This window comes from Papilio machaon, chromosome W, assembly GCF_912999745.1.
Source record: "Papilio machaon chromosome W, ilPapMach1.1, whole genome shotgun sequence".
NCBI lineage: Eukaryota > Metazoa > Arthropoda > Insecta > Lepidoptera > Papilionidae > Papilio > Papilio machaon.
Genome location: NC_060015.1, coordinates 2,169,254 through 2,241,342, shown reverse-complemented (window position 1 = coordinate 2,241,342; position 72,089 = coordinate 2,169,254). Strand labels below are relative to the sequence as shown.

At 38.6% G+C, this 72,089-nt stretch overlaps 5 protein-coding genes across 5 annotated transcripts in view; 3 read left to right on the top strand and 2 right to left on the bottom strand.

The window, feature by feature from the left end:
* The first annotated feature begins 34,805 nt into the window (after positions 1 to 34,805).
* Positions 34,806 to 38,306, top strand: LOC106713372. Its single transcript, XM_014506175.2, has one exon. It carries the CDS (start codon positions 34,806 to 34,808, stop codon positions 38,304 to 38,306), a length of 3,501 nt encoding a protein of 1,166 aa, XP_014361661.2.
* A 93-nt stretch (positions 38,307 to 38,399) lies between these two features.
* Positions 38,400 to 39,711, bottom strand: LOC123722870. The gene is made up of 2 exons (XM_045685439.1): positions 38,890 to 39,711; positions 38,400 to 38,413 (listed from the first exon to the last, which is right to left on the bottom strand). The coding sequence occupies exons 1-2, from the start codon at positions 39,509 to 39,511 to the stop codon at positions 38,400 to 38,402; spliced, it is 636 nt and encodes a 211-aa protein (XP_045541395.1). The 5' UTR covers positions 39,512 to 39,711.
* Positions 39,712 to 39,879: 168 nt separating this feature from the next.
* LOC123722869 lies at positions 39,880 to 40,803 on the top strand. Its single transcript, XM_045685438.1, has one exon. The coding sequence runs from the start codon at positions 39,880 to 39,882 to the stop codon at positions 40,801 to 40,803; it is 924 nt and encodes a 307-aa protein (XP_045541394.1).
* Positions 40,804 to 59,198: 18,395 nt separating this feature from the next.
* LOC123723170 lies at positions 59,199 to 64,566 on the bottom strand. The gene is made up of 2 exons (XM_045685733.1): positions 63,072 to 64,566; positions 59,199 to 60,063 (listed from the first exon to the last, which is right to left on the bottom strand). Exons 1-2 carry the CDS (start codon positions 64,381 to 64,383, stop codon positions 59,984 to 59,986), a joined length of 1,392 nt encoding a protein of 463 aa, XP_045541689.1. The 5' UTR covers positions 64,384 to 64,566; the 3' UTR covers positions 59,199 to 59,983.
* Positions 64,567 to 71,918: 7,352 nt separating this feature from the next.
* The window catches only part of LOC123722867, an 823-nt gene continuing 652 nt past the window's right edge, over positions 71,919 to 72,089 (top strand). The window contains exon 1 of the mRNA XM_045685437.1: positions 71,919 to 72,089. This exon is cut by the window's right edge and continues 343 nt beyond it. Within this exon, the coding sequence (XP_045541393.1) occupies positions 71,919 to 72,089 (171 nt within the window).

Sequence of the window (72,089 nt, the reverse complement as noted above, 5' to 3'; positions counted from 1 at the left end):
ACACGTACAGCTGCACACAGTACCCAAACCTAATACTTATTTAAAAAATTATAACAAGAAAGATTCATATACTTCGCTTACCCACTTAAAATATAATCGAATACACTATAAAATGGTAGTATTTTATGGTTATACTTCATTAAGTTTGTTACACATTAAGGCTCGCTATGACACAATTTATTATGCATATTTGTTAGCTACTATATGTCATAAACGCCTGCGCAAAAATTTCAGGCAAAGATGCGCTACTATGAAAACTGTATTATATTAAAATGAATGCATTTAACTCTATTACAACAATTACATCAGACCTAGACACAAACATCAATAATTGCACTTTAGTTGACGACGTATCCCAGTGCTCACACTTATTTGAATGCCGAAACAACTCCGAAATGCTCCGTATTATTACAGCAAATATTAGAAGTATTAACTGTAATTTTGACTTGCTATTAGCTTTCATATCTGGGCTTACCATTACCTTAGACATTATAGTCTTGACTGAATGTTGGCTTAGAAAAGATGTGCCTCCACCCAACTTAGATGACTACTGGGTATACCACTCACTAAAAACACTAAATCAAAACGACGGTATTGTAGTATATGTACATAAAAACCTAACCGCTGTCTGTTTCGAACCAGATATGATCGAGGGTAATTGTCTTGTGATTAATGTAGGTAATAATTATACGATTATTTGTTCGTATCGCCCGCCATGCTACGCTAACCCACAGCAATACTTAATGTCTCTAGATACTATTTTAAGCAAAGCCACTTGTAAACAAATTATTCTCACAGGCGATATTAATATAAACACGTTAGACACAAACACGTGTAATAGATTCTTAAACGAATATCTTTGCATTTTGGCTTCCCATGGGCTAGTACAAGGCATCACGCACCCCACTAGACTAGACAATTGTCTTGATCACTTCATGATCAAGACACGCGACAAGTGGCAAACTATGGTTTTCCCGCCTCTCACTGACCACTGTCCTATTTTGTTAGAAATTGGAAATTCGAGCAGCGGCTGAACGCGACCGCGCGTGAGGTCGCGCAGTGGCTCGAGTGGAACGGCCTCGTATTGAATCTTAAAAAAACACACTTCGTACACTTTGGAATACCAGGAAGTACATGAAAGGAGCTTTCGGTCTCAATCGGTAGTACTAGTATCAAACAAGTAAGCTGTACGTCATTTTTAGGTTTCGAGATTGACCGCGGTCTCACGTGGGGCTCGCACTTAGACAAGTTATGCGCTAAACTAGGCGCCGCGTGCTTCGCATTGCACCGGCTCTCGCGAGTCGTCCCCGCTGATGTCGTCCGCACCTGCTATTTCGCGACCGTACACTCGCTGCTGCAGTACGGCACCGAGCTGTGGGGGCGCGCGGCCGACAGGGAACGGGCATTCCGAATGCAAAAACGCGCGGTTAGGGCGATCGCTAGGGTACCGCAGACGACTTCGGCAAAACCGTTTTTTATTTCAAACAAGATCTTAACATTGCCGTCGTTAGTTATTTTCCAGGTGGCGATGTTCACCCGTCAAACGCTACGCGACTTCAAAACACAAAAGGAATCCGGTAGCAGCAGTATGAATACTCGCGGCGCGGACAAGCTAGCTCCAGTGGCGCATCGACTGGCTAAGACGGAGAAGTCGACTCACGTCATGGGGCCTGCTGTCTACAACCGCCTGCCGGAGCACGTCACAGCGGCTACCAGCCTCGCGTCTTTTAAAAATAAACTAAAATCATGGCTTATTCAGAAAGCGCTGTATAGCAACGAAGAATATTTTGTCTAAAAATATGCATATATATATATATATATATATATATATATATATAGTAATTGTGTGCTCATCGTTATTCAAAATATTTGAGTAGTGAGATTTTGTTTTATAAAATAGATATTGTAGCTTTTACTTGTATGACCTGTAATTTATATATTACCAATAAAATTGTAATTGTAATTGTAATTGAAACGCCGGGATATGTAAAACAACTGGCAAAACTGTTAGACATGTCATAGACTATGACTTAGTATTAAATAAAATACGTGACATAGACTGGTCTTATTATTTTACACTACAGGACATCAACAAGTGTTCAGAACATCTTGTAAACACCATTAAAGATATCATCAAAGAGTGCACCCAGATAAGGCATAGTTCAAAAAAGATAGCACCACTCAAGCCCTGGATTACCATAGGAGTTGTTAGATCAATTTGCAAAAGGAACAAACTACATAAAATAACCAAACTCAAACCTGACGATGACCCAGCGAAAATAGCATTCATTAAATATAGAAATACATGTAACAAAATAATAAAATCCTTAAAAAATCAATACTACCAAAATCAATTTCAAAATAGTGAGAAAGATATTAAAAAAACTTGGACGATAATCAAAGAGATATGTAATATGAAAACTAAACAGGATACACCTATAGAATTGCTCAATATCGAAAGTACGCCAAAGAGTCACTAAACAAAATTAATACTTACTTCACAAATATTGGTAAAAATCTGGCCGAGTTTATTTTACAAAGACTAAATAAATCAGAGGAAGAACTAGCACGTCTTGCATCTGTACATATTAAGTCTAAAACATACTCCATGGCACTTATGCCCACAGACCCGTACGAAATCAGTAAAATTATAAACGACTTAAGATCCGACAGCTCTCCTGGCCATGACGGCATTTCCTGTAAAGTTTTCAAATTGACGAAAGAATACCTTGTATACCCATTAGTGCATCTTTGTAATCTCAGCCTCGAACAAGGTAAATTTCCTAATCTATTTAAAACTGCTATTGTGTCACCTATTTTCAAAACGGATAACAAATTGGATATTTCTAACTATAGACCTATTTCCCTTTTAACAATAATGTCGAAGATTCTGGAACGACTCGTTAACACTAGGTTGATCAATTACCTCGAGAAACACGGACTGTTGACAGACCATCAGTACGGCTTTCGTAAGGGTAGATCTACTGAGGACGCTCTACTAGACTTGACAACACTAGTCCACAAATATTTAGATAGAGGAGAGAAAGTTATCGGTGTGTTCCTCGATCTAAAAAAAGCATTTGACACAGTTTCAATACCTATTCTCTTGTCAAAACTTGAAGCTCTGGGAGTCCGGGGACATGTTTTTCAGTGGTTCCAAAGTTACCTAGAAGGCAGACAACAATATGTTAGGGTAAACAATGTCCTTAGTGACCCTTCAACATGTAATTTTGGTATTCCTCAGGGCAGTACCTTAGGACCGACTCTGTTTTTGGCGTATATTAATAGCCTCCCTGATGTCCTAACATCGAATGTGGACTCTCTACTCTTCGCCGATGACACAGTGCTACTTTTTCATGGCCAGGACTGGAAACATGCTCATGAAGTAGCCGAATCTTGTCTAATCAATGTTACGACATGGTTAGAGAATAACTTACTAACACTAAATATTCCTAAAACAAAATATCTCTGCTTCACTAAAACAGAAAATTCCTATCCATATCAAAATCTTAACATTATTCTGCACAGATTTCCTTGTAATAGAGAGCCCACAACCAGGTGCGATTGCGATATCCTTACAAGAACCAGATGTGTTCGTTACCTAGGTGTTCAAGTGGATGATGCCTTGTCATGGAAAGCACAAATCGCTAATGTATGTTCACGGGTACGAAGGCTCATCTATATATTTAAACAACTGAGAACTGTCGCAAGTAAAAAAATACTCATGCAAACTTACAAGGCGCTTTGCCAAAGTATTATTTCCTACTGTGTAACCGCATGGGGCAGTGTACCTAAATCAAGGATAATTAACGTAGAACGGGCACAAAGAACAGTGTTGAAAGTTCTTATGCACTTGCCATACCAATACCCTACCACAGCCCTGTACGAGAGGGCAAAAGTGTTCTCTGTTCGGAGGCTTTTCATACTTCAGTGTGTGTTAAGATACCACCGAAGCGCATTTCGTTCATTGGCAGACTCAATGAAACGAAAGTTGCGTTGTCGTGTGCCGGCTACTAAATCTACCTTTGCCCAACGACACTACAATTTTATCGCGCCTTGGGTTTATAATCAATTACTTGTTAAATCTGATACTAATATAGCTAAGTTAAATAATTACAAATTTAAGAAATATGTGACACAATGGCTGTTAAAACTCAACTATGAACAAACAGAAAATCTCCTACTAATTCAAAAATAAAACAAACAATAATTAATAATAACACATACACGTACACACACACAAACGCAAGCACAAATACAAACACACACATACACACACGTGCGCGATTGCGCACACACACAAGCAAATTGTATAGATAAGTACCTATTTAAGACATAGATTAAGAGAAGGCACTACCTCCTGTAACACAGGTCCCCACCTACCACAGGAGGCAGAGTCCTATTGAATTGTAAAAAAATTTTTTTGTGGATCAATAAACTTATTATTATTATTATTAATTATACTTTTCTTTTAAACCACACGAAACCAAGTTAGCCGCAAATAAAATAAATGCAGATCTAGAGGTTATAGCAAAATGGTGTAAACTCAATAGTCTAATACTCAACCCTTCAAAATCAAAATACATGCTTTTCGGAACTTGTAAGCAGATAGACAGAATTATTTCAGAGAATCCGCAAATTTCTATTGATTGCTGTTCTTTAGAGCGAGTACTTTTAGCCCGTAATTTAGGACTAAAAATGGACAGTAAGTTACGCTTTGAGGAACACATACTAGAAATAATGCGCAATTGCTTTTATAGGCTTAAAGTCTTGTATGGTATTCGTGAATATTTATCGGTAGACATACGCGTAAAATTGTGTGAAAAGTTGGTTTTATCCAAATTGTCGTATGCTGATTCTGTGTTTAGCGGGTGCTTATACGCTAGGACTAAAAAATTAATTCAAAGAATTCAAAACGCCTGCGTACGTTTCTGCTTTCCAATCCCCCGGCGATCTCATATCACTCCATTTTTAAACCGTCACAATATGCTGAACATGGCCAATCGACAAATCCTGCACTTTTCCACGCTGCTTTTCGGAGTAATAAAATCAGGCGAACCCTCTTATGTATATGAAAAGCTAACGTTTTCACAGCGGTTCGCTAGAACGGCACCACGTCTCAATTTTCCTAAATACCATACGAGTGCTTTTCGTGGTAGCTTTCGTTTCGCTGCAACTAAGTGCTGGAACGATCTCCCACCTCCAATCAGAAACTCTATCTCCTTCAATTCTTTTAAATTTAAATTAAGGTCATGGTTACTTTCTATTCAAAAATCTAGCACTTAGTTGTCTAACTTTTAATTTTTAATCTTAAATTAGTCTATTCAGTTATTTCTTTACTTTTCTATATTAATCAAAACATAGCTGAAGGTATAAAAACAAACACACAACACTACTTACTCAGTTACTTGAACTGAATACAATTTGTAAAATGTTGCATTGAAAACATTGTAATTTTAAACAATTAAATTGACTTGGGCCATTTCAATGTTTATATATAACTTTATTTATTTTTTATTATTATTTTCTTTTTTTATTTATTATTTTTTATTATTACTATTATTTTTTATAAAGGTGCCAGCTGAAAACCAGCGCAGGGGCAGTTTAGTCTGTCCCTGCTTCGCTGAGCTAGCTCCCTTTTGCCACACTTTGTGCCTTTTATGTGTCTGTTTTTCTTTTTTTGATTTTATATATATTTTTTTTGTGTGTGGCAATAAATGTTTTTTCTTTCTTTCTTTCTTTCTTTCTTAATAGTTTGGAAATATCTATGTCCATATTTAGTAGGTGGATTTATGGGTCCTGCAATATCTGTGTGTAATAGTTCTCCAATAAACTTACTTTTTCTCATACTTGGTATGAACGGTAGCCTTGTTGATTTACATTTCATGCATTCATTACATTTTTCAGAACAAACAGGTAAATTCATCTTTAACATACACTTTCTATTTATATGACCCAATCTCTGATGCCATAACATACCTGTATTCAATCCAGTAGTACGATTTATCTCCAAGTTTAATGTGTACAGATTATATTCTTTTTCTGCATGGATGACACTATTTTTATTCTTTATTTTCATATCATATTTATTCATTATTACTGTGTATTCATTCGATGCAATTTTATTCAACGACAGTAAATTAAATCTTAAATCTTCAACAATTAAGGCTTCAAAATTAATTTTATCTCCATTTTTAGTCATGCAGTTCAATTTTCCTTTCTTATGTCCCATCATAGTTTTATTATTTGCCACAACAATATGTATAGGTTTTTCCAATATTTGAATATTTGTCATGAATGGTTCCAAATCTTTTCTGACTAAGTGATCTGTAGCACCCGAGTCTAAAATGAACTTTTGTGGGGATAAACTATCTACATTTGTATTTAATGCAATAAATGTATAATCACTTTGCTGGTCTTCCACTAATAATCCCACTCTGCCACGGCTTCTGCTTGGTCGGAATCTACTGTGATTTCTGCCTCGAGACATGCTGCGGCCTCTGTTATTGTTAAATGGTAAGTACTTACATTCATAAGCCTTATGATCAATTTTCTGACATTTATAGCATTTTATAAGAAAGGCTGTTGGTGTATCACATGGCGTATAACTGTTTATTTTTACTTCTTCATCTAATAGTCTGGTTTTTACAAATTCCAAGTTAATTGTGCTGACAGTTTCTATGGCAGTTATAACAGTGTCATATATTTTCGGTAATCCAGTAAGGAGGTAACATATCTTGTCTTCTTCTTCTATTTTTCTCAAACTCACTCCTTCCAGTTCTCTAGTAATACTGTCAAATCTATTAAAGTAATCTTCCAATTTTTCATTTTCTTCACATTTCAAGGTTAGTAATTTACGATGTAAAGTCAGTTTCGAAATAACGCTTTTCCGCAGGAAGGTGTTTTCGAGAATGTCAAGCATTTGCTTCGCTGTTTCGCTGTCTTTTACTAGGTTTATATGTTTGTCCATGAGGCATTGTACGATTAATGATTTTGCCTTAGAGTTTTTTTCGGCATAAGTTACTAAATCCTTTTCTCTTAGTTTTGAATCATTCTGGATTACATCTAATATGCTTCTTTCTTCTAACAAACATTGTATTCTAAATAGCCAGTTGTTAAAATTGTCACTTTTTAATTGCGGTAAATTGATATACGCCATATTATTTTAAACTTGATATTGGACTGGACTGGGCTGGGCCCATAACCTTTTAATGTTAGACTTTTAATGTTGGATAATGAATACTAAAAACACTGACATATTATTTTATTTCGGCGTAGTACAAGCACATTATTTTTTCTGTTAGACTCTTACAAAAGCAAACTTAACCTTTTTTATGTGTAATGACATTACAGTGACAGATGACATATAACATTGCCACATAGAAAGAATAAAATATTTAACACGAGTTAGCTGCAGGCTGCGATGTTAGTGATAAAACTGTTTTAATTCACTTGAAGCAAATTGGGAAGATTAAAAAGCTTGAAAGGTGGGTACCTCACGAATTGACTGAAGCAAACCGGCAAACGCGCGTCGACTGTTGCGTTACATTACTAAACCGGCACAATAATGAAGGTATTTTAAACCGAATCATTACCTGTGATGAAAAATGGGTTCTTTACGATAATCGGAAGCGCTCAGCGCAATGTTTGGATCCTGGCCAGCCAGCCAAATCCTGCCCCAAGCGAAAATTAACCCCAAAAAAGTTACTTGTAAGCGTTTGGTGGACTAGTGCCGGTATTGCTCATTACAGTTTTCTCAAATCTGGCCAGACTATTACGGCTGATGTCTATTGTCAGCAATTGCAAACCAAGCTAGCGGCTAAACAACCTAGGCTGGTCAATCGCTCCACGCCACTGCTGCTTCACGACAACGCTAGACCACACACTGCGCAACAGACGGCTACTAAATTAGAAGAGCTTCAATTGGAAAGTCTAAGACATCCTCCGTACTCCCCGGACCTTGCTCCAACAGATTACTATTTTTTTCGAAATTTGGATAACTTCTTGCAAGGGAAAAAATTCAACTCCGATGGGGCAGTCCAAATCGCCTTCAAAGTTTTTATTGATTCCCGTCCGACTGGTTTTTTTAGTAAAGGGATCAATGAACTACCTATGAGATGGCAAAAGTGCATAGAAAATAATGGTTCATACTTTGATTAATTAAATATGTTATATTAAAAAATACTCGACTTTTTGTTCCTCCCATACAAAACGCCAATTTAATATGTAAGAACCTAATATAAATTTAAGGGAAAGCAGTAATAGACTTAGCGAGTGGCTTTATTCAGGAGATGGCTATGTAGCTGAGATTTGAATATAGTTAGGGACTTTGACTCACGAACGTCACGAGGCAGCTCATTCCACAAGTACGCACCTTTCACTGTGAACGAATTCACATAATAACCCGACCTAGTAAATGGCACATCAAGTACATTACCATACCCAGTGCGTAGAACACGGCAAAGGTCAGCACTACGATAATGAAAACACTCCTTCAAATAGGGGGGAGAGCGAGGATCAAATAGGACTTTGTACAGGAGGACAAGAACATGCTCGTCTCGACGGAGCCTGATAGGAAGCCAACCGAGCCTCTGACGATATTCGGAGACGTGGTCATATTTACGCAGTCCATAGGCGAACCTGATGCAAACATTTTGTAACCTTTCTAATTTGTTAAGAAGTTCTTCGCTGAGATCGGTTAGACAAACGTCTGCATAGTCTAGAATAGGGAGAAGTAGGGATTGCGCAAGTTCAACTTTAGTCTTAACAGGCAGAAGGTTTTTCCAACGGTTAAGTGACCTTACCGCAGCAAAAATCTTGCGACTAACCTCTGAAATGTGGTGAGATCAATTAAGTGTTGAATCTATATAAACACCAAGGTTCTTGACTGCATCACTCCAAGGTAGTGTTACATTGTCATAAATGATTTTGGGAACAGTGCAAAATATGTTTGTTCCCCAATTACACACCGCTTTAAGCTTTCGAAGGCAGCTTCAAACTATCGGCGTACTGCTTCCAATATTTTTAGCAACGATAATAAACTGCGATTCGAGTGAGATGATCTTCTGCGGATCGCTTGAGCCACCGCTACGCTGTCGGCTTGAAGTAGTTTATGTATGTTGACCCTTATAATATATTTTACGAACGCTCCCTGAGCGCCAGCGAGGTCAATTCTATGAATAGCTTAATAATTGATAGGGTTGACCGAAACATTCGCTTTTTACATTTTTTTATCAAGTCTACTTTATTAGTGAACAGCAATGCGAGCAATTTTAATATATTTTTGTGGTATAAACAAACACTGGAAAAAAAGACGTCCTAACGCTTCTTCCTAACAATAAAAACTAGGAAGGGAATGCTTTCATGACAGATCACTCAAAAACTTTGTTCCAACAAAGTTTTATCTTAGTAGTACGAATATTATAGGATGAAAAGCTCATGTATATTTTCGCTATGCTGTCTGCCATTTCCGATCAAAGCACCTTAGGGGTGATGATTCCTTTGTTAACAAATACTAAGTTTAACACAATTTTTGTTGTTTAACACAATTTCTTTTTAATGGTGTACATTTACAACAAGATACTATTAGTTACTCCTACGGACTCTACACCCAAAAAAGTAAAAGAAATAAGAATGAGGTACAATTTTAAATTAACACGGAGAATTCGAGACGGTCCCCGGAACTCCGACCTCTGATGTGCTCACATTCCTTTGCTATAAAAATACCTGTAAAGTTCGTCGGTCGTCTTCCCCTTAGCCGTAGGAAGTTTATCTATATTGAGAAAAGAGCAAGCCATCGAATACAAAACTCGGACCGAGTTTCAAGTAGAATTTGGATTTCTTTTATTCATTACTGCGGGAAGGTTCACGAAATAACGAAGTGTTTTACAAAATTTTATGACCTTTCTATGTTTGATTATTGACTAATTTATACCTAAACATGCCTTTGGCAAAGCTCTATTTTCGCGAAACTCTATAACTAGTGAATATACTATTGCAGTATGATTTCACGCTGATGTAACATTCCTTAAAAACAAGTGGCCATAATGCCTGGTACAGTAGGACTGTCCAATGTTATCATTTAATATTAGTTGTTAGTTGAACGATAGATGGCGTGCATCGTTTTTATAGATCGCGGTGTAAAGATTCGCGGAGGTGGATTGACCTCACTTCATGATTAAATAAATTTGTCTTCGCTGTACTATACCTCAGTGTTTTACTTAGTACTAACTCCACCAACTCCACTGAGAAGGGAGACTTTTTGAGGCTGCTTTACATGGTCCTTAGCGAGCCGATTTTGGACCAGTGTACTGTGGTCCATCCGTGAGATTATCTTTCAGCTTTGAAGTTATTACATACAAGGAGAGTATGTTGGCTTGGACAAAACCAGATGGCGCTGTTTTAGAGACCGCTTGATCAATAGCCAATAGCGGATTGGAACTTCGGCGAGCAATGTGAGCAGGAGTCCATTAATGTGAAGCCGTATTGCTTCGTGACGTGAGTGATTGCAAAATAATGTGGATTGATCGTGAGTACATTTAATTATTATTCATAATAAAGTGATACAAAGTCAAGCTGTGTAAGTGATCAAGAGACTTGTGAAATTACGACGCAAAAATTAGACTTAGAATAATTTTACATAAGAAGTTAACTTTGTTAAATTTATGTGTGCATGTGCATGGACTTAGAATAATTTTACAAAAAGTGAAGAGACGGGGAACCTATGCCCGATTTTGTATTGACGTTTCAAACACTTGTAAATTTTTTGGTTTCGTTTATTAACTTAGAAAAATTTCGCTTATAACATTTAACTGCTAAGTGTTATTGACTTTGTACGTTAACTTGAATCTTTTTATCATGGAAACAATTAGTAATTTGCAACGTAATTTATATTCTACTATTGCCAAGGCTAAGGCGAATTTTAAAAAGTCACCAAAGGATAGACTATTTCTTACATTGAAACGAGGTTAGAAAATTTAGAAGCTGATTGGTTATCTTTTTCTGACAATCATGTGAAAATAGTTAGTTCAGTTAAATCTACTGAGTTTGATAAGTCTGATTATAGTACTACTAATTTATACGAAACAACCAAAGAATTATATCTCGATTATAAAACTGAACTAAAGGAATTGTTAAAGAAACTTGATAAGCCAAATTTTAGTTCTATTGAAGCTTCTGCGTCTCAATCAAAGAGCATTAATATACATTCATCTGTTAAGTTACCAAAAATAGAACTACCGGTTTTCTCTGGTAATTATGCGGACTGGATTAGTTTTCGCGATTTGTTTATTAGTTTGATACACAACAACAATTCCTTGGATGACGTACAGAAGTTACATTACTTAAAAACTCACTTAACTGGTGATGCCGAAAGTCTTTTAAAACATGTGCCCATGGGCCCATGGTCACAACTAGAAATAAGATACAATAATAAAAAATATTTAGCGAATTGTATTTTAAAGAGGTTTATGAATCAAAAATTAATACATGTTGAATCGTCTAACGGACTAAAGGAACTTCTTGATACATCTAATGAATGTTTGAATGCATTAAAAAATTTAGGAATTAAAGTTGATGACTGGGATATTCTAATTATTTATATTTTGTGTCAAAAATTAGATAATGAGTCACGTAAACAATGGGAGACTAAGATAAGTGAGTCTGCCGATGAATTGCCTAAATATAAAACTTTTCAGGAGTTCCTTTAGCACCGTTTTAGATCTCTTGAATATCTTGATAACAAGGTTCAAAGAAATATGTCAAGTCGCAATCATTCAGCTAAGTCATATCATGCATCAACTTATGTAAACACTCAATCATGTTCTTTTTGTCAAGAAAATCATAGGTTAATCAATTGTAAGAAGTTCGGTCGTCAAGATATTGAAGCGCGTCGTAAGTTTGTCCAAACAAATAATTTATGTTTTAATTGTATGGGTGCTAATCACTCCGTATATTCATGTCGGCAATTAAATCGTTGTCGTTTTTGTAGTAAAAAACACCATACTCTCTTCCACCTCAAAAATGTCTCCAATGATAATAAGGAAGGTAGTTCAGCCCATCATGTCGAGAATTTACCAGCAACTACTTCCAATAGCGAGTCCACCAATATTGTAAGTTGTTTTTCGAGTAGTCATGCTCAAGTTCTTCTAGCCACTGCGTTAATTAAAGCACAGTCTAGGAACGGAACTATTTTTGATTTAAGGTGCCTGCTAGACCAGGGATCTCAGGCTTCGTTTGTGACGGAGTCCACAGTTCAGTTGTTAGGCTTAAAACGCACATCCAGTAAGAGAGTAATTTCAGGTTTAGGCGGTGATCCTAGTGCCTCTATTAGGTGCACCTCAATGGTTATGATTAAAATTCAATCCCGCATAGACCCCAGCTTCCAAATTAATGTGGAAGCTTTTGTTATGAAGAAAATCACTACTGTCTTACCCGAACGAAAAATTAAAGAGCAATCCGTTGATTTTATGTCGCCTATAGCCCTTGCAGATCCTTCTTTCAATGTACCGAACAAGATAGATCTGCTTCTTGGAGCCGAAGTTTATAGCCAGATATTGTTAGAAGGTATAGTCAAGGATCCATCCAGTCATGTAGTAGCTCAAAACACCAAATTGGGTTGGATCTTATCTGGTCAACTTAAAACAATCAGCCATAGCGAAACTCTCAACAACTGTCACAATATAGTTAGTTTGCATTCATTCCATTCAAATGAGAATGAACTTCTTCATAGATTCTGGGAGTTAGAATCAGAACCACAAACTAATTTTAATAAAAAACAGTTAACACCTGATGAACAGAAATGTGAAGATTTATTTTTAGCTACAACTAAGCGTGATGAATCAGGTCGTTATATAGTGCGCTTACCGTTTAAATCTGACAATCCAAGTTGTAAGTATAGTGGGTCCAGGGATATTGCAATGAAGCGGTTTCTCATGTTAGAGAAACGGCTTATGAGAAATCCTGAGTTGAAGGCACAATATTCAGAAGTCATAAACGAATATCTCCAATTAAATCATATAGAAAGAGTTCCCGAGGAATGCAAAAACGATAGTTTTGCTGTATATTTACCGCATCATGCAGTAATACGCAATGATAAGACAACCACTAAAGTTCGCGTTGTGTTTGACGCATCTTATTTATTTATTTATTTATTTATTCTTTAGCACTTTTATAAGTACAAGGAGGACTTAATGCCTAAAGGCATTCTCTACCAGTCATCCGGTATATGAGAGGAAAGTATAATTATGTGCAGGGCAGATATGAATTGAAGATTCTATTTTACTAATACAATATTATGTAATACAGTAATATATTAGAAATAAATAAGTATAAATAAAATATTGTATATAATATTAATAAAACATTGTACATGTAGAAGAAAAAGAATAAGATAAATAAAAACTCTAGATTAATAAGTGCAATAATAAGCGATAACAGCGAGAAGGCTACTTATGAATGGAGTCTCATAACATAATGATGCCGAATCAGGCGCTTGAAAATAATTTTGGAGGAGGCTCTTTTAATGTCGGGTGAAAGATCGTTCCACAGTCTAACAGCTGTCACAGAGAAGGATTTATCCAAGAAGGACGAGTGATGAATAGGCGCGGATAGTGAGAGATTATCAGAGGATCGAAGAGAAAGCTCGTGATTTTCACACAGAAATTTGAAGAAGTCTTTTAAATAAGTGGGGTAATTTGTATCATTTAATACTGAGTAAAGAGTGCAGAGAATACGAACGTTCCTACGTTCTCTGATGGGCAGCCATTTTAGTTTTGATCGGAAATCCGACACATGATCGAACTTGCAAAGACCATAAATATATCGTATGCAGTTATTAAGTAGTCTATCCAGTTTATTCAGTAAGTCGGTATTTAGATCAATAAAACAAACGTCGGCATAATCAATAATGGGAAGAAGAAGGGAATTTACTAAAGTAAGCTTTGTTTTGACGGGGAGGAAGTGTTTAAATCGGATGATAGAATGGAGAGATGCATAGAATTTGCGACAAATTTCTTTGACATGGGCTGACCATCGCAGCTCGGAGTCAATAATGACACCCAGATCCTTGACTGTGCTCGTAAACGGGATGACACAACCGTTGAGTGAAAGGGACGGGATGTCATCAGTAATGATTTTAGTTAACTGGCGGGAACTACCTATAATGATTGCTTGGCATTTGTGTGGGTTAATTACGATACCGTATGCTTCAGACCACTTTTGGAGACGAGACAGGTCATTATTCAGTGATAATATAGCAGAATTTAGGTCATTGACTGATGCAGCACTATATAATTGCAGGTCATCAGCATACATGTGGTAATTACTTTTGAGATGAGGGGAAAGCAGATTTATAAAGAGAGAAAAAAGGAGAGGGGACAGTAATCCGCCCTGGGGGACGCCCGTGTCCACTTCAAGCCAGTCGGATATAGTCTGACCACATCGAACAGCTTGACTGCGACCACGCAGATATGAACTGAACCAGTCAATGGAGAAGGGAGAGAAATACAGCTGGCTTAAAAGAGCTAGAAGGAGATCGTGGTCGACAGCATTGAAGGCGTGAAATCAACAAGGACAAGCACTGTTATCATTTTAAGTTCCATGTTGGAACGAATATCCTCAGTAATTTTTAATAAAGCTGTTGTAGTACTGTGACCTTTGCGGAAACCGGACTGGAAGGGATTAAACACTTTGGCATTAGTGAGGAAGTCATTGATTTGAGTGAGGGCAACTGATTCTATGATTTTGGAAAGAAAAGGCAGAATTGATATAGGTCTGTACTCGCTAGGTAGAATGGGGTTAGGTGTTTTAGGGAGTGGTATCACATGGGCTTTACGCCATAGTGCTGGAAAGGTACTAGACGTGAGGGAGAAATTTACAATATGTGTGATAATAGGTAGTACTTGGTCAATAATGTGCATCAACATGACCCGTCCAATGTCGTCGCATCCCACAGCTTTGGTTTTTAGGGAGTTAAATACTTTTCTGATACAGTCTTCACTAGCTGGCGCAAAATAGAAAGGAGTCGAAATAGAAGGGGTTTGTATAGATTTAATTTCATTGAGGGTGTCGGATTTCATTGATGGGGAAATTTTAGAAATGTTAGTGAAGTGGGAATTTAAGGTATTGCAATCAATATTAATTTTACTATACGTAGGCAATTGCTGACCTACTCCGACAGACCTCAAAAATTTCCACAAAGCAGCGGGAGATGAAGTTTCAATCTGCTGGTTAATGTATCGACGTTTAGCGTTACGAATAAGCTTATTGCAAAGATTACGGATAACTTTATACGAAGACCAGTTCAGTTCGTTCCTTTCGCGTTTGAATATGCGAAAAGCCCGATCTCTTTTCTTCATCACGTTACGTATGGTTTCATTAAACCATGGTGACGGTGGGTGCTTCAATTTGACAGTATGAACTGGCGCATGTTTATCATAAAGTTGAATGATTAATTTGTTAAATTCTCCGACTTTGTCATCGACAGAGGCAGCCGCTTCGACCGCGCTCCAATCAATTTTTTGGGCATCACAGTGCAACAGATCGATATTCAACCGAGCAAAGTTGCGTTTCTCTAAGACTAAGGGTTTATGTTTAGGAGATTTTAATTTAAATGAGCAAAAGATGAGGTCGTGATGTGAAAAAGCAGGTGCAGAAAACTGGCCGTAATGTGCAACTAAATCGGTATGCGAGGTTAAAAGAAGGTCGAGAAGAGTGTCTGTGGCACTAGAGTGGTGCGTGGCAGTTAGTTTTAAAATATCCAAATTAGCTGATTCAATTATATCTTTTAGTTTTGAAGAACGAATATTCTCGTTGAGAAGGCATGTATTAAAATCCCCCATAACCAAAAAGTGCGTATAAGTTCCCATGAGGGATTCAAAAATGTTTTCTAACTCTGAGAAATAATCGACATTAGGTGGGCAGTAGATAACACCTAATATAAGTTTAACATCGGAGTCGATCTCGAGAAAAAGGTATTCAGCATTTGCATGGTAGGCGGAAGCTGACTGCAGGATTATTTTATATGGATATTTACTTTTAATATAAATTGCTACTCCACCACCTCTTTTATTTGTCCGGTCGTTCCTCACCAGAGTAAAGCCGGGGATAGAAACCGAAGTTGACGGGATAGACGGCTTGAGCCAGCTTTCAGAGACAAGAATGGCATCAATGTGGGACGATTCAAATGATTCATGAAGGTCAGCAATGTGTGATGGAATACTTTGTGCATTGATGTGGCAGACGTTAAAGTGTCTTGGGAATAACTTAAACGTATTATTGAGATTCTCGCCTAAAGAAAATAATTTATCGTCCGAAGTACTGGAGTCGGAGTTAATCAAATCAACGGAACTTAATAAATCTTCATCACTATTACTCATTCTTTAAGTTTAAACAGTTTTGTAGACTAAAAAAACAGTAAGGCGGCTATTATAAATAACAAAAATAAGGGCCTATCCTAATAAACAAAATAAGAGTATATATTAAGAAAAAATAAAATAAAATAGGAACAATGGCTGTTGACGATAGAATCATAGCTTTTCGTAATATTCTACATTAATTCTATTCGTCTTTAACTGTATTGATTTTGTACCCTTTAACTATGCTTCTTTGTGTATTTGATATGAATATGTACTCTGTTGACCCGGGTAATGTCGTTAAACTGCGTCCAGACCACCGGAGGACGGGCAGCAGCGTCCCTTACAAAACGGTGGAGAAGCACTGCGATCGCCAACCCGCCTGCCAAGCGTGGCGATTATGGCAAATTCCCCCCACATGATGGCCACAAATGAAGTACGGCCCCCAGTACCCGGCGGCGCCGCCGTTCCTGGTTACGGTAGCGGCCAGGGTGACGGCGGTGCAGGGGGTGCTAAGAATCCCCGGTTCGGATACGGCTACCACACACGACGACCTTTGGCCCTGGCAACACTGAACACGCGCACACTGCGGACGGACGAGAGGATCGCGGAGCTCGAAGAAGAATTGAGCAAGTTACGTTGGGACATTATAGGTTTATCCGAAGTCCGAAGAGAGGGGGAGGACACGATAATCCTCAAGTCCGGCAACTTGTTCTTCTTCCGGGAAGGCGACCAACAGTCCCAAGGTGGTGTCGGGTTTATCGTCCACAAGTCCCTCGTGAACAATGTGGTGAAGATCGTGAGTGTGTCGACCAGGGTGGCGTACCTTATACTCAGAATATCCAAACGGTATTCGCTGAAGGTCATACAGGTCTACGCGCCGACTTCGACACACTCCGACGAAGAGGTTGAAACTATGTATGAGGACATCTCACAAGCCATACATAGTTCCGAAACCTACTACACCGTTGTCATGGGGGACTTCAACGCAAAATTGGGCAAACGGGACGGAGACGAGCTGCTGGTAGGCAAGTTTGGATATGGACAGCGGAACCACCGGGGCCACTTGCTGGCCGGCTTCATGGAGAAGGAGGGACTCTACATGATGAACTCCTTCTTCAGGAAGCAAGTGCAGAGGAAGTGGACCTGGATGAGTCCAGATGGTGTTACGAAGAATGAGATTGACTTCATCATGTCGACAAAGAAGCAAATATTCAATGATGTCTCAGTGATCAACGCGGTTAAACCTGGGAGCGATCACCGAATAGTCCGAGGCACATTGAATATCGATGTCAAGCTCGAACGAAGTCGACTGATGGGGTCTACGCTCCGACCAGCGCCCGTCCATATTCACAATGCCGAAAACTTTCAGCTCGAACTCCGAAACCAATTTGACTGCCTGGGGAGTAGCGTGGACGATCTGAATGACGGGTTCGTGCAGGCTCTGCACACGGTGGGTTCTAAGTACTTCAAGACCCACCGTAGAAGCGCGTCCAAGAAACTCTCAGACCATACTCTTGGGCTCATGAAGGAAAGGCGTGACATGACACTGCGCTCTTCAGACGATGCGGAACGGTATCGGCTGCTAAATAGACAGATCTCGACTAGCATAAAGCGCGACATACGCCGATTTAACACCAATCGTGTTAAATTGGCTATCGAGCGAAATCAGGGCTCCAAAGTGTTTTCCCGAGATCTGTCTATTGGGCAAAGTCAGCTGACGACGCTGAAAACTGAGGAGGGCAGGGTTGTGTCCTCCAGACCTGAGCTCTTGAGTGAGGTTGAGAGGTTCTATGGGCAGCTATACGCTACGCAAAAACCCGTCACAAATCTGGCGGAAGATCCTAGAGCCAGGTTGACCCGACACTTCACCGAAGACATCCCCGACGTCAGTCTCGACGAGATTAGTGTGGCCCTCCAACAACTGAAGAACAACAAGGCGCCGGGGGATGACGGAGTTACAACAGAGTTATTGAGGGCAGCTGGAGAACCGGCACTCAGGGTTCTTCAAAAGCTCTTTAATTCCGTCATTCTCGAGGGACATACGCCAAAGGCATGGAGCAGAAGTGTGGTGGTGCTGTTCTTCAAAAAGGGCGATAAAGCCCTTCTGAAGAACTACAGGCCCATCTCACTTCTGAGCCATGTCTATAAGTTGTTCTCGAGGGTCATCACGAACCGTCTCGCTCGCAGATTCGACGACTTCCAGCCTCCCGAACAAGCCGGTTTCCGTAAAGGCTTTAGTACCGTAGACCACATACATACGCTGCGGCAGGTGATACAGAAGACCGAAGAGTACAACCTGCCATTATGCTTGGCGTTTGTGGACTACGAGAAAGCCTTCGATTCGGTCGAGACCTGGGCGGTACTGCAGTCTCTCCAGAGGTGCCAAATCGACTACCGGTACATCGAAGCGCTACGGTGTTTGTACGAAAACGCCACTATGTCAGTCCGAGTACAGGGCCAGGACACGAAACCGATTCAACTGCAGCGCGGTGTAAGACAGGGTGACGTCATTTCCCCGAAACTCTTCACCGCGGCGTTGGAAGACGTTTTCAAGGTCCTCGACTGGAAAGGACTAGGCATCAACATCAACGGCGAGTACATCACGCACTTGCGCTTTGCTGATGACATTGTAGTCATGGCTGAGACCATGGAGGGACTCTGTACAATGCTCGATGACCTCAATACAGCCTCCGAACGAGTGGGTCTGAAAATGAACATGGATAAGACGAAGATCATGTCGAATATCCATGTTCCACCCACTCCAATAACCATCGGAGGCCATACCCTCGAAGTTGTCGACGAGTATGTTTACCTAGGACAAACTGTCCAGTTAGGTAGGTCCAACTTCGAGAAGGAGGTCAATCGCCGAATCCGACTTGGATGGGCAGCGTTCGGGAAGCTACGGGGTGTCCTCTCGTCCCAAGACTTACCGCAGTGTCTCAAGACGAAAGTCTACGACCAGTGTGTGTTGCCAGTGTTGACCTATGGAACTGAGACGTGGCCCCTCACTGCGGGCAACATTAGGCGGCTCAAAGTCACAGAAAGGGCAATGGAGAGGGCAATGCTCGGAATCTCTCTGCGTGATCGCATCAGAAATGATGTGATCCGCAGCAGAACCAAAGTAACCGACATTGCCCAAAGAATTGTAAACCTTAAGTGGCGATGGGCCGGCCATATTGCCCGCAGAACGGACGGCCGATGGGGCCGCAAAGTGCTGGAATGGCGGCCACGTACAGGTCGACGCAGCGTGGGCAGGCCTCCCGCAAGATGGACCGATGATCTGGTCAAGGTTGCGGGAGTATCCTGGATGCGGGTTGCACAGGACCGATCATCGTGGCGATCTTTGGGGGAGGCCTATGCCCAGCAGTGGGCGTTACGAGGCTGAATGGATGTACTCTGTATTAATACCATAACGTACCGTTTTTATTATCTGTGAAATACTGAATATTACCAAGGTAGTTAGAGAAAATGTTTGTATATTTGAATTTATAAAAATAAAGGAATCGCAAGGTAGTCGACACACAGTACAGTCCCAACCCAGCCTTCGGACAGCGAACTGTGCGCACCATATTAAAAACCTCGTGTTTTTATTCCTCTCCTCATCGCCGCCATCCTCTACAAAATTGGTCGCTTCGAGCCGAATCCTTAATCAGTGGCAACATTCTCGTGGAGCGTACTGTATATTTTTTCGCGAGGATACCATGGATACACTGGAGGGTTCACCTAATATGGCGATGGAGGAGACACCGCGCACAAAGAAATATTCGTCAGCGTATATTGCGCGACGGTTGCAGCTGGAGCTGGCAGCTGCACAGGCGAAGGCTGCAATCAAGATGCACCTCGCCAAGCTGGAAGCGGAATTGGCACGCTTGATGGCAAAGGACAAAGCCGACGACGCCCCAGCACATAACCAGTTCGAAGGCAGCGAACGTGAGAGGAACAGCGCTAGTGAGTGGGTGGAGAATAGCCAAGTTCAAACTTCGGCAGCCTTCGAGCCTCGAGCTCGGAACCTTCCAACAGTCATTAGCAGCGAACCGTTACCCCAAGATGACACGTCACAGGATGAAGATGTACAGAAGGAGATGACGAGTCAGCTCTGCACAGCACAAGAGGTCAGTAACCTAACCTGCCAGGCGATCACCCCTGGCAGTCTACAGAATAACAGCGGCCGTTATAATAAACGGTCACATTTTAAAATTGAATACAAAGAACCATTTGAAAAATTGAAGTTTAATAAAGGTGATGCAAAAATGTCCGTTATTAAAATATTTTATCGCACGACGTCTCCGAGAATGATGCAGAACATGGTGTGTGCAACAAAGCAGCGCGCATGCCAGCCGCCGCGTACCAAGACACCCGGTCCCAGCCGCCTGCGCCGCCGTGGTTCCCGCCGACGAGCACAGTCGTCATCATCCACGCAGGTCACAATGGACCACATGGCAGCGCGTAAGCAACATAAAACAATTAACATAAAGTTTGAAGTTATATATATAACAATGTGTTATTTATTGTGGCTAAAAGTGATAGAAGTGTCATTACGCGTTTCGTTAATTATTATTATTAAAATGTATAAAGCGAACAAAGTCAAAATGCGTTAAGAGAATTTGTATGTGTTCAGTCTAATTATTTTTAATTTTTAGTTGTAACACCTTATTTTCTGAATTTTATTTACCGTTGTTAAGTTTATTGATTTCTATTGAATGATTTTTGTTAAGTAGTTATAAATTTCATGAACGTAAACATCTATTTAGTAGGCGCTTTTAATATTGCATTTTTACAAATCGCATTGCATTATACAAATGATTTTGCTAACAAAATGAACCTTATGTGTCTTTAAATAATGGTTAATGTTAATTAATACTGCGGTCGCACTCACTCACCAAATCATTCATTTTATCGTTCACCGTAATGGCGAGCACAACGAATATGCAACTTCATGTAAACAAGTTATGAAAAAATTCTTATTGTTAAAAATCTGTTGAAATGTCATCCTTATCACACTGAAAGTAAAGCTCATTATTGTGAGAACGATATTGTAGATTATTCTTTTCGTAATGTGTAAGTTTGTAAAGGTAACATTTTGACTGAATGTATTGATGATGCTTTGTTTACTTAAATTTTATATAACAATTACTTTAGGAAATATAGCTGTGATTGTGCAGAGAGGTACAGCAGAGAAACAAAATATCAACGCAGCAGATAATTAAGGTCAGTGTTGCACTAAATTATTTTTTGTTTTGATTTTCATCATGATTTAATTATTTTTATATTCTTTGTTTTTTCTATTTAACGTGATGCAGCGGTGATGTACTTGCACGCATGTACTCATTGCGACATGAGTGACATGTCTAAGCAATGTTTATGTTTTTACGTAGTTAATATATTTTTATTTTCCGTTAAATTGAATATTAAAATTTTGAAAATTAAATCGCATGCTTACCCTAAAGCCGTAAAGATTGCGTAAAGATTTTAATCTTACAAGCGACTTATTAACTATTTGTTTTTGGACACTTCACTTCTTTGATTAATTATATTTTATGGCGACATAAGCCATGTCAACGTACTGTTTAGTTTTTTCATAATGTTTATTTTATAGCATAGCATTAGCATTCTGCTACTTAAAGTTACTAATGCATAAGAATGCACACCCGGAGACCGTAACATATTGAAGAATTGTTTTATAAAGAAAGTATTTACATTTATTTTTCTTGTAACGATTTACTTACTTAACTCCACTGAAAAATATTTTTAAATTTAACATTTTGCTGTTAATATTTCTTTGCAATTAATGTTATCGCTGACTAAAGTTATAACAGATTATTAATTAAGAAACAGTGGATAGATTCGAATGCCGTAAGATATCAAGAATATATCTTACGAACAAATGATTAGGTAGTGATTTACTTTGTTTTTCATGTTTACCTTCTTTAATTAATTTATTAATAAGATCTTTGGTTATTTCCACTTGATCACAATAACTGAAATTGTCGACAACAGTGAGTTGTTTTAAACTAACTAAACAATTTCAGTCAAATGATTAAATTGTTGTGGTTGTTAATACAGTTTTATTAAACTTCTTTAATTGGGTCAATATTTAGTAATTAAATGAGACCTAGTTCCGATAGATAGATATGTCTAAAATTTGGTACACATTTTGTTGTGATGATAATACATTATTTTGCTAGTTGGTGTTGGTTTATTACTTTGAGGTTTAATATTTTTGAACAAATTTGTTTTGTAATAATTTTGAATATCTGTCATGAATCAATATGACACAGGTCAATGATTACCTGGTCTGCAACAAGATTCTCCTTTACCAGAATTTTGTAATACGTCTGGAATTTTAATGTTAAAAAATACAATTTTTTCGGATTTTTGAGATACTGAAATAGAAGTTTATTCCCAACCATTATAAAATAGCCTGTACAAGTATAAATAGGTTTTAGCAAGTAGTAGGGAAAGTAAAGTACCAGTGAATCTGATAGAAATTCATGATTACTTGCACAGATCTTTTTGCAGTTTAGTATTCTCTAAAATGTAACATGTAACGTGAACATAGATAACAAACTGTTAACTTGTTTAAAGTTTAGTTCGATTCATTCGAGTTATGTTTTCGTGTATTTCTTAATTTTAATACTTTTATATATCAAAAGACGGCAAACGTGCATACGGCCATAGAAATCCACAATTGCAGATGCATTGCCTACTTTTAATCAACGGAGAAGGAGACGCACAGAAAGAGCATTTTATCTCGTTATTTGAGTTTATTAAAATATCCGTATCTTCCGTATTATCCGTACTTTTATCAGGATCCGAAATATATTGCTCAAGGCTAATAAGACTGTTAGTAAAGCCTATACAGATGATTTTTAAAATATACTTGCTTTGTTTTGTTTCCGTGTTCGGTGTTGGAGCACCTAATATAAAATGAATTAGCATCAAAACTTAAAGGAGTGAGAAACGATTTTGTAGACCAGTGTAACATGATTTCTAATTCCACTTAAAACAGGTGGTCTTTGACAGCTTCATCAACACATAAACGCACTTTGCGATGCTTTGTTAGAAGCATACGTAGCTGTTCTGTCCTGGCGTTCCAACGTGTTGATGGTAAGGTATTATGTTTGATTACCACTCCGGTCGGAACATCAGCAGCACTGATAGCTGCACTTGTGGCGAGCGCACTCCCGACGCTGACCAATGTCAGCACAGCATGGCGCCCAGGGTCTGCGCTGCGCACCTACGTCTGACCTGGTAAGTTTGTGAACTAACTAACCTGATCACCATTGAACTTTTTTGAATTATATTGTACTTGTATTAAATAAATCAATAAAAGTAGGGATTTTCTGATCATCTTAAGACATGGCGCAGTGAGTGCGGCACTAGTCGGATAAGGTCTGGCACTAGTCGGATTAGGTCTGGCACTAGTCGGATTAGGTCTGGCACCTGGTCGCTCAGGTTGTCTGTCTGGATGATAGGTCGATAGCACATTGATGTAGTGCTGAGGAGTCAGCACTAGGGGGCGGTGTTGACGATAGAATCATAGCTTTTCGTAATATTCTACATTAATTCTATTCGTCTTTAACTGTATTGATTTTGTACCCTTTAACTATGCTTCTTTGTGTATTTGATATGAATATGTACTCTGTATTAATACCATAACGTACCGTTTTTATTATCTGTGAAATACTGAATATTACCAAGGTAGTTAGAGAAAATGTTTGTATATTTGAATTTATAAAAATAAAGGAATCGCAAGGTAGTCGACACACAGTACAGTCCCAACCCAGCCTTCGGACAGCGAACTGTGCGCACCATATTGAAAACTTCGTGTTTTATTTTCTCTCCTCATCGCCGCCATCCTCTACAATGGCAAAAAAAAAAATAATAATAATAAAAAATATATATATAAATACACTTCAAAACGATCTGCTTCAACTTCTCTTAATATGCTCTTGAGGGGACCACTCTCTGTTAGTCGGATGTAACGCTGGTAGAGAATTAACAAAAATTAAGACAAAAAAAAAAAATATTACAGTAACAAAGCAAAACAAAACAAACAAAAAGTAGGAAAATATACAAAAGCTGTACAATTTAGAGTTCTAGTTATTTCACCTACCGGTGATTAGATGCGTGTCAAAGCAATACATTAATTAACAAGCCAGAAAGTAAGAGTATTCGGAAACAGCAATGAAATGGCATCGAAAGCAAAAGCAAGCGATGGAGACCAAATGAAATTTCCAATACTACACTACTTAAAATATTGTGTTGATACTACAGTGGTACAACAAAAAAAATGGCAACGATGATAAAAGCAACCATGATGACCAGGAACAATATTAAACACTACGCTACTTAAAAACAATAGATTTACACTACTGTTACGCCGACTACATCCGCCTGTTGAGCCTGCACGTAGCAGAGCGGAGCTACAACGCCATCTACATCCGCCTACTCGCCAGCAAAACGGAAGTCGTCGCTGATCAATCTTTAACGTCAACGATGTCGTCACATCCCGTGAATCTACCCTATATAAGCCGTTGCACTGACACCGCAAGTTCAGTTTTTATTCCGTCGTCAGAAGATCAACATAACTTCAACTTCAGTTTACTTAACTTATGAACTCAGAACCAACCACGCTGCCGGTTGCCTGCTTGTTAGATAAGTACTGATTACTGAGTCATTTCTGCCTTTTTGTCATTTTGTATTCGTGATGTTAGAATTACAAATCAGTTTAAACTCTAGCGGTTGGTAATGATGTGTTGAACTTTGTGTTGAATTATTGATTTTGTGATAAAATGTAAAATCGCGTTGTGATAGACATCTTTCATCTAGGACTTTTAATAATTCGCTTTAATAATTTCAGAAGTGGGATAGGATCCGCGTGATTCTATCCAGTTTGCTCACTCTGTAGTTGTTTAAATTTTCGTGAAAATAATTGCAAAGTGAAAAATGTCTGATCGTTACCGTGATGATCGTTGTAGTCGCAACAAGTTGAATCGAGATCAGAATCGTAGCAGTGTTCGCGAAGCATGGGTAGCGTGGACCAAGCCATGGATTCTACATGGGAATATGTGGGCAGTGAGGCTCACGCGCTGTCTGTGTATTTCACAGCAGACAGGATTGTGGACGCGATCTCTTCAATTTGTACTGCGGTAAGATCGGACCAATATCAACATCAAACTTTTCAATTAATTTAAAGATGTGTTCTTTACTAAAAACTGAAATTGAATACCTCGATCAATTTATTAGTGAGGGTCAGGTAAGGCCGAGTCGTGACAAGATTTTAGTCATTACCTAAGTCAGACGCATGTCATTATGTCATAATAGTCATTGATGCCCTTTATGAGTTCAGTTTGCTTTGCTCCATGTATTGTCGAGATGTTGACTGTGAGACATGCTGCCAGGAGATGCGTCTAGGGTATCTTCTGGACTGACAAACTGCGGGTTGCTATTAATATCATGTAGAAGACATTGAGTGCAGGATTGATATCGTTCGTAAAGAGGATATACAAACTATTACCGAATCAGGCGGTCCTAGTGTCAGTAGAAAACAGAGGCTCGTCTGGGGGAACTATTAGTACTCGACCAAGGTATCTTAATCTTGCAGGATGTGAATATATTTTACCCGCTACGATACTGAAGGGGCCTGGTGGCGTGGTAAAGGTTTACAACTTGGGCGTGAAGGACGTGGAATTCGAGGCGGGGCAGGTGCTTGTTCGCGGACAGAGCTGTGTGGAGGTATTGGGCAGAAAAGAAAACGAAATTGTAAGTCAAATTCTTTTTGTTTTGGTGTAATTTTGATGTATGTAAATATGTGGCTGGCTCCGTACCGTGCTGTTCGAATATTTATGTTGGCTCCGTACCGTGCTGTTCGAATATTTGTGTTGGCTTCGTACCGTGCTGTTCGAATATTTGTGTTGGCTTCGTACCGTGCTGTTTTAATAGTTCTGTTGGCTTCGTACCGTGCTGTTCGAATATTTGTGTTGTCTCCGTACCGAGATATGAAAGTAGTTCTTCTGTCTATGTTAACGCTGTAGATTTTAGTAGAGATGTCGACCGTTCACTTTCAAACCCGGTTGAGACTGACGTTCTTACTTTATCTACTGATGACTGGTTTTTGACTGTACAGCTACAAGACGATCGATTAAAGAATATTTTTGCACGGCTGCGTAACAATGACCCAAATCCCGATTTAATTAATAATTACAAAATTATGAACGAATGACTGTACCGTATGACGCTAAAAGGTGACCGACTGGTAGTGTAAGATAAGGATCGGTGGAATCTGTTACAAATATATCATGATGGAATGGGCCACATTGGTTTAAAACGATGTGTTAATCTCAAAATGATAAATATTAGTTTCCCAAAATGACAAGGTTTGTTAAAAAGTATGTGCTTGTTTAGACTACGCTTTCGTAAAGGCCACTATGGTAAGTTGAGGGCGAACTTCATCCTATTCCCAAGCCAGACGTCCCAATGCATATGGTCCACATGGATCAATTGAGACCTTTATCTAAGTCGAACAAAAATTACCAGTACATATTAGTCATTAATGACGTTTTCTCTAAATTTGTTTTCTGAATCTAAGAGAAGTTTTTAGTTTATTTGGCTACCCTTCCATCATAATATCTGACAGAGGTCTTGCATTCTTTAGTAGGCACTTTAAAGACTTTCTCGTAGAACGACAAATCAAGCAGGTATTGAACTCTGTAGCAACGCGAGACGTTGAATTGGAGAGGTTGAATCGCACAATTTTCAACGAGTTGAATGTAGCGAGTGAGGAGAACACGTGGGACTTGAAGCTGCCAGACGTTGTTTTTGGTATTAACAATTCTTTGCATGATACCACACGCCACGCCCCCTTTAATCTTATGTTTAAACATAAAAGTAGGGTGTTGTCAGATTTAGAAATTAGTGAAAATAATTTAAATTTAGATGAGTCCAAACTAACAGCTTCCAGAAATATTGTAAATAAGCAAAATAAGATGAAATCACGGTTTGATATAATCGTATAAAAAAAAGGGGATTTGGTGTTGTGGAGGAATCCAAAGAGTTGTGCTCAAGCAGGTATCAATAAAAAGTTAGATCCTTCTTATGCTGGACCCTATAAGGTGTTTAAGGTTCTCGGACATGATCGGTATATGATAAAAAGTGCTCGCTGAGACCTTATGTTGGTGCTATAGGGTCAGAAACTGAGGCTGATAATGATAGTTTTGCTTGATACAGAAGACCTTATAGATCTTCTAGAAAGTTAACTGTGTACTAATATGTTTCGTGTGGTCACTCAATTTCAGGATGGCCGAGCTGTTACGCCGACTACATCCGCCTGTTGAGCCTGCACGTAGCAGAGCGGAGCTACAACGCCATTTACATCCGCCTACTCGCCAGCAAAACGGAAGTCGTCGCTGATCAATCTTTAACGTCAACGATGTCGTCACATCCCGTGAATCTACCCTATATAAGCCGTTGCACTGACACCGCAAGTTCAGTTTTTATTCCGTCGTCAGAAGATCAACATAACTTCAACTTCAGTTTACTTAACTTATGAACTCAGAACCAACCACGCTGCCGGTTGCCTGCTTGTTAGATAAGTACTGATTACTGAGTCATTTCTGCCTTTTTGTCATTTTGTATTCGTGATGTTAGAATTACAAATCAGTTTAAACTCTAGCGGTTGGTAATGATGTGTTGAACTTTGTGTTGAATTATTGATTTTGTGATAAAATGTAAAATCGCGTTGTGATAGACATCTTTCATCTAGGACTTTTAATAATTCGCTTTAATACTACAGTTATAACTAAAACAAAAAAATAATACTAATAATAATACGAGTGAATTAAAAAGGAACAGAAAAAAAAAACATACCGTGTGTTTACAATATATGTTGATCTGTGTTCTTTACTCTGTGTAGAACATTGGCGTAGATGACATCGACATCTTAAGCTGTCAATGTCATGTCAAACACTTTGAAATAGATACGTCAAAGTGGCGAATAAAATTTGTAAACAAACATTATTAAAGAAGGTATTCGCAAATAGTACTCACTATATGTAGGCTCAAATAGCAAGTACCCAATGCCAGTGAATTTATTTTATTACTCTTTGCTCACTAACTGTCATGTCTTCCCATGCTGTAATTGTCGAACACATTTTTGTATGTTGATTAATAAAAGTGTAAGTCTAAATGCGTTTTTGTTTTTCGATCCAACAAATGGTAGCAGAGCGTGGTTTGCTACAAAACGCAAAGAAAAATGACTTCGTCAACGTCATCATACCGTGTAGATGCCTTGAACAAAAATAACTATGATACGTGGTGTCTGCAAGCCCAAGCCGTATTAATAAAAAATGAATTGTGGGAATACGTAAATGGAGCCAAAATCCTCTCAAGCAGAGCGTCCCCTGAGGAGAAAGTGGAGTTCGCAAAACAGGACTTGATGGCCAGGTCAGAGCTGTTCCTGCTGATATCACCATCCGAACTAAAACAAATTAAAGGGTGTACTACATCTAAACAAGTATGGGACAAGCTAAAATCAATTTATCAAAGTACTGGACCAGCAAGAAAAGCGACATTACTCAAACAACTAGTGTTAAAGAAAATATTGCCAAATGAAGAAGTGAGAGACCACTTAAACAACTTCCTTGATATTGTTGATAAGCTGGCAGACATGGACGTTAAAATCCATCCAGAGCTTCTAAGTATTATGATGCTTTACAGCCTTCCATCTAGTTTTGAGAATTTCAGAATTGCAATTGAGTCGAGAGATTCATTGCCAAACCCAGAAGAATTAAAAATAAAAATATTGGAGGAAAATGAAGCAAGAAAAAATACAAAGACTGTTGAAGGTGCATTCTTTTCCAAAAAGAAAACGTTAAAAAAGTTTTGTGTATACTGCAAAAAGAAGGGGCATAGTGTAGATTATTGCTTCCATAAAAATAAAACTAATAAAGAACGGAAACAAGAGAAAAATTTTTACATCACACCTACCTGTTTTGCAGTAAAACCGAATACATGGTGCTTAGATAGTGGCTGTACTTCTCACATGAGTGCAAATGAAGATTTGTTTAAATCGATAAATCCTGAAAATGGATCGCTAAAGTTGGCATCAAATAATACTCAAGCAAAGGTTGAAGGAAAGGGTGTTATACAACTAAAGATACATGGAGAAACATATAACCTGCATGACACCTTGTACGTGCCTTCTTTATCAACAAATCTGCTATCTGTGGCAAAAATCACAGAAAAAGGAAATGAAGTAATCTTTACAAAAGAAAAGGCTTATATCAAGGATGAAAATGGGCAAACTACATTAACAGCTACTAAGATAAATGGACTATAACATACATAACTGGAGAGGAATACATAAGTTATGCTGCAAATAATAACACAAATATTGAAAATTGGCATAGAAAAATGGGTCATCTTAATGAAAATGATCTGAAGCTAGCAGCAAACAACAACATGATAAAAGGTCTTGAAATAAAAAATGAAACCTTACCGGTTTGTGAAACATGTATAAAAGGAAAAATGACCCGATTACCATTTCAATCAGTAGAAGGCCCACAGTCGCACCAACCATTGGAATTAATTCACAGCGATGTATGTGGACCAATACAGCCTGAAACATTGGCAGGAGCCAAATATTTTGTGACTTTTATTGATGATTATACAAAATATTGTTGCATTTACTTCATTACATACAAAAATGAAGTCTTTGAAAAATTTAAAGAATATAAGAACAAAGTTGAAAAATTTCACAATAAACACATAAAAAACTTACAAACAGACAATGGAACTGAATATTGTAACCATGAGTTTGATGAATATCTAAAGGAAAACGGAATCAACAGGAGACTAACATCACCTTACACACCTCAACAAAACGGACAAGCTGAACGCAAAAACCGATCATTGTTAGATAAAGCGAGATGTTTAATGATTGAGAGTGCAATGCCAGAACAATTGTGGGCAGAAGCTTTGTACACAGCAAACTACCTATTGAACAGAAGCCCTACAAAAGCACTGAATACAACTCCTTATCAAAAATGGACCGGTCGTGCACCGTCAGGAAGGCACCTCAAAGTGTTTGGAAGTAAAGCTTTTGTCCTTGACAAAAACAGAAAAGGAAAATTTAAACCTAAAGCTATTGAGGGTGTATTTGTGGGCTACGCCCAAAATGCAAAAGGGTACAGGATTTATATCCCAGAAAGAAGTGGTGTTATAATCAGCAGAGATGTGAAAGTAATTGACAAGAAGTATTACAACAAAAATCCAAATACAAACTATGATGGAATCTTCTATGACCTGAATGAGCTGCAAGCTGAAAAAGAAAAAACTGTTATTAAAACAAATAAAAAACATGAAAATGTGAGCAACAGAAATATAAAAATAGTACCTGTTGTAGATGTTACAATTGAAGCAGCCAACAAAGATATTTCTGAAAGAGTAAGAAATGAACCTGAAATAGAAGGAAATGAACCGGAAATAGAAAGAAATGAATCTGAAATAGAAAGAAATGAACCTGAAATAGAAGATGAAGTTGAACAAAACTCAAATCAAAACAGTAGTGAACATGTAGCTACAAGATCTCATAGAAGAAGGCAAGCCCCTGCATGGCATAAAGATTATGAACTTGATCTAGAATCATCAGATGAATATCATGAATTAGATACAGAAGAAGCAACATTCAAATGTGAAGATGAGATGATACATGAGGACTGGAAGGATGCAATCAAAACAGAAATAAGAGCACATATCAAAAATGATACTTGGAAGATTGTAGAGAAGAAAAATTATATGAAAGTTGTAGACTATAAAATGATACTGAAGAAGAAAGTAGGTCCAGAAAATGAAACAAAGAAAGCAAGATTAGTAGCCCGAGGTTACACTCAAACACCTGGTTTAGACTATAAAGAGACTTGGGCCCCCGTAGCAAAGTTAAGCTCCGTCAGATTGCTGTTAGCAACTGCAGTTAAAGAAGACTTGAAGTTACATCAACTTGATGTGACAACCGCATACCTAAATGGAGATTTGGAGGAAAAATTATTTTTAAAAAAACCAGATAGACTTGAAGATTATATAACAGAAATTTTACTCGAGGAAAGTTCAAATGAAGACTTGACAATCTATCTTAAAGCACGGGAAATGTTACAAGACATTACAACAATAAAAGGGGAACAAGTATGTGAACTACAAAAAGCTTTATATGGACTGAAACAGTCAGGTCGCCAATGGTACAAGAAATTGGATTTAGAACTTCAACATCTTGGTTTTGTTCCATCAGTTGCAGACCCTTGTATTTACATATTAGAAGAGGAAGGAGCAAAAATAATTCTTGGTCTATATGTTGATGACATCCTGATGGCCTATTCCTGCAAAAGAAAATTTGAATTAATAAAGGAAAAATTAAAAACAATATTTGATATGAAAGATATTGGAAATGCAAAAGAATTTATTGGAATAGAGATAGAAGAGAATGAAGGAAAAATAAAAATAAAACAGAAGAAATATATTGAAAAATTACTTACAAAGTTCAGAATGGAAGACTGCAAACCGGTGAACACCCCTATAGAAGCTTACTTAAAACTAGAGAAGAAAGATACATGTGATGAGAACTTACCTTATCAAATGCTAATAGGATCTTTAATGTTTCTGGCAGTAGCAACCAGACCAGATATTGCTTATGCAGTAAGCTATTTATCCCAATTCAACAATTGTTTTGGACCAGAACATTACAAAGCAACAAAGAGAGTATTGAGATATTTAAAAGGAACAAAGGAGATGGGTATAACATATGAAAAAGACAAAGAAAAGGAACTATATGGATATGCTGATGCTGACTGGGCTTCCTGTAACATAGACAGAAAATCCTACACAGGATATTGCTTCAAAATGGAAAAAGGTATAGTAAGCTGGGAGTCTAGGAAACAGAGATCCACTGCCATGTCTACAGCAGAGGCAGAATATATGGCGTTATCAGATGCAGTGAAAGAAGCCTTACATCTAAAATTGCTATTGAAAGACATTACTTCCCAGAAACAAAGAAAAATAAAGATTTACAATGACAACCAAGCTGCACTGAAACTTTGCCAGAATGCAATTATCAGCAGCAGAACCAAACATATAGACCTTAGAGTCCACTTCTTAAAAGAACATATTAGTAAAGGAGAAATAGAAGTCCAGTACATGGAAACACAAAAGATGCTGGCCGATATTCTTACTAAAGGTCTGACTGGTAACAGACATCAAGAACTTCGAAGAGCTATGGGAATATATTAACACTAGCATTGTGAGGGGGAGATTTGTAGGCTCAAATAGCAAGTACCCAATGCCAGTGAATTTATTTTATTACTCTTTGCTCACTAACTGTCATGTCTTCCCATGCTGTAATTGTCGAACACATTTTTGTATGTTGATTAATAAAAGTGTAAGTCTAAATGCGTTTTTGTTTTTCGATCCAACACTATATGATAAATATTTAATTAAAATCGCGCTTTATCGACGAACACAGTACAGACACAATCATCTACTTCTTGCCGGAGGCACCTGTGCCCGCAGCCCTCTTACTCTTCGATGCTGCACGGGACTCCCTAGTTGATGCTGGCGCCTTATTGACTGTCTCGCCAGACTTAGAAGTGGATGCCTTGTTGAGTTTTTCAAATTCACTGTTTAAGAGCAATTCAGTTTCAATAGATGGCGCCACTAATGATAATGCATAGAACTGGCACATATTGGCGCCGCGACTTATTTATGAAAAAATGTAGCAAATAGAGTTGTCTTTTGTTTATTTTCATTATTTTTCTTGTGTGTGTTTTTTCTTCACGTTGTAACGAGTTTGTTTTGTATAAAGTTTTATTTTACGTTTCGTAGTGTATTGTTATATATTAAATAGTTGTGTATCAAGAATAAACAGTCTCTTTTATCAAAAGTAAAGTGTCGTGTTTCATTGAACAAACATTTTGGTGCCGAAACCCGGGAAAACACGAATCGAACTAAAGTGAAAATATTAATTTTGTAATTGTTTTACGTGAACGTTGAACATTAAAAATGTCTGAATTATTAAAAGTGTGTCTACGGCGACAAGAGGAGTTATTTGAGCGGGTTAGTAAAGCGCAGATTAATTATAAAAAGACATCTAAAGATCGGCTTACAGTGACATATATTGAAACAAAAAAAGAGGCGTTAGATAAATTGTGGGAGTCATTCTTAAGTAATCATATCGAGATTGTTGCCTCTGTAGACAAGTCTGATAAATCTAAACTTAGTTATTTTGCCGAAGATATGTATTCAGAGTTTGAGAATATTTACGAAACTTATACAATAAAATTAAAAGATGATCTGCAGATATACCAGCCGACTTCATTTGTGAGAGCGTCTAATAATCAACCTAGTACTGTTGCGACCTCTAGTGATGTGAAATTACCGACAATTCATTTGCCAAGATTTTCTTCTGGATACGAAAATTGGCAAACTTTCTATGATATGTTTGTGTCGTTAATTCATAACAATTCTACACTAACCGCTGCTCAAAAACTACATTATTTGAAGAGTTGCTTAACTGGCGAAGCGGAAATTTTGCTTAAAAATCTTTCTACAACAGATGTGAATTATAATGATGCGTGGAGCCAGTTAGTTCGACGATACAACAATAAACGCTTCAATACCAATGAAGTTATGAAACGTTTGTTTTCCCAAAAGAATTTAATGAGTGAGTCGCCCGCTGCTTTAAAACAACTTTTAGATACGACATCTTCCTGTTTAAAATCATTGCAAAATTTGGAGATAAATACAAGTGCATGGGACGCTATTATAATTTACTTGGTAGTAACAAGAGTAGATGCAGAGACAAGAAAGTTATGGGAGTTAGAAGTGAGCCGAGTACATTCAGACAGTGAAGCAGATACTTTACCTACCTGGGAGGAGCTGAAGAGATTTATCGAGACTAGATTTAGAACGTTAGAGATGTTGGAGTCATCAAATCATTACAACAGCAGACCAGCTAAAACAACACAACATAACAACACTACGAGACAAATTACAAAACAGAGATCATTTCATTCATCAGTGGAAGAGGAGAAGAGAGATTACATCTGTGTCATGTGTTCCGGACGACACTTACTGTATCAGTGTAAGCAATTTGCAGCACAAACCCCAGAGAAGAGAACTGAGTATGTGCAATCAAATCATTTGTGCTTCAATTGCTTATCACCTAATCACAGCGTGAAGAATTGCTACTCAACTACGAGCTGTCGTCGATGTGCCCGACGACATCATACATTACTGCATTATGAGAGAACATCAAACCGAGAAGAGAGATCAACTACAGAGGAATCTTCAAGTAATGATAACACTTCGATTGAAGTTAGAGAGAGGAGTAAACAACCTGAGAAGAATGTTGTAGCCCATTTTACTAATGAGAGTCACCTGAGCAGAGTGTTACTGGCTACAGCTATGGTCAAAATCAAATCAACTACAGGTTGTTCACAAATAGTTAGAGCTTTGATTGACCAAGGATCTGAAGCGTCATTTATAACTGAAGCCACAGCACAATTCCTGAAGTTAAAGCGAGATTCAGTGAACGGTGTTATATCAGGAGTCGGAGAAGGTCAAACACAAGCGAAGAGTATGGCTTCTTTTGAGATCGTATCCTTACGTAACCCAGAGTTTTCTATTCAAGTCAATGCGTTCGTGTTGAAGAGGTTGACTTCATTTATACCGTCCCGAGACTCATCTATACATGATTGGAAAGAGATCACAAACTTACCTTTGGCTGACCCTACCTACAGTACACCTGGACGAATAGACATTATTCTAGGTGCTGAAATCTACGGAGAAATTCTACTGGATGGTTTTCTGAAACATTCTGAGTCATCTGGACCAGTTGCACAAAACACGCGATTGGGCTGGATATTATCTGGAAAAATAAAAAATGAGTTAGTGCAAGAAAATCGCAATATTATCAGCATGCATATACAACCAAAGGAAGATGAGTTTTTAAAACAATTCTGGGAGATAGAAAGAGAACCTGAAAGTATCATAAAGAGAAAGACTAAAGAGGAATTAAGATGTGAAGAAATTTACGAAGAAACAACATATAGAAACAGTGAAGGACGTTACGTCGTCAGATTACCTTTTAAAAGTCCTAATCCAGAATGTTTAAATGGTCAATCAAAAGAGATAGCGCTACGAAGGTTCAAATTATTAGAGAAGAAATTACTTAAAAATACAAAGCTACAAGAAGAGTACAAAAACGTGATGGAGGATTATTTACAGCAAAATCACATGAGAAAAATAACTGATGAGAGAGAGTTACGTGATAATCACGTCGTTTATCTACCACACCATGCAGTGATTAGAGATGATAAACAGACTACCCGAGTAAGAGTGGTGTTCGACGCTTCGAGCAAAGGAGTGAACAATGTGTCATTAAATGACAATCTTCTCGTCGGACCCAAATTACAAAGTGATCTACGTCATATTCTAATAAGATGGAGATGCCATAGAATTTGTATAGTTGCAGACTTAGTTAAAATGTACCGTCAAGTGGTTGTCAACGAGCAAGATACAGATTTCCAAAGAATACTATGGAGATCAAATCCACACGAACCTATTCAACATTACAAACTACTGAGACTTACCTTTGGAACATCTTGTGCGCCATACTTAGCTGTGAAATCTTTGCAACAACTAGCAAAAGATGAGCAAACAAAATATCCACTTGCGGCATTAATCACACTGCAAGACTATTATATGGACGATTTACTTACCGGATGTGAAACAACAGAGCAAGCTATGGAGATATATGAGCAAATGAATAATTTAATGAGAGCAGGTGGTTTTGAACTTCAAAAATGGTGCAGCAACAGCGAAGACTTACTGGAACACATCTGTAAAGATAATCAAAGAGACAATCAGTTAATACAATTTAAATCTAATGATAGCATAAAAGTGTTAGGTCTTACCTGGAACAAAACAAATGATAATTTTCAGTATCATTTTCAACTACCTAAAAGTAATGAGAATGGAGAAGACGTAACTAAAAGAAAAGTACTGTCTGAGATAGCGCGTCTTTACGATCCTATGGGCTGGATAGCATCCATCGTCGTTAGAGCGAAGATTTTTATACAGAAACTGTGGATAGCAAAATTATCATGGGATGAGAGACTCACCCCACAATTATTACACGAGTGGCAACAATTCAAAGAGGACCTACCAAAATTAGAGAAGATCGTCATTCCGAGATGGTTTCACGTCAGTATCGGAGATAATGTAGAACTACATACATTCGCTGATGCATCTCAGTCAGCTTATGCAGCAGCGGTGTATTTAAAATCGACCAGCAAAGATGGTAGCATCGCCGTCAACCTTGTCATCGCTAAAACGAAGGTAGCGCCAGTGGAGAAGAAAATATCAATCCCACGCCTGGAACTGTGTGCAGCGCTACTAGCTACAAAATTAGTAAACGAAGTGTCCCAAGTCATGAACATTCCTAAGAGTAAAATATACGCGTGGTCTGATAGCACGATAGTTTTGGCATGGATAGCAGGAGAGCCGAGTCGATGGACGACTTTCGTGAGCAATAGAACATCTGAGATCCTTACCATGCTGGAACCAGAGCAGTGGAGACACGTAGCTACAGATCAAAATCCAGCTGATAGCGCGTCTAGAGGACTGAAAGTAACAGAGTTAATAGGTAACAAATTGTGGTGGCATGGTCCAAATTGGCTACATCAAGAAACTTATAACCAGAACACAAGCAATTATTTTGAGACTACAGAAGAGGCAAAACCAATTAAAGCACTAACTACTACTACTAAAGATCAGGAAGAATTTATTTGGACGAGATTTTCAACATTACCTAAAATGCTAAAGGTGTTGTCTTATTGCAAAAAGTTTTTATATTTGAGACTACCAAAAGAACAACGAAATATGTCATTCAAAATTGTGAGTCGAGAGGAAACAGAGGCTATATTAAAATATTGTATAAAAGAGACACAGAAGATGTATTTCGAAGATGACATTAATCGTTTAAGAGCGGGGCAAAGTGTATCACAGAAGAGTCAACTACTTACCTTTCATCCAGTTATCGATGAAACTGGACTTTTGAGAGTAGGAGGCAGAATTCAAGAGGCTCAAGTTGATTATACAAGACGTCATCCAGTTATTTTACCCAGTGGAAGTCACATCACCAAATTAATAATTGAAGACGCACATATAAAAACACTTCATGGAGGACCACAACTGATGTTAAACTATTTGAGATCAAAGTACTGGATACTTAAAGCAAGAAATTTAGTGAAGAAGTGCTATAGAAATTGTGTTACATGCTTAAGATATTCACGAAAAAACAACAATCCGTTTATGGGAAAGCTTCCGGAGGCGAGACTTAAACCAACGAGGCCGTTCAAAATTGCTGGCGTCGATTTCACAGGATTTATTAACATACGATTTTCGCCAGGACGAGGAGCCAAATGCTATAAAGGATACATTTGTCTATTCGTATGCTTTGTAACCAAAGCGATTCACCTTGAAGCTGTGTCAGATTTGACTTCTTCGGGATTCATTGCAGCATTCCAGAGATTTGTGTCAAGAAGAGGATATTGTGAAACGTTATATTCAGATAATGGAACAAATTTTATCGGCGCAGATAGAGAACTAGGAGAAATGTTTGACCGAGCTAAATCTAAATTACCTGACGAACTTCAGCATCTTCTAGCAAACGAGGGAACGGCATGGAAGTACAGCCCGCCGCATGGACCGAACTTCGGAGGACTATGGGAAGCTGGTGTTCGCTCAACAAAAATGCATCTGAAAAGAATAATCGGAGATTCTACACTTACCTTTGAAGAGCTAACGACGGTCTTGACGCAAATAGAGGCCTGTCTTAATTCACGACCTTTGTCTTATCTGAGTGATAATCCAAATGACCCCATGCCAAAAGACACAGAGTAGAGTCAATTATTAATTTCATTGTGTGCTTTATTTATTTGCTTTAAATTTTTTCTTCTTATATCGAGTCGAGTTTTATTTTATCATTCATATATCTCATTGTATAGAGTCTAGTGTTATTTTATCATTTATATTTCTTGTTATATAGAGACTAGTGTTGTGATTAATATTCTTTGCATATTTTTATTACTTAAGCATAGATTGCCATGGTGGGCGGTGATTATTTTGTTTTGTGTATTAGAGATTTTGAGTTTAAATAGAGATGTAAAGGACTGTTCGTCCTTTGGTGGGCGGGATGTTTAAGAGCAATTCAGTTTCAATAGATGGCGCCACTAATGATAATGCATAGAACTGGCACATATTGGCGCCGCGACTTATTTATGAAAAAATGTAGCAAATAGAGTTGTCTTTTGTTTATTTTCATTATTTTTCTTGTGTGTGTTTTTTCTTCACGTTGTAACGAGTTTGTTTTGTATAAAGTTTTATTTTACGTTTCGTAGTGTATTGTTATATATTAAATAGTTGTGTATCAAGAATAAACAGTCTCTTTTATCAAAAGTAAAGTGTCGTGTTTCATTGAACAAACATTCACTCATGGTGTTGATGCGGTGACGCATGCCATCAATGATTACGAACACTGATCCATTGTTCGTCGAACACTTGGAAATGCCAAACTTCTGTCTAGCTGCCATGAAGGTGTCATGTCGGTGTTTGGTCAGAAACTCCGACAGGGTTATACCCGTGCCCTTGAGCGCAGATTTCATCTTCCATATGGACGTTCTGCGCTCATGGTTAGCTATCTTGAACAATATTGTGCGAGGCCGGTCCGAAGTTAACTGGCCCATTCTGTGGCATTGCTTAATGTCAGCAGCAGAAAAATTCTCCAGCTTCATTTTAGTCGCAATAGTATGAACCACTACTGAGACAGTATCTTCCGATGTGGTCTCGGGCACCCCATGGAGTAACAAGATTTTGCGTCGACTCTGTGACTCCAGATTATCTGCTTGAGAGGAGAGGAGTGCCACTTGTTCTTGAAGTGACTTCAGTGCGGACATAATGAAAGTGCGGAAAGTTGTGAACTCTGCTGACAGACTTGTGATGGTAGCTGCAGGCACAGCACTTGCAGCTGCCAGCTCACCTTGATAAATATCCATGCGCTGAGTAAACATTTGTTGGAGATTGGTTAGTGATTCTTGAATGGCGTCCATTTTGAATAAGTGCTTGTCACTAGTTAAGAATGTAGTTTATAGTGAAATATGTAAAATACTGGAGAAAAATTAAGGAAAACGCTCACCGGCAGGTACAGTGCTTTACTTGTTGATTTGCTTCATTAATTATGTACAAATTATACTTTATTTAATTGTTTGCAAGTTATTAAAAATTAAGAGCTAAAAATATGTGTACTTCAATCTACCCTCCTATCTTTGCTGCATGCTTTTTTGCATCTTGTGCTGGAAGTAATGGTATTTCTTTGAATAATGATCTAATGGTAGGACCATCCTTACAGCCCGAATTGCGTCATATTATAATGCGTTGGCGTTGTTACAGAATTTGTTTAACTGCTGACATAATAAAAATGTACAGGCAGGTGAAGGTGGCCAATGAAGACACAGATTTTCAGCGCATTTACTGGCGTGAGAATCCAGATGCTGAACTTCAGCATCTCCGTCATTTGAGAGTGACATTTGGTACTTCTTCCGCTCCCTACCTAGCCGTTCGGTCGCTTCAACAGTTAGCTTATGATGAGGGTTCAGATTTTCCATTAATAAAAGATAAGGTGTTGTCTGAATTTTACATGGATGATCTTATGTCTGGATGTGAAGGTACTGAAGATGGCGTGAAGATCTACAAACAATTGACAGAAATGTTAAGGCGTGGTGGGTTCCAACTTCAGAAGTGGTCAAGCAATAGTTCTAGCCTAATGAATTTAATAAAGGAAGGTCAAGATGTGAACGATGTTAGAGAAATCAAACTAGATGAAATTTCAAAAATTTTAGGATTAACATGGAATAAAGTAACTGATGAATTTGAATATACTGTCAACCTTCCTCCGCTGGAAACCCCAGTAACAAAACGTAAGGTTATCTCGGATATAGCCCGACTGTTTGATCCCCTTGGCTTTTTGGCTCCAGTCATAACGACTGCCAAGATCTTTATACAGCGGTTGTGGTTATGTGGCATTGGATGGGATGAACAACTGCCAGCTTCTTTGCTTATAGACTGGTTGGAGTATCGAAGAGATCTTTGTAACCTTACTAACTTTCATATACCTCGTTGGATTGAAAGTAGTAGCGAAGATCAAATAATGGAATTGCACGGGTTTTCAGATGCATCCAATTTAGCGTACGCCGCTGTAGTTTATGCACGAGTTGTAGATAGCGAGGGCAATGTTCACACTAATTTAGTAGCTTCTAAAACAAAAATTGCTCCTATTAAGACGCTATCTATTCCTCGTTTGGAATTGTGTGGAGCTGTGTTATGTGCGAAGCTTCTTCATTAAGTTGCTGCTGTTCTGAAAATTCCTAAACATTATATTCACGCATGGACTGATTCTTCCGTTGTTTTGGCCTGGTTGGGGAGTCACCCAAGTCGATGGAAGACGTTTATCGCAAATAGGGTGTCGGAAATACTTACCTTAATGGAAGGAGCACAGTGGTCATATGTAGCATCTAAAGACAACCCCGCTGATTGCGCGTCTCGCGGCGTTAAACCATCAGTTTGTGAAGAATTACAGCTGTGGAAAAAGGGACCGGAAAGAAGTTGGCTGCAAAATAAAAATATAGATTACAAAATTAAGAATATAGAAGACACTAAACTAGAAAAAAGAAAAACTACATTAAAATGGTTTATGCTTACTGAAAAAGACGAAGATTTGTTGTCAAGATTTTCCAAACTAAATAAATTAATCAGAGTAATAGCATACTGTAAAAGATTTATAAATGTAATCAAGTGTAAAAATAAATATCCTAAGTGGCTAACTACTAAAGAATTAAATGACGCTTTACTTACCTGTGTCAAAATCTGCCAGTACTGTCGTTTTAAAGAAGACATTGAAGCACTGAAAGGGAAGAAAAAATTAAGTAAAGGGAGTAAACTTACCTCTTTGAATCCATTTATTGATGACTGGGGTGTTTTGAGAGTCGGTGGACGCTTACAGAGGGCATACATTAGTGAAAATATGAAACATCCAATACTCATACCCCATAACTCGCCCTTTACTTACCTTTTGATTGCAGACGCTCATGAAAGAACATTACACGGCGGGCCGCAATTAATGTTGAATTACTTGCGATCAATGTATTGGATCATAAATGCTAAACCAATTATTAGAATTTATGTGAGAAAATGTGTTACTTTTGTCCGTCACGCGGCACAAGTAAGTCAACAAATGATGGGTCAGTTGCCGGAGGCCAGAGTGACGCCTCAAAAACCTTTCCAGTCTAGCGGTGTAGACTATGCTGGACCCATTAACCTCCGAGCAAATAAAGGCCGAGGCTACCACTCCATTAAAGGCTACATATGCCTATTTATATGTATGGCTACTAGAGCCATTCATTTAGAAGTGGTGAGCGATATGACGGCCCAAAGTTTTTTGGCCGCATAAAAGCGTTTTGTGTCTAGACGCGGAAGAGTACACGATTTGTGGAGCGACAATGGTACAACCTTTATCGGAGGGTCCAAAGAATTAAAACATCTGTTTGACGCAGAAAAATCTAGTGTAGCTCCAGAAATAGTTGACTTTCTCGTAACGAATGGCACCAATTGGCACTTCATACCTCCTCACGCTCCAAACTTTGGAGGGTTGAGGGAGGCGGGTGTAAAATCAACTAAACACCACTTGAAGCGAGTCATAGGCAATAGCACTTTGACATTCGAAGAAATGACAACTGTGCTATGTCAGATTGAATGTTGTCTGAACTCGAGACCTATTTCAAGAATTTCGAGTAACCCAGAAGATGCAGCTCCGTTGACACCAGGTCATTTTCTGGTAGGTGAACCGCTTGTAACCGTCCCTGAATTCAATTACGAAGGTTCTAATATTAGTAGTCTTAAAAGATGGCAACTAACACAACGGATGCTTCAAGATTTTTGGCGTAGGTGGTCTTTAGAATATTTAAGTCAGCTGCAAAATAGGTACAAGTGGGCTCATTGTATTCCCGAGCCTAACATTGGAGATATTGTTTTGGTGAAGGAGGATGGACTTCCACCTAGCAGATGGATGTTCGGAGTTATTGTAGATAAACATCCAGGTTTGGACAATCTTACACGTGTCGTAACATTGAGATATAAAAATAACGAGATTAAAAGACCTGTGTCAAAATTGATTGTGTTAGCAGTTACCTCGTAAGTCAATATGGATAAGTTGTGTCCATACATTTATTGTGTTTATGAATACTTTCTATTGTTTATTTTTTATTTTATTTTGTATACGAACTTTACTCTGTATAGCCTAAGTACAAAATTAAAACCCACCTTTGTAGACGGTGGGCGGTTGATTAAGAAACCATAAGTATATGTTAAAGAGTATTTTTAGTGAAATTGTTTTGTTATTTTTTCTTGCTGTAACATGTTTAAGTTTTATATGTATATTGCATTTTTGTACTGTAAGTGATGGACATAGTATGTCCATGGTGGGCGGAATGTCCAATGTTATCATTTAATATTAGTTGTTAGTTGAACGATAGATGGCGTGCATCGTTTTTATAGATCGCGGTGTAAAGATTCGCAGAGGTGGATTGACCTCACTTCATGATTTAATTAAATTTGTCTTCGCTGTACTATACCTCAGTGTTTTACTTAGTACTAACTCCACCAACTCCACTGAGAAGGGAGAATTTTTGAGGCTGCTTTACAAGGACAATAGCGCTGGTATGGACTCTTTTGACTCTGGTCATTGATCAGTTAATTTACATTATACCAGTTGTATGGTTTCCGTTTCCGGCCTCATAACTGTCAACACGCAATATTTTAGTCCAGCACAAAACATTTAAAAATATTAGTTATCACGTGTATTTCATTGTAAACTCTGTTTTAAACAACTTAATAAACATCGCGAAGTGTTAATTGCAAAAATCCAAGGTTGAAAACCGAAATTCAAGAAATATTCAACAAAAACAAACTGCGAAAATAAGGTTAGATAGAATTAATCAATCATGGTTAATTGACTTTGACAATTGATAGTGAGTGAGTGACAGCCTGACACAACAACATCAGTGTTGCCATAAAAAATAATATATATCTACCAATTTCTATCAATTACGTTCCTGATCACGCAAAAAGTTAAAATGGAAGCCCAATTTAAAACTTTATTGGAAAAAATAAAAATTGAGATGCACGAGCAAAACACAAAATTGGCGGAATCTATAACAACCACCATAATGGATAAAATAGAGGAAAAAATAAGTCCTTTAGTCAAAGAAAACATGGAATTGAAACTAAAAATAGAAAATCTGGAAAAAGAAATTGATTATATGAAAACAGAAAAGAGAAATAACAACAATCTCCTTCAATTCTTTTAAATTTAAATTAAGGTCATGGTTACTTTCTATTCAAAAATCTAGCACTTAGTTGTCTAACTTTTAATTTTTAATCTTAAATTAGTCTATTCAGTTATTTCTTTACTTTTCTATATTAATCAAAACATAGCTGAAGGTATAAAAACAAACACACAACACTACTTACTCAGTTACTTGAACTGAATACAATTTGTAAAATGTTGCATTGAAAACATTGTAATTTTAAACAATTAAATTGACTTGGACCATTTCAATGTTTATATATAACTTTATTTATTTATTATTATTTTTTTTTTTTATTTATTATTTTTAATTATTACTATTATTTTTTATGAAGGTGCCAGCTGAAAACCAGCGCAGGGGCAGTTTAGTCTGTCCCTGCTTCGCTGAGCTGGCTCCCTTTTGCCACACTTTGTGCCTTTTATGTGTCTGTTTTTCTTTTTTTTGATTTTATATTTTTTTTTGTGTGTGGCAATAAATGTTTTTTCTTTCTTTCTTTCTTTCTTTCAACATAATTATTTTCGGCTTAGAAGAGAAGGAAAATTCAGCTTTAGAACTATTTCAGCAGGTAGAATAGAAAATCAAAAACGACCTAAATCTTACCATTGAAAAGTTCGAAGTGAAAATTCACCGCATTGGAAGCAAAATAAGAGTAGGTGATAAACCAAGACCAGTCCTTTGTTCTTTCGTAAGTAGGTGGAAAAAGGACGAGATATTGCGAAACAAGAAGAGTTTAAAGGACGTTTACATTACGGAAGACTATTCGAAGGAGGTTCTGGAAAAAAGAAAAGCTCTACAACCAAAGTTATTGGAAGAGAGAAACAAGGGTGTTTATAACAAACAAATATTTTTGAACGAAATCCATCTGTCAAATAAAAATTTTAATCTGTCAATTATCTGTCTGTAAAAATGTCATTGTTGTTGCATCGAAATACATTAAACATGGAGAGCCAAACAAATGGAGTTTTATTGAAATAAAATTAATCCAATTGCATCTCTCATTTGGTCCATCGAAAATGCCGGAAATAGAGGAAAACGAGGCTTTAAGAAAATTGCGCGCACGCGCAGGGCAATGCAAAGCGTCCTTTAAAAAATTCGAGGCATACGTCGAAGCAAATAAAGGAAGCATGACGCCGGCAAAAGTTGCAACGATGCAAACACGCCTGAAGGCGCTGTTTGAAACACTTGCGGTGTTCCAACAATTACAAATGGAAATATGTTTAATTTCCGACAAACATGTGGAAGAAGATTTAGAAGATCGATATTACCACTTGTATGAAACGGTGAGCTCCATAATGTCCATCCGAAAGCACACCAAAACTGATGAAGACAAATAAGCTTCCAAACATCGAAATACCATGTTTTTCCGGGGAAGACATTACAAACTATGTACCATTCATCCAACTTTTCGCAGCCGTTGTAGGTAATGGCGATTCACTGGCGCCAGTTCAAAAGCTATACTATCTGAGAAGTCACCTTAAAAACGAAGCATTAGCGCTGATCGAAAGCTTGCCGCTCACAGATACGTCATACCAAGAAGCACTGCGATTATTGAAGGAGCGTTACGATAACCCATGCGTGCTTATTACGAGCCATGTGAACGCGATCCTGGACTATCCTGCCATGCAAAAAGGGACGGCATCCAATATACATGAGTTCGTTTCAAGCATCAAGCAACAGATAGGAGCACTGAAAAATATGGACCAGCCCGTGGAGTCGTGGGACATGCTGCTGCTACCTATTCTTCTCCGCAAGGTCGACCAGTACTCTGCCAGAGCTTATCACATGGAAAGGGAGAAGATGAAGCTTCCTAGCATTTCGGACTTCTTGAACTTCTTAGTGAGAAGGGCTGCGAGTCTTGAAGAAAGTGGACGAGTCGAAACAAAGCAGTCTGCAAGGAAGGGAGGAAAACTTGTAAGCCTGGTAGCTGTAAGCAAGACCGAAGGCAGTGTTCCAGCATGCAGGTATTGTAACAACAAAAATCATAAGCTATTTAACTGCGCTAAGTTTAAAATGTTAGATGTGCAGCAACGCATCAGCTTCACAAAAGATAAATCTTTGTGTCAAATATGTCTGAACCCACATAAAAATAAATGTAAATTTAGATTTAAATGCTCTGAATGTAAATCATCTGAGCATAACTCACTTCTACATATAAGTGAGGTCTCTGTAAATGCTGCCTATGTGCCAAGCCCGAACCAGGGGGTCGTTTTGCTGCCTACTGTCAAGGTCAAAATTGCGAAAGCTGACGGCTCCTTTGTGATTGCCAGAGGGCTTCTAGACAGTGGAAGTCAGACTTCATTCATAACAAAGGAATTAAAAAATGAATTAAATGTTAAATCCTTTACAAAAAGGTTGAATGTCAAAACACTAGGACAGCAAAACAGCCCTGTGTCCGAGCCTGTTGTAGTAAATATATCATCAAATGTTGATAATTCATTCTCTCAAAGTGTTAACTGCTCGGTAGTAGAAAAAATTACTTCAATGCTGCCCCAATACAGATTAGACTTGGGTGGATTTATACCAAGGGTGACCATGGCTGATGATCAGTATAATATACCTGGTGAAATATCATTATTGTTAGCGGCTGACATATTTTTTAATGTGCTCATTCCTGAAAATATTAGGTTAAGTAATGGGCTATCATTACAAAATACCAGATTTGGATTTATAATTGCGGGAGGTATGTCTACTCTGCAACCTGTTGCCACAGTTACTGAAACTACCAGTAACTTCATTTCAAGCATGAATAGCAAAGAGACAGCTTACATCAAAGCTCTAGGTATTTCTTATAATGTGCAAACAGATAAATTTAAAGTTAGTATTTGTCAGCCAGATAATAATGATATTTCATGGTCAAAACGTCAAGTTTTAAAATACATTGGTCGCATTTTTGATCCATTAGGTTTGATTGCGCCTATAATAATCAAAGCTAAGCTTTTTATGCAAGCGTTATGGCAGCTCAAGATAGGCTGGGATGACATTTTGAGTGAAGAACTACATAAAAAATGGTGTGAATTTTATAAAAGCTTATATAACATGCCACCCATATTCATTGATCGAAATGTATTATTTATCAATGCCACAGATGTATCTATTGTAGGTTTTTGTGATGCCTCTCAAACAGCCTATGGCTGCTGTATCTATGCTAGAGTCACTCATGGGAAAACTGTACATGTTAATTTATTGTGTGCCAAATCAAAGAGTTGCTCCCCAAAATAATAAATTGACTATACCCAAACTAGAGCTGTGCAGCGCTTTACTGTTATCTGAATTGATTTCTAGAGTCACCAACATTTTGAAAATAAATAAATACATGCCACTCAATGGTGGCTTTAGCATGGATACAGGCACAAAAAATAAATAAACTTGAACCGTTTATTAAAAATAGAGTCAATAAAATAAATTTACTTACTTTAACTGTTGACTGGCATCATGTGCCTAGACTGGAGAACCCTGCAGACTGCTTGTCGCGCGGATTAGACCCTCAAAGCTTAGAATCGAACACCCTATGGTGGCATGGCCCAGATTTTTTAACTAAATCTGAATTTTCTTGTCAAAATAATGATAACTTTGCAAAAACTAACAATAATAATTTGGAGCCGGAAAGCACTGTGGTTGGATGTCATGCTCAAGAAAGTAAGCTTCCTATTCTAGACACTTGATCAAGTATTTCAAAAATGCAGCGCATCATTGCTTACATATACAGATTTTTTAACAATTGCAAAAAGAGTATAACTGTTAAATCTCAATCAAAAGAAGTTCTCAGTAATGTTAGTCCTGATACAGTCAATCCAACAGAATTAAATTTTGCATTAATAAAAATTATAAACTGCATTCAATCTATTTACTTTCAAAAAGAAATTGTTCGCGCCCGAGATGCGGGCAACACTATAAGCGGGCGGAGCGGCGTGCGGGGAAAAGAAACGTCACTCAAAATCTCAACCGGCTGCCGATGCATACGCGCACCGTATAATTTGTCTTTTTGCAACTTTGTTAATTCCAAAATAAACCATTACAACCAAGCAACTGTGTTTGGCCTAAACAAATGGTCCATCGAGCCTCAACAATCAACAACGAAAATACAGTCCACTCATTTAATACGTTTGGAGCGAACGAAGTGCAGCAAATTATCGCGACATCGGCTCAACGGCCGCCGGAGTCAAACTTCAGACATCAAGACAAAGGAAGTACCGTGTGGACAGGGGAAGATAAAGTGAGTTCGTTCCATATTTTCCCTTCTAAATCCTCTATAATTGGCTTCCTATTGTGTTAATTGTTCAATCTCACGCTTATGCATTTACGAGCGCCTAATTACCGTATAGTGAAGTACCCACTTTTTTTCTTTTTTTTTCGTAATTCTTATCGATAATTTTTTCCTTTTAATTCAACAATGGCCCAGCTAGATGTTTTAATTCGCAAACGTAGTGGCATGAAAGCCAAGCTTACAAATTTCTCCAATTATATTAGCTCAATTGGCGCTTCCGGCATAATCTCCGAACTTCAACATGAATTACAATGTCGATTAAATAAATACGAGGCATTATACGATCAATTCGATGAATTACAGGTGGAGATTGGGGTGTGTTCCGACAAGCCAGAGGACGAATACGAGGAACGTTCAAAATTCGAAGAGCGTTATTACGCGCTGATGGCGCAAGCGCGCAATCTGCTGTGCAGAGATGGTGCAGCAGATGACGGCCGCTCTGTTGCAGGTTCGATATGCAAACAAGCAGGTGAATCATTCCAACACAATTTTATTCGCTTACCTAAAATTGATTTACCTCGCTTTCATGGTAGTTATCAGTGCTGGCTTGAGTATAGGGATACATTTTTATCATTAATTCATAGTAGTGCTTCTATCGATAACATAAGCAAATTCCACTATTTACGCGCCTCGCTCTCGGGTGCGGCACTCGACATTATTACGAACATAGATTTTAAAGGCGACAACTATTTAATGGCGTGGCAATTGCTATGTGATCGATATGACAATAGTCGTCTATTAGTGCATAATCACGTGCAGGCATTGTTCAATGTTGAACAGGTTGTCAAAGAATCGAGTCTTTGTTTACGTCGTTTGCTTGATACAATTAATAAAAATATTCGAGCGTTAAAAACATTGAACGAGCCGACGCAATATTGGGATACGCTTGTAGTTTACATAATGTCAAACAAATTAGACGTAGTAACCGGTAGACATTGGGAAGAATATCGTAATGGCTTATCGAAACCGCCTTCTTTACAACAATTTTGCGATTTTATTAGTAACAAAGCTGATTTATTGGAAACAATTGAAAATAAACAGAATACAAATGTAAATAAAACAATTTCGAAAAATAACAGTTATATAATAGCATCTAACATAAATAATAATAATCGTTCCTTAGAACAATCAAAACATAACAACATTAAATCTTATAAATTGTCATGTCCTTTATGTTCAAAAAATCATCTTTTGTTTACATGTGAACATTTTCGTAGTTTAACGGTTGAAGAAAGATTAAATAAGGCGAAAGAGTTAAAAATATGTTTTAACTGTTTGCGTCCCGGACATGGTACTAAGCGATGTAGATTAACGCATTGTAAATATTGCAATAGTAAACATAATACGCTTTTGCACACCGAAGAGTCAAAGCCTACTTCATTTCAAGACCCAATGCCTAGTAGTTCTAGTGTTGCGTTGCCTATTCATCATTCATCATCATCCATTGCTTTCGCCAAAGAAAATAATATCGTTTTGTCGAGTAATGCTCCTATACAACTTACTACTTCTACGCATGTTTTACTGTCCACAGCTATGGTGAAAGTGATTGACGACAACGGCAACAGCATGGACGCACGGCTTCTACTCGATAACGGCAGTACGGCAAATTTTATAACGCAGTCGCTTTGCAGTAAACTAAAATTATCTACACGTTCCGTAAGTTCTGAAATTAATGGCATTAATAATCAATCGTTAACTAGTCCACAAGCTTGCAACTTAACAATCGAGTCCCAATGTCGTAGGTATAAAGCGAATATAGAATGTTATATTTTACCGGAGATAACTAAAATACTCCCTTCTACTATTATAGACATCAGTCAACTTTCGTTGCCCTCAGATCTACATCTAGCTGACCCTTCGTTCAACATACCGTCAGTAATCGACATTCTCGTCGGGGCTGAAGTTTTCTGGGATGTTATATGTACTAAATCAATTAACCTAGGCAAAAACAAACCTAAGTTAGTTGAATCAAAATTAGGTTGGATTGTTACAGGCCAACTACCAATACAGACAACATCAAATTTTACGCATTCTTGTAATTTGTCGATTAGAGATCTTGACAAAAATTTGAAAAGGTTTTGGGAACTCGATTCCGTCGCTTCGAGCCATGCCCTGTCTAGTGAAGAACGAGCTTGTGAGGAAAGCTTTAACTTGAATACTATCCGTGACGAAGACGGTCGATTTGTTGTAACGATACCATTAAAAAATAATACTAATGTCTTAGGTGAGTCATATGAAATGGCGCAACGCCGTTTTTTATCATTGGAACGTCGATTACAACGTAATCCTGTCTTCAAAGAACGATATATAGCATTTATGCAGGAATACGAACGTTTGGGTCATATGACTGAAAACAATACGCGTAATACTTCTGAAGCAGAGTCTAATATCGAATACTTTTTGCCGCACCATGGAGTCATTAATGATGCTAGTACAACAACAAAATTTCGTGTAGTTTTTGATGGATCTGCTCCAACCTCGTCCGGGCTATCATTCAACGACATCCAAATGGTAGGACCCACTATACAAGACGATCTTCTTTCGATTTTGTTGCGTTTTCGGCAACATAAGTATGTCATATCCGCGGACATTGAAAAAATGTATAGAGCTATTAATGTTACACCTAACCAACGCAGTCTACAACAAATAATTTTTAGGGAGAACCATAAGTTACCGCTCAAAACATACAAACTTAATACGGTAACTTATGGCACCGCGTCAGCTCCTTATTTGGCCACAAAGTGTCTAAGCAGCCTAGCGTCAAGCGCGTCGAATGAACAAATTAAACGGTCAATTTTACAAGACTTCTATGTGGACGACTACCTTAGTGGCGGCGACACCATACCACAGGTAGTGCAATTAAGTATGGAAGTACGTTCTATTTTATCTTCGGCGAAATTTCATCTTCGTAAATGGAAATCCAATAGCCCGGAGGTATTGGCCCAGATTTTAGGTGTTTCAAGCTGTGAGGATAGTTTAAACTTCGCAGAAAATAAAGATACGCCGCATAAAACCTTAGGTTTATTTTGGTTATGCAATTCAGATTATCTTTCTTTCTCTGTTAATATAGACTTGAACAAGCAGGTAACGAAACGTATTATGTTGTCAGTAATTAGTCAAATTTTCGACCCTTTAGGTCTTGTAGGTCGTGTGTTGTTGAAGGCAAAATTTTATTACAAGGTCTTTGGTTGATAAAGTCTGATTGGGATGAACAAGTACCAGACAAAATAAAAACACTTTGGACATCCTTCTCAAGCTCTCTATTACATCTTAATAATTTAAAGATTCCTCGTTGGGTGTTGTCTGATAAAGCGTGTTTATATGAGCTTCATATTTTTACAGATGCCTCGGAACAGGCGTACGGGTCTTGTGTTTACGTGCGTTCGATAGATGAGCAAAATCAAGTAAAGGTTAGATTATTAATATCTAAAAATCGCGTAGCACCGATCAAGCCTACAACTATTCCACGGTTAGAGCTTTGTGGGGCATTACTAGGAACTAGACTATACGTAAAGATCATAAATGCTCTCCATTTACCAATTACAAGGTGTTATTTTTGGTGCGATTCAACTATTGTTTTACGCTGGTTATCTATGCCATCGCATTCATTAGATCCGTTTGTGCGCAACCGCGTTCATGAAATACAAGAGAGTACTGCTGACCATTCGTGGAGATACGTTTCGTCTGAAGACAATCCTGCCGATTTAGTATCACGAGGCGTGAAGGCTAATAACATTGGGGAATGTACGTTGTGGTGGTCAGGACCTGAGTTTTTGGTAAAGTCCGAAAATGATTGGCCAAAAATGCCATCTTCGGAATCTACTTACCATTACAACGAATCACAACTATTAACTACGGCCAATTTAAATCACGAGTCGGTGTTTCGATCGTTAATTAATAAATTTTCTAACTTCAATCGTCTTGTAAGAGTAATGTCATATGTTCAACGTTTTGTGTATAACCTTAAAAACAAAAATAACAAAAGAATCGGTTTACCTACGAAGGACGAATTAGATCAGGCCTTTAAGGTCGTAATGCAGAATGCCCAAATTGATATGTTTCCCGATGAATATGTCTTGCTATAAAGGGGTAAATCGTTACCTCGTAAGAATAGACTTGCGTCGTTGAGTCCGTTCATGGACAATGACGGTATCATACGTGTAGGCGGAAGGCTTGAAAACTCACCTTACGAATATAATATAAAACATCCTATTTTGCTGTGTAGTAAACATCACGTCACTAAAATATTATTTCAAAAATACCATCTAGATTTATTGCACGCAGGGCCTCAACTGCTTTTAGCAAATATTCGTCAATTATATTGGCCCTTAGGGGGCAGAAAGCTTTCTAGAGTAATCGTAAAAAAATGTTTAAGATGTTTCAGATATAAAAATACAACTATACAACCTGTCATGGGACAATTACCAATTTCTCGTACTAACTTAGAATTTCCATTTTTACATTGCAGTGTCGACTATGCCGGACCAATACTGATAGCTGACCGGAAAGGGCGAGGTTGTAAGCTTATAAAATCATACGTGTGTATTTTTGTTTGCCTTGCAGTCAAGGCTGTGCATATCGAGCTTGTTACAGATCTGACCAAGGAAGGCTACATGTCAGCTTTGAACCGTTTTGTGGCTCGTCGGGGCAAACCTCAGTCCATTCTGTCAGACAACGCTACGAACTTTGTTGGTGTTTCCAAGGAGTTGGAACAATTTTTACAGACTTCAAACCTGCCTTCAGAGGTTGCTCAGCAGGGCATTCAATTTTCCTTTGCCCCTCCATATTCTCCCCATTTTAACGGAATTGCTGAAGCAGCGGTTCGTTCTACCAAATACCATTTAAGGCGCTTGATTCAAATGACTAACTTTACATATGAGGAACTTACAACTTGTCTAACTCAATTTGAAGCCGTTTTGAATTCCCGTCCGCGTACCCCTCTCTCATCATTTGTTTAGGCCAAACACAGTTGCTTGGTTTTAATGGTTTATTTTCGGATTACAAAGTTGCAAAAAGACAAATTATACGGTGCGCGTATGCATCGGCAGCCGGTTGAGATTTTGAGTGACGTTTCTTTTCCCCGCACGCCGCTCCGCCCGCTTATAGTGTTGCCCGCATCTCGGGCGCGAACATCCTCCCCGGGTTGAACACCTTTGTTCAAAGAAGCAGTGTGATGGGCCCACAGCTGTGAATAAACAGATGAAAGTGGTTGTAATGGAAGAGTTGTGGTATCAGAGTGACGAGAAGGTTCTAGTCCAAGGGAAGAGGACAGATGTTTTTGTAGCTCCGTAGAACAGTTTTTCCTTTCATCTTTAGTTCTGCCACTCTTGAGCCTCCATCGACGCCAGGATAAATTTTGGTGACTCGTCCCAATGGCCACAGTAGAGGAGGTTGACCTGCTTCCTTCAATAATACAAGAGTTCCGACAGATAGTTGTCCTGTTGAATGGAACCATTTAGTTTTTGTTTGAAGTAAAGAGACGTATTCTTTAGAAAACCGCTTCCAAAAATGCTGCTTTATATGAGTGATTCTTTGATAACGCTGCAAATGCTCGACCTTCATGTTTGTAACCTGTGGATAAGGTAACAGATAAGAGAGTTCGTCCGATTAAGAAATGAGAAGGAGTAAGAGCAGAGAGGTCAGTGGGATCAGATGAGAGAGGAGTAAGCGGACGGGATGGCGTGCGGGAAAAAGAAACGTCACTCAAAATCTCAACCGGCTGCTTATGCATACGCGCACCGTATAATTTGTCTTTTTGCAACTTTGTTAATTCCAAAATAAACCATTACAACCAAAAAAAACAAAAAAAAAAAAAAAAAAAAAAAAAAAAAAAAAAAAAAAAAAAAACATTTATCCTCTTCCCTTGGACTAGAACCTTCTCGTCACTCTGCTACCACAACTCTTCCATTACAACCACTTACATCTGTTTCTTCACAGCCGTGGGCCCATCACACTGCTTCTTTGAACAAAGGTGTTCAACCCGGGGAGGATGTTCGCGCCCGAGATGCGGGCAACCCTATAAGCGGGCGGAGCGGCGTGCGGGTGAAGAAACGTCACTCAAAATCTCAACCGGCTGCCGATGCATACGCGCACCGTATAATTTGTCTTTTTGCAACTTTGTTAATTCCAAAATAAACCATTACAACCAAGCAACTGTGTTTGGCCTAAACAAAATACATTGTGTTATGTTTTAACATTAGATTCTTGAATAAAAGTCTGGATCTTGTAATTAATTTATTTGTAACACGTTTTTACACTGTTGTCTGTTGTAACAGAAGTTGAAAAGGGAAGAGAAGGGCACGCGAACAGAAAGCATCGACAAAGAGTATGAAGTGTCAAAGATTAACGAATCAATTCGTAACATTCTCGCCATTTTTACAAATAGTGAGATTATATAACTCTAAAATAACACAATAGAATCTAGTAGTTACATTATTTAAGTAATAGTATTAATAGTTAACAAGGTAAGTATGATGTACACACAAGGTAAGTATCCTTTACACTTTTTTAGCAAATCAATTATAATAATAGTGTGCCGTACACGACGGGTTCGGGTCCCGCGGCACAACCTGCCTTAGACTACGTATCACAAGGCCTGGCGTAATATTGTAAATATATGAACTGGCACTCACCTACTCGATGCCCCGTTCACCGCCTGCAGGTGCCTGGTTACTCTGTCGGTGTCAGTCGAGTCAAGTAAGTCACTGTCATACAGTCTAAAGGCGCCAGCAATGCTGCACTCCTGATGCACCCGATGCACCGCTTCCCGTAAGCGCCCTATAGACGCGTCCTTTACCGAACCGAACGCGGAACCGTAAACTTAGCGACCCTGTACGCTAAATATAAGACACGTCCGATGAGCTATCCAACTGCCGACCACTTTTTATGCTACCACGATGCGTTCTGTCGACTCACTCTTTCCCCGCACAAGCCCCCCGCAGGCCCCGCGCCCGTCCGTAGCGGAAAGGGATTTCTAACTACCCGCTTGTGCGGGAGAATAAAAATGAGTCGACCTACCTTCTCTAACAATTAAAACCGCCAAATTCAAAGGTAGCGAACTACAGTGCAACTGTACCGAACAGTCCCCCGCCCCAGCCAGACGATATCTGGCTGCGTCTAAAACCGTAATTAGAAACCCAAAATTAAACAAGCTTGGGGAGAGTTGCCACTGCTCGCTTTACCACCAAGTGGCCTAATAAAATCCATGTAACCATCCAATTCGCATTACCTGTTCCGCGAATAAATCCGTAATCCGTACCCGATCGATCCGCGACCGTAAATGTTCCACCGACCGTATTTAAACAATGCATCCCTATGAACCCGAGTCCAAAACCGCGCGCGTGGTTACCTGTTTACTCCGAAGAGAACCGACGCGAACCTGAGCGGTGGACAGTGAAACCGTACTAAGCGATGAGATGCATTGCGATGGAATAGACAGGAACGAATTAACGTTCCGGAGAATGATTGTTAATAAGTCGCGGTGAGGAAATCCGATCCTGATCACTTACCACCTGATGATCCGATTGATGCGGCCGGCGTCGCTCCAACCGAGGCCAGTCCATGAAGTGAAGTGGCGAGCGAGCGCCGCCCGTACAAGGCTCCTCTGCCGCAGCTTGAGGGGCGCTGCAGGAGTCACGCGCCCCCCTGCCCGTGCTCGTTGGTGAACCCTGAACACATTGCCGTCCGCTGTTTGCCCTAAGCCGTGGTGGAGACCTAACATCACGGCGACCTGATGTCCGCTGCATAGCTCCAGACCACTGCTCCCCTGCATTTTTACTACGAACAGGGGAAGTTACAAGTCCCCGAGTGTTTGGCGAGTGCGAGCCGTTGCGGTTCCCACACAGCAGGAGATGATGCCTACCTCCACACTGACCGCACGCACGAGTTGACCGGCAGTGCGAGACAAGGTGGTCCCCCAAGCAGCAATAACACCAAAACCGTTGGAGAGCAATACCGCGCCGAGCTTGCCAACGTAGTTCCCGGAACTTGGGGCAACCCGTAACACCGTGTCCTGTATCCCGACAATAACTGCAGTGAACGTCCTGTGCCTGTCGTACCGCTGCGTTAAACATGCGTGGCCTATTACGCGCCCAAACCAGTGGACGGTGTTCGTTACCCGCGGGCCTCGCTCTAGGAGCAACTACGGGAGGCCCCGAAGGGGGAGGGGGAACATTCTCCGATCGACGACACTCATCCTCCAGGAATAAAATTAGGTTGTCAAAGCTGGGAAGATGAGTGGCGGAGTCCCCGCCGTATTCCAGTTCAAATCTATGTTGTAAATCGTATGGTAATTTGGAAAGAATTATGTGCAATAATAAAAACGACCACGTGGAGACAGGTAAATCCAAACCCTTGAGACCGTTGACCGCTATTAACAACGGGTTAAGAAGCCGTGTGCGCAACGACTGCGTAACCGAAATCCTAGGTAGGCCTAGGATAGCAGCAACGTGACTATCCGCTAATCGCCGAACATTCTGATACCTACGATTGAGTAAGTCACGGGCGATTTCATAATTACCGTCAACAAGACCTAAATGTTGGACGAGGCCCTTGGCCTCTCCCGTTAACGACGCCAACAAATAGGCAAGCTTCTGAGCAGGGGTCAAATCCCTACGACTGTGAACAATGCTTTCAAATAAATTGTTAAAAGCAACCCACTGTTCCAAGTCACCGTTAAATTGTGGCAAATCGAGCAGCGGCAATCTACTCATGAGCGCTGATGACGCCTCCGACTCCGCAGTAACGCGCGCGTCAGCAGCGCTTGACTCCTTAAGGGAACCGACAGCCTGAATAATTTGATCAGCCAGGTCGTCGGCCTGATCAATGTCAGCATTAATCTTCGCCATGGCATCCGCTTCTAAACCTAACTCTAGAATGCCACGGTACGCCGCATATAGATCCGCCATTTGATCGTCTAGAACCTGATATCTAGCCATAAGGGCTTGCGCACGGTCCGGCCTAGAAATATTCAAAACCGCTGAGCCGAGCCATCTCAGCACGCCTGTTATCCTAGCGGTATATTTGCCGGCCATAATTAATAAAATAAAATTTCAAAAAATAAAAATAAATAAAATCGAAGGTAGAAAATTATCGATGCTTCCAGAAACCGCTTACTACAAATGGTCGTTAAAGGAAAAAAAAATCTAAATGGTGGGTAGATAATTCTCGCCTTAACCAAATGTATGAAACCCGTTACAAAGAATTACCTAATAAAAAAAAAACAACCGTAATGAAAACCGACCAACTTAAATTATCGACGATAACATAAAAACTACCAAAAGAAAAAAAAAATACTAAATTAAATTATTAACCGTAATATTAAAAAAAAAAAAAACAAATTAAAAAAAACACCAAATTATATTATGCACCGTAACATAAACTACAAAAAAAACCGTTACGTAAAAAAGCTCTTATTTAAATATACTAGAAAAAACCGTGAAATTACTCAATTTAATATAAAACTATTATGAAAGAACCCCAAATGAAATAATCTAAACTATAAGAAATCAACAAACGGAACCCTAATGGCCGATTAATATTACGTAGCAATCGTACAATAAAAAATGTAACGTAAACGACCCGATTAAAAACCTAATATTGTACGACGTAATATGTTATAATATTCTGTATTCCGTTGTATTCCGTTATATTCCGTTATATTCCGCGCGAGAAGGACGTTACAATATTTTGCCAAGCAATGCAAATACGTACCCGAAAAACACGTAACCCGAATATAACCACGCGGTTATAACCTACGTGTTAACCTAACCACGCTCTGCTACCATCGAATTGTGCCGTACACGACGGGTTCGGGTCCCGCGGCACAACCTGCCTTAGACTACGTATCACAAGGCCTGGCGTAATATTGTAAATATATGAACTGGCACTCACCTACTCGATGCCCCGTTCACCGCCTGCAGGTGCCTGGTTACTCTGTCGGTGTCAGTCGAGTCAAGTAAGTCACTGTCATACAGTCTAAAGGCGCCAGCAATGCTGCACTCCTGATGCACCCGATGCACCGCTTCCCGTAAGCGCCCTATAGACGCGTCCTTTACCGAACCGAACGCGGAACCGTAAACTTAGCGACCCTGTACGCTAAATATAAGACACGTCCGATGAGCTATCCAACTGCCGACCACTTTTTATGCTGCCACGATGCGTTCTGTCGACTCACTCTTTCCCCGCACAAGCCCCCCGCAGGCCCCGCGCCCGTCGGTAGCGGAAAGGGATTTCTAACTACCCGCTTGTGCGGGAGAATAAAAATGAGTCGACCTACCTTCTCTAACAATTAAAACCGCCAAATTCAAAGGTAGCGAACTACAGTGCAACTGTACCGAACAAATAGAATTAGTAATCATAACATAACACTAGTAACTAAGTAACAAAAAAATTAAAGTAGCTTCTAAGTAGATTTAAATTTAAGTCTTAGTAGGTAACAAAATTAACTTATGAATAGGTCTAGCATAGTCTCCTTTAGAAGTACGGATAACAACTGACCTGATAAGACCATCCGTTTTATTCATTTTGGTAGAAATTACCCTGCCTAGAGGCCAAAATGTGGGGGGAGTAACTTCATCTTTAATTATCACTAAATCTCCAATATTTAAATTATTATGAATCTTTAACCACTTGTTTCTAGTTTGTAACTCTGATAAATAACTGAAATAGAATTGTTTCCAAAATCTCTGTTTTAAAAGTATTATTCTTTTGTAAATATTAAGTCTAGACTCATTTATTTCTAGTAAATTAGGCTCAGGTAAGTCTGTTATAGCTGTACCTATGATAAAATGAGCCGGTGTTAGACAAGTTAAATCATTTGGCAAATCAGTGATAGGATACAAAGGTCTGGAATTTAATATTTCTTCTATCTGCACTAATACAGTGTAAAGTAATTCATATGTTAACTTAGTAGTAAACAAATATCTCTTAAGTAGTGACTTAACAGATTTTATACCTGCTTCGTAAATACCACCCATATGGCTAGCTAATGGTATAGTAAATTTGAACTCTATGTTATTGGAAGCACAAAAATCGGTTATTTCACTATAACATTTGTCATTTTTAAACATTTTATAGAGATCATAAAGTTCAGATTTTGCACCTGAAATAAGACAAAACCTTTAATGAATATAAGGTTTTAATAAGCTAAAATTAACAGTTATATATTTTGGTTACATTACATACATTGACAAAGACACTAACAAAAACTGATTGACAATGACATTAGCTTATGGCTGATAGTTTCAAGTAAAAAGTTTACATCATTCTCCCGCACTATTTTAAAACATAATCTTTTAAAAATTCTGGTGTTTTACGGACGCGGTCAGATCTACGAAGTGTTGGCTCCGACGGTGGTGATGATGGTAACTCGGTCTCTAGCTCTCTGCTATTATCAAGTTCCACAGGTCCCGTTTCATTAGATGAAGGAATCTCCAAGTTTTGGTCCTCTGTTTCCGGAAGTGGTTCTGCGACATTATGATAATCAGTAGTGTGTTCATTATCTATTCGCAGATCTACCCCTTCTGAACCCAATGGTGCTAGATGACGATTCGACACCGTTGTTTCTCGGCCATCTGGGAACCGAATGTATGAAAAATCAGGATTACTGTGTATCAATTCAACCTCTTCTACTAATGGCTGATATTTATTTGTACGATTAAATTTCTTCATCAAGACTTGTCCAGAATTTGTAAGCCACGATGGAACAGAAGTGCCGTTAGTAGATCTTCGTGGGTGTCTAAACATTCTTTCATGTGGAGTGCAATTTATGGCTGTACAAAGTAATGATCGAATTGAATGTAAGGCTTGTGGTAATACTTGCTCCCAATTTTCTACCGAAAGATTCTTCGTCTTCAGCGCCAAAAGAATCGTTCTCCAAAGTGTAGAATTCAATTTTTCTACTTGACCGTTACCTTGAGGGTTATAAGCTGTAGTTCTACTAGTGGCAATACCTCGAACATGTAAAAATTCCTGTACTTCGGCAGAAAGAAACGCAGTTCCGCGATCTGAATGTACGTAAGAAGGCATGCCGAATATCATGAACAAGTTGTTAAGGTGTTTGATCACTGTTTTCGAGCTTACATCTGAGCATGGGAAAGCAAACGGGAATCGTGAAAATTCGTCAATTACGGTAAGTATGAATTTGTTATTATTGTTTGTTGGAACTGGTCCTTTAAAATCTATGCTAAGGAGTTTTTTTTTTTTTTTTTTTTTTTTTTTTTTTTTTTTTTTTTTTTTTTTTTTTTTTCCCCGTAATCCCCCGACATATTTATGGGTCGGAGACTTTATTAACTTTTTATTTTATTACATTTTATTAAATAATTCTAAAGTGTGTAAATTTAGTACTAAATAATGGTGCAAATATTGCTGCAATGTGCGGCTTTACTCTGAGTATGAGGACATACTCTCAAGGAAGCCGCACTGGTACTTGGCCGTTTTTGCCGCAATATTTGCACCATTATTTTACAATTTCCTAATATGATAGACCCTATTGACCTAAATATTGTTTTCTTGCATTTTTCAGGTTTCCGCTGGATGGCTGCTGTGTTCTTTTGCTTGATTGAGAAGATGGTATGTACATTTTTTATTTTTCTTTCATTTATACTACTGACTTTTCCTTTGTTAATTTTAATTCCAGTAGATTTACCCGGATCCGGGAAAGGTATAGACGACGCGGTCCATAAGAGGCCGCCCTCCGTTTGTGGTTGGTGGCATAGATAGGCACGCCACCCCTCTTTTGTTACTTTTTTGTATTCCCCATTTCCATCCACTCCCCTCTCAATCCGTTGTCCTCTCCATTTAATGCTGCTTATGGTGTCCGTAGCACATCTGATTCCGTTTTTTCTCTCCGGAACCAAAAGCGACGTTGATAGCGCAGACCATGCGAGGCCGCTCTCCGCAAATGCTTGGCGACATAGATAAGCATGTCGCCCCCCATTTGTTACATTGTTGTTTGCCTCGTTTTCTTCAACGCCGCTCTCGGGCCATTGATAGTCCAGATAAATGCTGTTTGTGGTGCCCCTAACATGTCCGTTTTCGTTTTCTCTCTCAGGAGCCGAAGACAATGTGGGTGGCGCTGACCATACGAGGCCGCTCTCCGTAAGTGTTTGGTGGCATAGATAAGCATGCCACCCCCCATTTACTATGTTCTTATGTGCCTTGATATCCTCCACATCGCCTTCGGACCGTTGACTCGTCACATAGTTTTTGTCATATATGGCTTCGGTATTCTCCTCCGGAACCGTTGTCGATGCGAATGTCGCGAACCATATGAGGTCGCTCTCCACGAGTGCTTGGTGGCATAGATCAGCATGCCACCCCGCATTTGTGACCTTTTTGTGTACTTTTTTCAGCTTCGCACCGCTTTCGGTCCTTTGGATTTTCCCGTCGCTTTTACTCCATGGGCCTTGATTGCTCGGGACAACTTCAGCAATACGTAATGGCGGTTCGCGCTATTGCATCCCATCTTCTCCGTACTGGACATTCTTGATCAAAGACGTTATGATCAAGTTTGTCCATCCCTTCACGACTGCAGTGGAATGCTAAGGCGTTCAAAAGCAGCCGTCGCTTTAACAAGTTTCCTCTGGTCATCAAAGGTATTTCGGAAGAATCTAGGTTTTACTTCAGAGCAGGCTCGACAAGATTTTGTCATTGTTCTGATTTCTTCAATGGAATACGGTAGGTTTTTAGAGCGAACCCAGTGAAACATTCTCGTTACTCCTGGGTGACAAAGAGCCTCATGCAGCGAGAAAAGTTTTGCAGTACGTGTTTCTACAGTGGCACAAATTCGGGATAGTGCATCAGCAGCATAGTTCTCTTTCCCCGGCCTGTATATAATATCGTATTTGAAAGCAGCAAGTTCCAGTCGCCATCTTTGAATCTTTTCATTCTTTATCTTACTTGAATGTTTCATATTAAACATAAAAGAAACCGAGCGTTGATCAGTTACCAACTTAAAGTGTCTACCAATAAGGAAATGTCTCCATTTCTTCAAAGATTCAACGATCGCGTAGGCTTCTTTCTCTATAGCTGAATGGTTTCGTTCGCTTTGAGTCAAAGTTCTCGAGAAGAAAGCTACAGGTCTACAATCTTGCGCGAGTACTGCCGCAATAGAATGGTCAGATGCGTCAGTTTCGACTGTAAAAGGTATTTTTTCATTAATTGCATGTATAGAAGACTTTGCGATATCATTTTTCAGGCCTTCGAAACATTTAATTTGCTCGCTTGTGAGCGGAAAATTTGTCGTATTAGCAAGTGAGTGGATCCGTTCAGAAAAGTTTGGAATCCACTTAGAATAATGTGCGAACATGCCGAGTGTCCTTCTTAAGGTCGGTAAATCGCTTGGTGGAGGCAAATTAATCAGTGGCTCGAGTCGCTCACTGTCAGGTTTGATTATGTGGTTTTGAATATTATAGCCTAGAATATTTATTGACTCTTGAGAAAATTTACATTTTTGTATATTCAGTGTTAAACCGTATTTCTTTGCGGCATTCACAAAACTTTCTAAGTTATGATCGTGTTCTTCAAGAGTACGGCCACAAATAGTTATATCATCAAGATACGCATATGTGTTTTGAAGCTTCTCTTTTCTTATAATCCAATCGATTGTTCGTTGGAAGCTCGAAACACCATTTGTTACTCCAAAAGGAATACGCCTGAATTGGTACAAATTTCCCAGCGCTTCAAAAGCGGTAAATTTCCTTTCTTCGGGTAGTATAGGTACTTGATGGTATGCGCTTTTCAGGTCTATTAGGCTGAAAAATGTATTCTTTGCCACTTTCGAAACTAAGTCCTCAATGTTTGGTAAAGGGTACGCGTCGAGTTCCGTGAAACGATTAATTGTCTGAGAGTAATCAATCACAAGGCGTTTTCTATGAGTTTTGCTTTTTGTTATTAGGACTTGGGCCCTCCATGGTGATTTACTTTCTTCAATCACCCCTTCTGCTATAAGATTTCTGATTTCCTCTGTAATAAATTCACTATCCTCTTTACTGTGCCTTCGAGATTTAATAGCAATAGGTTTACAGTTGGGAGATACATTCGCAAAAAGCGGTACAGCTGGTACTGATGCTTCAGCCACGTTACATACTTGAAGTGGATGTTTTGGCCCACCGAAAGAGAACTCTAGCGATGAATGTTCTTCGAGGACGTCATGGCCGATAATTATGTCAGCACAAAGATTTTTCACGATAAGAAGATTCACGTTATCATATGTATGATTTCCGATTTTCAGAGTTTGCAAAGTTTGACCTTCTACTTGTGAAGTATGATTAAGAGAGGCCATAGAAATAGTCTGATTGCAGGATTTTCTTTTGAACCCGCATAGTCTTGCAAAACTGTCATTTATAAAACTGATGGAGCTACCGGTATCGAGAAGTGCTTCTGCTCTTATTCCTCGAATATAAGTGGGTACAGTAGCTTTACGTAATGAAGAAGGTGATGCTGCAGTGATACAAGCGGAAAGATCTTCAGTCCTTTCTACCATAGAATTTATAGGTTTAGAAGAGCTTCTGCAAACAGTGGCAATGTGCCCCTTCTTGTTGCAGAGCTGACAAGTCTTTTCAAATGCAGGGCAGTTCTTACGAGGATGTATTTGTCCCCCACAAAAGAAACATTTTCGACGTCGAGGATTATTAACAGAAGAGCAGGTCTCGTCGTGCTTAGTTTGTGGTTTTGGACAGACTAATGTTGGTTCTTTTGGGGAAACAACATTTAAAGACAGAGTATTGAAGCTTTGGGAGTTGATCTCTGCAGTTTCGAGAGAGAGTGCTTGGTTGTAAGCTTGATCAAGTGTTAGAGTTAAGTTTTCTAAAAGCCTTTGTCTGATTTTATGCGATGATATGCCGGATATGAAAGCATCACGCACGCTATCGTTTTTGTTTGTTTCTGCATCAACAGTCGCAAAGTCACAATCTTTTGAAAGTAGTTTCAAAGCTTGTAAATATGTATCAATACTTTCTTCTGGTCGTTGTTTCCTAGTTGCTAACATGTGTCTAGCAAAAATCAGATTTTTTGGTTTTACATACAGTTTTTGCAGAATAGTGATCGCTTCTTCGTAGTTCGTAGCTTCGCTTATATATGTATAGATATTTGGTGATATATGATTTACTAAAAGCTGAAACTTTATGCAGTCCCATTTTTCTGGCGGAGGAACCGACTGTGCATCTGTTTCTGGAGCGGTCGGTTTCTGCACGGAAATGAAGTTTTCGAAAGTCTTACGCCAGTGTATCCAAGCTCTCGTACCAGAGCTATCCGACGGGTCGATATCAAACCTTTCAGGGCGAAGATATTTGTCCATGTTTTTTTTTTTTTTAGCTTATTAAATTGAAATAAGACAAAACCTTTAATGAATATAAGGTTTTAATAAGCTAAAATTAACAGTTATATATTTTGGTTACATTACATACATTGACAAAGACACTAACAAAAACTGATTGACAATGACATTAGCTTATGGCTGATAGTTTCAAGTAAAAAGTTTACATCAGCACCCTTGAAATTCGTTGCATTATCTGTATACAAACAAGTAGGCAATCCTCGTCTAAATATAAACCTCTTTAAAGCACATATAAAAGCTTGAGATGACAGGTCTGTCACTAATTCTAAATGAATTGCTCTAGTAGCCAAACACACAAATAAACAAATATATCCTTTTAAATATCTGCAGTTTCTAGCCATAGTGTTTCTGATGGATACAGCACCACTAAAATCTATTCCTACGTGCGTGAAAACACGAGTTAACGTAACCCTAGGAGTTGGTAGGTTTGACATTTGTTGTCCACAGACTGTTCCTCTGTACCTAGTACATCTTACACATGTGTGAATACATTTTTTAACTTCATGTCTACCATGTATTGGCCAGTAAGTGAGCCTTATGTTGTATAATGTGTTTTGAACTCCCGCATGAAGTAATTTGAGATGATAATGACGTACAATTAATTCAGTTATGTGGTTTTTAGCAGCTAATATAATAGGGTGCGCCTGACTATATGGTATGTCCGAGTGCTGAATGCGCCCTCCCACTCTTAACAAATTATTTTCATCTAAGAAAGGATTTAAGTTTCTGATAGGGCTAGAAGTAAATGTGTATAATTTGTGTGCTTATGTGATCTGACTGTGTGTTATTATTCTGAGCATTTTGTAATTCGCTAATTTCTTTTGGGAATGACTGATGTTGTGATGTTTGAATGATAAAATTATGTGCATGTTTGAGTTCAGAGACTGATAAATAAGAAATGTGTTTGTTAGTTTTGTTTTTTAAATTATATATGAATCTAAATATATATGCTACTGACCTAGTTAAGCGAGTAAAATTAGAGATCTTACAAAAGTGATCATAAAAGAATGAGTAGTTTTTAGTTAATTTTGTACAAATATTTACCACTTTAGTTGTTGACAAATCAATTACCTTTTGACTATCATTTTCAGGTATATTTGCAGTGATAAGCCACAATGTTTGGTCTTGTGTTAACCAAGAAGGTCCATTCCACCATAAAGAGCATGATGGAAGTGCATTTGGCATGACACCTCGTGTAATTAAGTCAGCTGGATTTTGTTTAGTATTAATGTAATACCAGTTGTCACTCTGTGTAGTATTAATGATAAGCATGAGTCTATGGGTAACATATGTGTCATGTTTATGTTTGTATGGTGATTTTATCCAACATAATACAATTGAAGAATCTGTAAATAAACATATACATGAAATATTGATTTTATTTTTAGTTGTATCTAAAAATCTGTTAGTTAACTGAGCTAGTTAAAGTAGTGCTCCACACAATTCTAGTCTAGGGATTGACTGTTGCTTTTTAATAGGTGCAACTTTAGACTTAGCCGTTACTAAAGTACATCGTGCTTAGGACTTGCGCTCCCGAGTTGGCACCGGTTTTAACGCGCCTGTTCCGGTTCTCCTACTCCTTAGGCGTTGTCCCGAAATCATGGAAGACTGCCATAATCCACCCGATCCCGAAAAAAGGAGATAGCTCAGACCCGTCCAACTACAGGCCGATCGCCGTTACCACCTTGTTCTCGAAAGTCATGGAAACGACCATCAATTGCCAACTCATGAGGTACCTTGAGGAGCATCAGCTGATTAGCGATCGTCAGTACGGTTTCCGACAGCGTCGCTCAGCTGGTGATCTTCTTGCGTACCTCACGCATCGATGGTCGGAGGCGATCGAGGGCAAGGGGGAGGCCCTGGCGGTTAGTTTGGACGTGGCCAAGGCCTTTGATCGGGTATGGCACAGAGCACTTCTCTCGAAGCTGCCTTCCTACGGGCTGCCCGAGAAACTACGCGCCTGGATTGCCAGCTTTTTGGAGGGTCGAAGCATCAAGGTCGTTGTCGACGGTGCATGCTCGGACCCCAAACCAATTAATGCTGGTGTCCCACAGGGCTGTGTACTGTCGCCCACCCTGTTTCTTCTGCATATCAATGACATGCTGCAAATTAGCAACATCCATTGTTATGCAGACGATAGCACGGGTGATGCATTGTACACGGCCCGCGCTAACGTTTCTCGGGCTACTGCCAATGAGAACCGGACCAAACTTGTGTCTGAACTGGAGACCCTATTGGGTGAAGTTTCGGATTGGGGTCGGCGAAATCTCGTTGATTTCAATCCCAAAAAGACACAAGTATGCGCCATTACCGCTAAAAAACAACCCTTTGTCGTGGATCTTCGTTTCGAGGGCACTCCCCTGGTTGCCTCAGCCAGTATCAGTATTCTCGGCGTTGACATATCGAACGACGTTCAGTTTCGCGGTCATTTGGAAGACAAGGCCAAGCTGGCCTCCAAAAAACTGGGCGTGCTCGGCAGAGCGAAGCAGTATTTCCTACCGGGCCATCGCCTTCAGCTGTATAAGGCGCAAGTTCGGCCCCACATGGAATACTGCTCGCATCTCTGGGCGGGAGCACCCCAGTACCAGCTTCTTCCATTTGACCGCATACAACGGAGAGCGGTTCGAATCGTCAACGACCGAGTTCTTACTGATCGGCTCGACACTCTGGCGTTGCGGAGGGACGTTAGTTCCCTCTGCATTTTCTACCGTATTTACCACGGGGAGTGCTCAGAAGAGTTGTTTGGAACAATTCCTGCCGCCGAGTTCCGTCATCGGACGACCCGACAGACCGCCAAGTTCCATCCACACCACCTCGATGGCTGGCAATCCACAACCGTGCGGTTTTCGCGTAGCTTTCTACCGCGTACCGCCGCGTTGTGGAATGGTCTGTCCTCGGCGGTATTTCCAAACCGCTACGACTTAGGGTCCTTCAAGAAGCGAGCGTATCACCTTCTCAAAGGCCGGCAACGCATCTGCGATTCCTCTGGTATTGCAGATGTCCATGGGCGTCGATGAACACCTTGGTGTTCCCGCTGCTCGTTTGCCCCCTTCTCTTATAAAAAAAAAAAAAAAAAAAAAACATGTAAACTCTTTGTTAGGATAAGTTGCTCTTAAATATAAACATGCTCCATAGGCTTTCTGTGAAGCATCACTGAACCCTAACAAAATGATATCTGTAGGAATATCAGAAAAGTAATATCTAGGAATCTGTATGTCTTTTAAAGAATGTAATTGTGAAATGAACATATTCCAAGTTTCTAACAATTCTTGAGGAATTAAAGAATCCCAATCTATATTTTGTTTCCAAATATCTTGCATTAATATTTTTGCTAATATAATTGTAGGAGATAGTAAACCAATAGGATCATATATTTGTGCAATTTGAGATAAAACATTCCTTTTGGTACATTGAGAGTTGTCACTTGAATTAGGAATGGAAAGTTGAAGTACATCTTTAGTAGGTATCCACTGTAAACCAAGAGTTTTGACTGGAGTGTGAGATAAAAAGTTGTAAGGATTGCTCTCAGTTTGTGTACAATCTAACTTTAAGACATGTGATAATATCTCTGAATGATTAGTTGACCATTTATGCAATTCGAAACCAGCTTTACTCAATAAGTCAATGAGCTGAGTACATAATTCTACACATTGCTCGGACTGAGCACCACATAAATAATCATCCATATAAGAACTAGATTTTATACATTCTGCAGCTAGCTTATGAGTGTTTATGTATTTATCAGCTAAATGTTGCATTGTGCGGCAAGCAAGGAAAGGAGCACTCTTAGTACCATATGTAACAGTTTTTAGTTCTAAGCATTTCAGTGGTTCTGTGTTTGAATTCCGCCATAAAATTCTCTGTAGGGCTGTAAATTTAGGATTAACCCAGATATTTCTATACATTTTAACAATATCACAAATGAAAGCATATTTATAAAGTCGGAAGCAAAGTATTATATCAAATATATCATTGTAAATGTTAGGACCCTCATATAGAATATCATTAAGAGATAAACCACTAGATGTCTTAGCGCTGGCATTAAATACTGTGCGTAATTTTGTAGAAACACTCTCAGGTCTAATGATAGGATAGTGTTCGGTATAGTTGCAATGTGCTTACGTCGTGTTAATGCCGTTTTGAATTTCGCGGTTGACCAATACGGGTTTTATGTTGGTAGGTCGACTCATTTTTATTCTCCCGCACAAGCGGGTAGTTGGAAATCCCTCTCCGCTACGGACGGGCGCGGGGCCTGCGGGGGCTTGTGCGGGGAAGGAGTGAGTCGACAGAACGCATCGTGGCAGCATAAAAAGTGGTCGGCAGTTGGATAGCTCATCGGACGTGTCTTATATTTAGCGTACAGGGTCGCTAAGTTAACGGTTCCGCGTTCGGTTCGGTAAAGGACGCGTCTATAGGGCGCTTACGGGAAGCGGTGCATCGGGTGCATCAGGAGTGCAGCATTGCTGGCGCCTTTAGACTGTATGACTGTGACTTTTTTGACTCGACTGACACCGACAGAGTGACCAGGCACCTGCAGGCGGTGAACGGGGCATCGAGTGGGTGAGTGCCAGTTCATATATTTTCAATATTTACGCCAACCATTGCGATACGTAGTCTAAGGCAGGTTGTGCCGCGGGACCCGAACCCGTCGTGTACGGCACAATTCGATGGTAGCAGAGCGTGGTTAGGTTAACACGTAGGTTATAACCGCGTGGTTATATTCGGGTTACGTGTTTTTCGGGTACGTATTTACATTGCTTGGCGAAATATTGTAACGTCCTTCTCGCGCGGAATATAACGGAATACAGAATATTATAACATATTACGTCGTACAATATTAGGTTTTTAATCGGGTCGTTTACGTTAAATTTTTAATTGTACGATTGCTACGTAATATTTAATTATACGGCGGCTTTTAGGGTTCCGTTTATTGATTTCGTATAGTTTAGATTATTTCATTTAGGGTTCTTTCATAATAGTTTAATATTTGAGTAATTTCACGGGTTTTTCTAGTATATTTAAATTAGGGTTTTTTTACGTAACGGTTTTTTTGTAGTTTATGTTACGGTGCATAATATAATTTGGTGATTTTTTAATTTGTTTTTTTTTATATTACGGTTAATAATTTAATTTAGTATTTTTTTTCGTTTGGTAGTTTTTATGTTACCGTCGATAATTTAAGTTGGTCGGTTTTCATTACGGTTGTTTTTTTTTTTTTTAGCCGACTTCAAAAAGAAGGAGGTTATCAATTCGACTGTATTTTTTTTTTTTTTTTTTATGTGTGTTACCGCGAAACTCGGCCCCTGGTGGTCCGATTTTGATAAAAATTATTTTAATCGAAAGGAAGTGCTTGCAGGTGGGTCCCATTTTTTTGTTTTTTTTTTTAAATAACTAGAAGACTAGTAGATTTTGAATATAGCTTCAAAATTTGTTGCGGAAATTAGGGACATTTTTGCTTTCAGCGCTTACGTAGGCTAAACTATAGGACCTACATAAAAATGATGTATGGCAAATTGTAGCTCTTTAAATGTGCTAAATAAAAGTCCGCGATAGCATATATCTATCTTTTATAGTTTTCTCACAATAACCATTTTTTTCTTTAGAAACATTAATTAAATTCATGCCCTATTTCCGACGCTATTATTCAAGTTCAGTATTAACCCTTATGTAAATAAATATGTTCATTATCAAGAGAATTTAATGTAGATTATATTTGCAATTGAAACTATATCATTCTGTCTAATAGTTTAGGAGATATCGTAAGAATAAAATTACGCGGAAACGAAAAATGCTACATCGCGTTACAATGAATAGCACAAATTTGCTTTCTGGGCTTACGTAGGTCAAACTATATGACCTACATTAAAATGATGTATGGAGTAATTATAGATCCTTAAATTTGCTAAATAAAAGTCTCAGGTGGCATATATCTATCATCTATGGATGTCTCACAAAAACCATGTTATTGTGAACAAACTTCGATTAAATTGCACACGAAAAACAGCGTCGTAAGCTTACGGCGCTATTATATTATATTCGATATGAATCCTTATCCAAATAAATATGTTTGATGGCTAGAGTATTAAATGCAGATTACATTAGCCTTTAAACTATGTAATTCTGATCAATAGTTTGGAAGATATTAAATTATTAAAAACTACGCGCATTCGAAAAATGCTACTGCGGCGCGCGGCTGGACAAAATTAAAGGCACGCTACGATGTATTAGTTCGTTAATTTTCAATTTGTATACCGATTTTGATAATTATTTCATTGTTTAAAGGATAAGTGGTTATTTGGTGTATTCTAAATTAGTTTTTGTATTGAAGTACACACATATTAAATAGGAAAGTCCTTTTCTTTATTTGTCTTATTTACGAGTATGTCCCTATACGTATTAAGGAAATTTGTAATTGAACTTCAAATTCACTAAAAATTGAGAAATAAAACAAACATTTTAAGAAAAAAAATAGCCGACTTCAAAACAAAAAAAACTATCTCAAACAAAATGCGCTCAAAAGTAACTTAAAAAAAAACAATTTCAAACAAAATGCACTCAAAAGTAACATAAAAAAACAATTTCAAACAAAATGCACTCAAAAGTAACGTAAAAAATCAATTTCAAACAAAATTCACTCAAAAGTAACATAAAAAAACAATTTCAAACAAAATGCATTCAAAAGTACCCTAAAAAACAATCTCAAACAAAATACACTAAAAAGAAACAAAATAATGTCATGAAAACTTCTTTCTTTCTTTCTTCTCTCTTTCAAAAACCCTCTAAACTCTAAAGAAAGTTCTCTTCTTTCTTGTAACATGTCTATATTGTACAATTATTGTTATTTTGGAGTCGGTTTCGGCCTAAGTAGGGACATAAACGTAAGTATGTCTAATACTTCTCAAATATAAAATGTCACCTATTTACTTCGGCCGACACCGACTGCGAAATAACAATAATTATACAATATAGACATGTTACAAGAAAGAAGAGAACTTTCTTTAGAGTTTAGAGGGTTTTTGAAAGAGAGAAGAAAGAAAGAAAGAAGTTTTCATGACATTATTTTGTTTCTTTTTAGTGTATTTTGTTTGAGATTGTTTTTTAGGGTACTTTTGAATGCATTTTGTTTGAAATTGTTTTTTTATGTTACTTTTGAGTGAATTTTGTTTGAAATTGTTTTTTTACGTTACTTTTGAGTGCATTTTGTTTGAAATTGTTTTTTTATGTTACTTTTGAGTGCATTTTGTTTGAAATTGTTTTTTTTTAAGTTACTTTTGAGCGCATTTTGTTTGAGATAGTTTTTTTTGTTTTTTTTTGTTTTGTTTTTTTTATTATGTAATTCTTTGTAACGGGTTTCATACATTTGGTTAAGGCGAGAATTATCTACCCACCATTTAGATTTTTCTTTATCGACTATTTGTAGTAAGCAGTTTTTGGAAGCGTCGATAATTTTCTACCTTCAATTTTATTTATTAATAAAATTTTGAACTTTATTAATTATGGCCGGCAAATATACCGCTAGGATATCAGGCGTGCTGAGATGGCTCGGCTCAGCGGTTTTGAATATTTCTAGGCCGGACCGTGCGCAGGCCCTTATGGCTAGATACCAGGTTTTAGACGATCAAATGGCGGATCTATATGCGGCGTACCGTGGCATTCTAGAGTTAGGT

Coding starts and splice junctions, on each gene's coding strand:
- LOC123722870 (XM_045685439.1), bottom strand. CDS start 39,511: ATGGACGCCATTCAAGAATCACTAACCAATCTCCAACAAATGTTTACT.
- LOC106713372 (XM_014506175.2), top strand. CDS start 34,806: ATGGTCAAAATCAAATCAACTACAGGTTGTTCACAAATAGTTAGAGCT.
- LOC123723170 (XM_045685733.1), bottom strand. CDS start 64,383: ATGGACAAATATCTTCGCCCTGAAAGGTTTGATATCGACCCGTCGGAT. Junction 60,064..63,071: donor ATCTCGAAGGCACAGTAAAG/AGGATAGTGAAT, acceptor TCTTTCTGCCGA/AGTACAGGAATTTTTACATG.
- LOC123722869 (XM_045685438.1), top strand. CDS start 39,880: ATGTACAGGCAGGTGAAGGTGGCCAATGAAGACACAGATTTTCAGCGC.